This window comes from Haematobia irritans, chromosome 1, assembly GCF_050003625.1.
Source record: "Haematobia irritans isolate KBUSLIRL chromosome 1, ASM5000362v1, whole genome shotgun sequence".
Taxonomy (NCBI): domain Eukaryota; kingdom Metazoa; phylum Arthropoda; class Insecta; order Diptera; family Muscidae; genus Haematobia; species Haematobia irritans.
The window spans coordinates 101,871,829-101,943,917 of record NC_134397.1 but is presented as its reverse complement, the minus strand read 5'-3'; the positions used below and the strand labels follow the sequence as shown (position 1 = coordinate 101,943,917).

The 72,089-nt window shown below is 34.3% G+C and overlaps 5 protein-coding genes and 1 long non-coding RNA gene across 6 annotated transcripts; 1 reads left to right on the top strand and 5 right to left on the bottom strand.

The window, feature by feature from the left end:
- Window positions 1-1,664: 1,664 nt before the first annotated feature.
- Window positions 1,665-3,143, bottom strand: LOC142240722 (uncharacterized). Its single transcript, XR_012723362.1, has 4 exons — window positions 2,909-3,143; window positions 2,198-2,271; window positions 2,038-2,130; window positions 1,665-1,967 (listed from the first exon to the last, which is right to left on the bottom strand). It is a non-coding gene; the product is annotated as an uncharacterized LOC142240722 (long non-coding RNA).
- A 26,242-nt stretch (window positions 3,144-29,385) lies between these two features.
- Window positions 29,386-31,051, bottom strand: danr (distal antenna-related). The gene is made up of 2 exons (XM_075312423.1): window positions 30,831-31,051; window positions 29,386-30,751 (listed from the first exon to the last, which is right to left on the bottom strand). Exon 2 carries the CDS (start codon window positions 30,727-30,729, stop codon window positions 29,572-29,574), a length of 1,158 nt encoding a protein of 385 aa, XP_075168538.1. The 5' UTR covers window positions 30,730-30,751; window positions 30,831-31,051; the 3' UTR covers window positions 29,386-29,571.
- A 4,880-nt stretch (window positions 31,052-35,931) lies between these two features.
- LOC142229694 (uncharacterized) lies at window positions 35,932-36,399 on the bottom strand. Its single transcript, XM_075300272.1, has one exon. The coding sequence runs from the start codon at window positions 36,397-36,399 to the stop codon at window positions 35,932-35,934; it is 468 nt and encodes a 155-aa protein (XP_075156387.1).
- An 858-nt stretch (window positions 36,400-37,257) lies between these two features.
- LOC142229685 (uncharacterized) lies at window positions 37,258-37,698 on the bottom strand. Its single transcript, XM_075300267.1, has one exon. It carries the CDS (start codon window positions 37,696-37,698, stop codon window positions 37,258-37,260), a length of 441 nt encoding a protein of 146 aa, XP_075156382.1.
- A 38-nt stretch (window positions 37,699-37,736) lies between these two features.
- On the bottom strand, window positions 37,737-39,047 carry LOC142229674 (uncharacterized). The gene is made up of 3 exons (XM_075300260.1): window positions 38,866-39,047; window positions 38,596-38,731; window positions 37,737-38,192 (listed from the first exon to the last, which is right to left on the bottom strand). The coding sequence occupies exons 1-3, from the start codon at window positions 39,045-39,047 to the stop codon at window positions 37,737-37,739; spliced, it is 774 nt and encodes a 257-aa protein (XP_075156375.1).
- Window positions 39,048-54,785: 15,738 nt separating this feature from the next.
- On the top strand, window positions 54,786-59,978 carry LOC142229664 (uncharacterized). Its single transcript, XM_075300250.1, has one exon. The coding sequence runs from the start codon at window positions 54,786-54,788 to the stop codon at window positions 59,976-59,978; it is 5,193 nt and encodes a 1,730-aa protein (XP_075156365.1).
- The last annotated feature ends 12,111 nt before the right edge of the window (window positions 59,979-72,089 follow it).

The window sequence follows — 72,089 nt, the reverse complement described above, 5'->3', positions numbered from 1 at the left end:
CCGCAAATGCCTCCAAATTTTGAATTTCCTGCAAATCGGATAAAAATTGCGGTGTCTCGAAGTCAAATCAGAAGATCGGTCTATATGTGGGTTATATCAAAATCGATTGATACGCCCCATATTCGGTTTACTTATGTGTGGACACAAAATACCTCTTGATTTTGCATTTCAGGCAAATCGCATAATAATTGGGATGTCTACACACTTAAGTGGCGAAACCTGGTCTATATGAGGTAAATACGAAGACCTGAACCGATACACACCATATTCGCGTACTTATGCGTAGACCCAAACAATCTCCAGATTTTGAATTTCAGGTAAATCGGATAAAAGTTGCCTTGTCTAGAAGCCCAAGAAGTGAAATGGGATTTCGGGCTATATGGGGCTATACCAAACCGTAGAGCGATACACCATTTTCGGCACACAAATTTGTAGGCCCAAAATACCTCTAGATTTCCAATTTCAGACAAATCGGATAAAAACTACGGTTTCTAGAAGCACAACAAATAAAATCGGGAGATCAGTCTATATGGGGGTTATACCATAATATGGACCGATACACACCATTTTCGGCACACCTATTTGTGCTCCTAGAATACCTTTATATTTCTAATTTCAGACAAAGCGGATAAAAAATACGGTTTCTAGAAGCCCAAGAAGTAAAATCGGGAGATCGGTCTATAGGCTATACCAAAACATGAACCGATACACACAATTTTCGGCACACCTATTTGTGGTCCTAGAATACCTCTAGATTTCTAATTTTAGACAAATCGGATAAAAATTACGGTTTCTAGAAGCCCAAGAAGTAAAATCGGGAGATCGGTCTATATGGGGCTATACTAAAACATGGACCGATACACACTATTTTCGGCACACCTATTTGTGGTCCTAGAATACCTCTAGATTTCCAATTGTAGGCAAATCGAATAAAAACTACGGTTTCTAGAAGTCCAAGACCACAAATCGGGGGATCGGTTTATATGGGAGATATATCAAAACTTGGACCGATATAGCCTATCTTCGAACTTGGCATGCGTGCAAAAAAAAAAGACGAATATGTGCCCAATTTCAGGACGATAGCACCATTATTGAAGACTGTAGCGTGATTAAAACAGGCAGACAGACGGACATGCTTATATCGTCTTACAATTTCTCCCTGATCAAGAATATATATACTTTGCTAGTCGGAAATCGATATTTCGATGTTACAAACGGAATGACAAACTTATTATACCCGCATAACCATTCTATGGTGGTGGGTATAAAAAAAAACTTGACAAATAAAAACCCTCATACTACACCGGAAAAAAAGTTTACTATGGTTTACGAAAAATGAACTAACCCATAGTAAGAATGACCATGATTTGGCGCCAAAGATTTTTTTCATCTAGATAAGTTCATGATTTTCTTATAAATAAGTTTATGTATTGCATCGTATTTTAGTTCATTCTTACTACGCTGAGGGAAGAATGTACTTACACTCATTCAAAATATTCCTGCTATCCGGAAAAATGAACAAGTTTTTGGGAATCCTATATTTAGAAATTGGTTTCAAATAAAATATTTATCAGTATAATTTTCAAAGAAGTAAATAAATTGAGGAATTAAAGGTACAACAAGCCTGTATACAACTAAGAAATTTTTCGTACAATATAAGACAATTTTTCATAACTACCAGTATTTTATTTCAAAAAATTATTATTATATTACATAAAACTATGGCTTATGATATACAATAAAAGAAATGTTTTTATTTGTACGCTGTATGTTGTTACTTTTCGGTAGTTAGTAATTGCTTCTTCAAAAGAGTAATATTCTATGTTAGTAGAATGAAACTAATTAATATCAATTTCCATTTTCTATCCATATGAAAGATATATGCCATAAGTTGCTATTTTCATTTCATTTTTGTCCAATTTCACCGATTTCGCTAGTTTTTTTGTGTGGATTTGCGTCATAAGCCTCTGAAGTTAAAAAGGTATATGAAATATAAAAATATTATCAAATTCTATGGTATTTTGATCTTTAACTTACAAGAGAATTTTCTTAGAGCCAATAGGGATATCAGCTTAGTTAGCATTAAACAGTAAGAAGATTCCAAAAAATACCATTAGATTTGCTGTCATCCTGCAAATGAAAATTATTTTTAATAAATAGAAATTTTGGCTTTATTACAAATGGACGAAAAACTTACCACATTGAAAAAAATCATCCAATTACTACATTAGTGGAATCATATCCATGCACAAATGGGACATTTTTGAAATCCTTCTCAGAATATAAATGAAATAAAAATATTATAAAATTAGATATAATTTCCACTTGTCAATATAGCATTTAGTATTTATGGTGGATATTAAGTTCGAGTTTAGTGGCTAAAATCCCAATTTTTCATGATTAGTTTTCTTTAGAAATACATGGGAACAAAATTGAACCGTTTTTGTGTTCATTTAAAATCTATATCAAATTTTTAGTAATTTGAGGTTGCTGAATCCAAATTTACACTTGTGTTTTTAAGAGCTCGACTTTTTGAGATATACGGTTATGTTCAAAATTAAGGCACTTCCGCTATATATATTGGAATAACTTGAAAACAATTCATCATATTAAATTAAAAAACAGCGTTCTACATAAGCTTAAAAACGATTTTCTGTTCTTAATCGTGTAATCCATTTAAAGAATATAAACTTTATAAAAAACTTGTTTCGAGCTATTCTCCATTAAGTTATATTTAAATTTGCATCGAAGGCGTATAATTTTATACTTTTCTTACTGATTTATTTCTGATTTTAGCACCTAAACTCGAACTTAGTACACACCTTAAGGACTCGCTATAACATAAAAATATAGACTCAAAAATTGTACTGTGATCCAGATGTGGAGTAAATATAGATCATTTTATTACCACTCATTATGAATATTTTTATGTAAACCAATTTAAAACCGCACTAATTTTAAATTATTAATAGAAATATACAGTTTCTTAATATGTGATTTATTTTAGAGTTATTTATTTTTTATCAATATAAAGTGTTTTTGTTTTCTCTAACATCACACCATTCACTTATCAGTTTCTAAAATGTTACGAAATAAATGTATTTTTATTAATAAACACAAATACCGCACGCAAGCGCACCACGTGTGCGCTTCATAAATGCATCAACAGAACTGAATGCACCAATAAAACTCAAAGACACAAATAGTCATAAAGGACACATATGTAAAGAAAAACAACTCCACACCAGGGATGGAAAATACAATTTTTAAGAAAGTACAAAAAAGGTATTTTTTTGAGCGAAAAGGTACTTTTTACTAAATTTCAACAAAAATTTCAATGGAAGATTATTGTCAAGAGCTCCTTTAGACTGAATGTTAAAGAAAATAAAATGTTGACAAAACTTTCTATAGAAATAAAATTTTGACAAAATTTTCTATATAAATAAAATTTGGCAAAATTTTCTATGTAAATAAAATGTTGACAAAATATTCTGTAGAAATTAAATTTTGCAAAAAATTTGTATAGAAACAAAATTTTGCAAAAAATTTTTATAGAAATAAAACTTTGCAAAAATTTTTCTATAGAAATAAAATTTTGCAAAAATTTCCTATTGAAATAAAACTTTTACAAAATTTTCAATTGAAATAAAATTTTGACAAAATTTTCTATAGAAAATCAATTTTGCAAAAATTTTATACAGAAATAAAATTTTGACAAAATTTTTTTCCGAAATAAAAAATCGATAATATAGGATCGCATGCGTTTTATTGAATTTTCGAAAACATTCTTGAAATTCAATAAAATCGTGTTTTTGACTATGGCTTTTACAAAATCGAGATTTTTTTCCCGCATGAACTTGTCTGTTTTGCCATATATGTAAAAGACTATTAGCAAATAAGATTGATAAAGACTTTTTCAAAATATTAAAATATTTTGTCAAAGATATTGTACCATAAATCTGATATCGACTCAAAAATGTCTACACCAAAGGTACTATATCATTCGCGGGAGTACTACGGTACTGACCGGGGTGAAAAAGTATTGAAAAAAGTACTATAGTACTGCATTTTCCATCCCTGCTCCACACACACATGATCCCTTTCTGATCTCGCTATTGCAACAAAACAACTATCACCACAAAAGATACCAACAACACACATTCCATAACATAACATCATCGCAATAACAAACACAAACAAAAAAAAAGATGATGCAATAATTTCATAATTTCTTCTCACTTCAATTTCCAGTATCACGTTTATTGATTAGTTGGTATTCTATCTATAGGATAAGGTGAAATGTATTCAAAATTTACGAGGAATCCATAAAAAATTATATACACCCATCAAGGATTAAATTAACTACTTTTTATTCTACTTTATCTAAAATTTTCAATGTGAGGAAATATACTCCAACTTATAGTAAAAACCGAAATAAGCTGTAGGAAGCCGCCATACGAATCGGTACTGTGGTTAAGTTAATTTTTACTACAAAAATTTTTTTCCATACAAAAATTTTTCTTAGTAAATTGTCCACATTTCGTAGTAAGATTTTTATATTGCCTATGTCTTTTTATAATACAATCAACGATGCATTAACTATTGTATTGGAAATTTATTTAAGGAAAAATCCGTCCCATTTCGTAGTTAGTGAACTAAAAAACATTTACTGAATTTTTATAAGTTTTCCTTTAGCTAAGTTAAGCTTCGCAGTGGTTACGAAAAATGAACTATATTACAGTAAATTTTTTGAACTATGTGGAAGTTAAACTGGTCCTAAAATTAACAAGACACCTTTTTTTCTGTGTATTGGGTTTAATTTAATTTATTATTATTTTGTTTTCATAAAAATTATTAGAATAAAAGCAAATATATCATAAAAGGTAGAAATAACAGAAACAATGTTAAATAAATAAAAACTATATAACCAAAAAAAATCAGTCTTTATTTATTTTAAAGAAAACTTATTTTGCCACATACAATTCGTATTCTTAGATACATAATTAATTCTCTACCATCGGGTGTTGTTAAAAAAATTTTGAAAGTTTTTGCATTCCTCATTAAAATTTATTCTTACTAATAGTTCAGCCTTTATTCGGTCATTTATATCCTATCTTTGATATCTAAATTATTTAGAACACTAACATTTTTTCACAAAAGACATTGCTTATTGGGATAGAAAACGCAAATGAGATACATGCCTAAAGATAACTATATTTTTACTTAAATTATAATGGCACAGAACAATATTTTACTACCAAATACATTTTAATAAATGTACTCTAATTACTATTAAGATATGTATATGATAAAAATACATTTTCTTTCATGGTGGGCTTACAAATTAGGTATGATATTGCCGTAAAACCTAGTTTGGATTATTCAAATTTGCAATAATTGCATATTTTAATTTGTGCAAATATGTTAATTGAAAGCAAAAAACGCTCTTATGAGATACCTGAAGTTCGATAGTGGCAACATGGTTTTCTTACAGCCTATTTCTGAAATCCGAATTCTGCTGTTCGTTCGCATACAAAACGAAAATCTGCTGATTTCGGTTTCTCTAAGCTCTATCTAAACGGCAAGTGAGACGAAAATCAATGCGAACGAAAACGTAACGTTACCACTAAAATTGGGTTTCTCTAACTCCATTATCACAATGGACTGAATAGTCTAAGTGAGCCTGAATCTTAATCGGACTGCCACTTTAACCTAACTCCATTCGTTCGCATTTTGTCGAACAGAAATGTCAAATCCACTCACTTTGTAAAAACCTTTCGTTTTGTGGAAAAAGGCATTCATAAATAGAGAAAAACTTAATAATTGATAAATTGATTAACGCTTTTTGGTGCAAATATATGATAAAAGTGGTTTATATCGATCTATTTCTCTTTATAACCGTTTAAAGAAAATTCTAAGTCGAACAAACGCATACATTTGGAATGAAACACTCATTAAAAGGAAACCCGAAACCTAATTATTGCAGATATATAGAAATACAAATACATATCACTCTCTCTACGAGGGCTAATTTCTTAAAAAAAAAAAAAAACAAGTATATACGGCCAGGCCGAAGCTTATGTACCCTCCATCATGGATTGCGTAGAAACTTCATCTAACCATTGCCATCCACAATCGAATTACTTAAGTTGCGGTAACGCTTGCCGATGGCAAGGTATCTTAAAACCTCCTAACACCATCTTCTAAATTGTATGTAAGTCCATACGTGGTATATATTAAATCAAAAAATATCGATCCAATACGTATATAATTTTGACACAATTTTCTACAGAAATAACATTTTAACAAAATTTTCTAAAGAAATAAAATTTTCACAAAATTTTCTATAGAAATAAAAATTTTCACAAAATTTTCTATAGAAAGAAAATTTTGAAAAAAATTTCTATAGAAAGAAAATTTTGAAAAAAATTTCTACAAAAAAAAAATTTAACAAAATTTTCTATAGAAATAAAATTTTGACAAAATTTTCTATAGAAATAAAATCTTGGTAGATTATTTTTGGCTCGAGTGGAAACCATGATTATGAACCGAATAAAATTTGAACAAAATTTTCTATAGAAATAAAATTTTGACAAAATTTATTATAGAAATAAAATTTTGACAATGATGAAAATTTTATTATGAACCGAATAAAATTTTAACAAAATTTTCTCTAGAAATAAAATTTTGACAAAATTTTCTATAGAAATAAAATTTTGACAAAATTTTCTATAGAAGTAAAATTTTGGTAGATTATTTTTGGCTCTAGTGGCAACCATGATTATGAACCGATATGGACCAATTTTTGTGTGATTGGACCAATTTTGGTATGGTTGTTAGCGACCATATACTAACACCACGTGCCTAATTTGAACCGGATCGGATGAATTTTGCTCCTCCAAGAGGCTCCGGAGGTCAAACCTGGAGAATGTTTTATATAGGGGCTATATATAATTATGGACCGATATGGACAAATTCTGGCACGGTTGTTAAAGATCATATACTAACACCATGTTCCAAATTACAACCGGATTGGATGAAATTTGCTTCTCTTGGAGACTTCGCAAACCAAATCTGGGGATCGGTTTATATGGGGGCTATATATAATTATGGACCGATGTGGACCAATACCATATACCAATATCATGTACCAAATTTCAGGCGGATCGGATGAAATTTGCTTCTCTTTGAGGCTCCGCAACCCAAATCTGGGGATCGGTTTATATGGGCGCCATATATAATTATGGACCGATGTGAACCAATTTTTGCATGGTTGTTAGAGACCATATACCAACACTATGTACCAAATTTCAGCCGGATCGGATGAAATTTACTTCTCTTTTAGGCTCCCCAAGCCAAATCTGAGGGTCCCTTTATATGGGGGCTATACGTAAAAGTGGACCGATATGGCCCATTTTCAATACCATCCGACCTACATCGATAACAACTACTTGTGCCAAGTTTCAAGTCGATAGCTTGTTTCGTTCGGAAGTTAGCGTGATTTCAACAGACGGACGGACGGACGGACATGCTTAGATCGACTCAGAATTTCACTACAACCCAGAATATATATACTTTATGCGGTCTTAGAGCAATATTTCGATGTGTTACAAACGGAATGACAAAGTTAATATACCCCCATCCTATGATGGAGGGTATAAAAATATTGAGCTAAACCAAATATCAACAATGAGAAAAATTTTCGAAATAAACGGCGATGCCAGATTGAATTTTATCGAAAATAACTTTTAAAATGTATGGGCCTTTTTCAAGTAATTGAAATAATTGAGATCTGGTAATATTAGCATTTGACAGTAACAAAGATAATTGAGAAGAAGATGCAGTCTTGTCATAGCAAAACTGAAGCACCAGAGGACTCTGTCAACAAAATATCATAAAGTTTGCGTCGACGTGTCTCTCAAATGTGCTGCCGTTTGCGTCGGAAAATATCATAACATTTGTGTTTTTCATAAATTTCTGAATAAAAACCCACAAAAGTAATACCAAAACGATTGTAGAAAATTAAAATAAAACGTATGTGTATTTTAAAGCGAATATTCAATATGGTTTTATGTGAATATTGCCGTTTTAAATTTATTCCTGGGCAGAGCTGCTTTGGAAAAAATTGACAAATAAAACAATTTTTTTCTCATAGCACCTTGACATTTGTTTTCTCTTTATAAGAGCACAATGCTTAATCTTGGTATACTCAATTATCTTTGACAGTAACGTAAGCCATGCGAACGAACGAAAGGAAGTTAGAGAAACCCAAATCTATACGAAAATGAGTGACTGCCGTTCGTTCGTAATTGCTTTCGTTCGGATATCAGAAATAGGCTGTAAATTTCATTTTTGTTGTACCCGCCTTTCTTAGTTTGAACCCAAGTAGAGAGCAGTATATCTGATATATAAACTAATGAGCTGAATTATGTAATGGTAAAAAAGTTCTTTCTTTTTGATTTAAAAATATGAAAAATATCCGAAAATAATAAAAATATGTATTTTCCATTTATATTTTTTCTATTTCCAGAAATTGCAAGTATCATCAATATAATACCAAATATTACATTGCTTTGCTTTAGTTTTATCTTGGATTGGTTCAAATTTTAATAGACGATTTCAGTGGAAATCTTGGAAAAGAATTGTTACAAACATTACATTACCGAGCTCCTCAATATACCTTTTCATGCTAAAAGACTACAACTGCAAAAGAAGATTATAAATCTGAAACCTAGAACTAAGAATTGAACGTGATATTCTATGCAGATAATTTTTAACAAAATTAACTTTTAATTGAACAATTATTCTGTTTACTTTCAGAAAAACTAATTTTGCTTACATGCTGTTGATTTATTGGAAATCTCGGCGCATATACATATTAGAAGGAACATGCTAACATCGTTAATATGATAAGGAAGATAATGATTTATATAGTTTATTTTTTAACCCTTTAGTTGTTATTTATCATAATTGTACTCGAATGTCTAAGTTATGTTATACCTCATTCACATTACACTTCCAAAATGCACTTTAACTAGATTTCAACTGTCATTTGCCTTGTAAAAAGGGGATTTCAAATCCACTTTTACTCGATGCGAATGAGCTATTAGAATAAAACACAAATAAAAAAACCAAAGAATTTCAGGAAAATAAAATATTGAAGATTTTTTTTATAAGAAACGCATATTCTCTTTTATTTCAAATAAAACAAACTAAAATTTTGGGGGCGCAATATATACATTTTTTGATTGAAAAAAAAAAAAAAAATTAAAATCTGTTTGAATTTTATGTCAAAAACCAATCTACTTAATGATCCAATCACACAATTAATTGATTCCGAGACAAAATTCAATGTACACACAAATTTATTTTTTTAATTTCAATGACGAAAATCGTGGATTCAATCATTTTTTTAATTGAATTGAATCACCCATTGTCATTGAAAACCAACACCATTTTCAATTAAAAATTTAATTGTCTTTTGTCACGGAATCAATTAATTGTGTGATTGAATCAATTAAAAACGTGATTGATTTTAACATAAAATTCAATCACAGTCTTAATTGAATCAATTAAAATTTTAATTAATTTCACGATAAAAATCAATCAACTATTTCATTGATTCAATTAAATAATTAATTGAAATTGGCTATAAATCTTTTTTAGTTTTATTTGAAAAAAAACCGTTTCTTATAAAAAATCTTCAATATTTTATTTCTCTGAATTTGATATAGACGAAAGAATTTGGTTTTTGTTATTGTGTGTTTTGTTCTAACATAACTTAGACATACAATTATGATCAATATCAACTAAAGGGTTAAAAAATAAACTATATAAATCATTATCTTCCTTATCATATTAACGTTGTCAGCATGTTCCTCTTAATATGTAGATGCCTAGATTTCCAATAAATCAGCAGCCTGTAAGCTAAATTAATTTTTTTGAAAGTATACAGAATAATTAGAACTTAATTTTGTACAACTAAAAGTTAATTTAGTTAAACATTACCTGCATAGAATATCAAGTTCAATTCTTAGTTCCAGGTTGCAGACTTATAATCTTTTGCAGTTGTAGTCTTTTAGCATAAAGGGTGATACGGTCAAAATTTGGTCAATATAAACTTGACGTATTTCTTTCAATTTTGCATTTAAAAAAACCTGAACACCCCTCATTTTGAAGGTGTGTGTGTAGAATGTTGCTCCTATTTTGTTTTTGGAATTCACTCTTCAGTTGTCAAAATGCCGTCCAAGCAAGAAGAGCAGCGTATCAAAATTTTGCTCGCGCATCGCGAAAATCCGAGCTACTCGCACGCAAAGCTGGCAAAATCGCTAAAAGTTGCCAAACCAACCGTTACAAATGTAATTAAAGTGTTTGGGGAACATTTGTCGACAGCCAGGAAGTCTGGATCGGGGGAAATCGAAAACCGGAAGCCGCTGAGACGACAAAGAGGGTTGCCGTTAGTTTCAAGCGAAACCCTAACCTCTCTCTCCGAGATGCCGCAAATAAGCTGGGTGTATCGTTTACAACCGTGCATCGAGCCAAAAAACGAGCCGGACTATCGACTTACAAGAAGGTAGTGACTCCAAATCACGATGATAAACAAAATACGACGGCCAAAGCGCGATCCCGGAGGATGTACACGACGATGCTGACGAAGTTTGACTGCGTGGTAATGGACGACGAAACCTACGTCAAAGCCGACTACAAGCAGCTTCCGGGACAGGAGTTTTATACGGCAAAAGGAAGGGGAAAGGTAGCAGATATTTTCAAGCACATAAAACTGTCAAAGTTCGCAAAGAAATATCTGGTTTGGCAAGCCATCTGTACCTGTGGCTTGAAAAGCAGCATTTTCATAGCTTCCGGGACTGTCAACCAAGAAATTTACGTGAAAGAGTGTTTGAATAAACGTCTGCTGCCTTTCCTGAAGAAACACGGTTGTTCCGTACTGTTTTGGCCGGATTTGGCATCTTGCCATTACGGTAAAAAGGCCATGGAGTGGTACGCCGCCAACAACGTGCAGGTGGTTCCCAAGGACAAGAACCCTCCCAACATGCCAGAGCTCCGCCCAATTGAGAAATACTGGGCTATTGTCAAGCGGAACCTAAAGAAGACCAAAAAACCTTCTAAGGACGAGCAGCAGTTCAAGGCAAACTGGCTTTCTGCGGCGAAGAAGGTGGACAAGGTGGCTGTAAAAAATCTGATGGCAGGTGTCAAGCGTGAGGCCCGGCAATTCGGATTTGGAAAAGCGAAAGCCTAACTGAATATTTTTCCTGAATTTTATAATAATTGAACTTGAAAAAGAAATTTAATTTGATTTTTTAAATAAACGATTTCACCGATTTACACGCGTTTTCCCTTGACTAAATTTTGACCGTATCACCCTTTAAAAAAGGTGTATTAAGGAGATCGGTAATTTAATATTAGTAACAATTCCTTTCCAAAATTTCGTTAATTGAAATCGTCTATTAAAATTTGAACCAATCAAAGACCAAAGTAATGGTAAAGCAATGAAATATTTGGTATTATATTGATGATACTGTGCAAATTCTGGAAATAGAAAAAATATAAATGGCAAATACATATTTTTACTATTTTCGGATATTTTTCATATTTTTAAATACAAAAGAAAGAACTTTACCATTATATAATTCAGCTCATTAGTTTATATATCAGATATACTGCTCTCTACTTGGGTTCAAACTGAAAAAGCCAGGTAAAACAAAAATGCAGTTAAATGCCAACGCTACGTCTCAACTTCAAGGTGAATCTTCCAACAAACCCATACCGTTCTTGGTATTAAGAAAACTAGGAGTGGAAAAATTTATAATTTTAAAAGATCAATACGGTACCCAACTTTTGATTGCAGACATATTCTTATATTCTTATATATTTGATAAAATGATGGAGTTGATGGGATTGATTGGTCAATTGCACGAAATAAAATTGGTCAATAAAAGAAATTAATAAAAATATATTATTTTAGTCTGTTTAATTTAAATAGGCTTCAATGGAAAACGGTATTCTCATTTCACAATTACTTACCTTCAACAAACGTAGATTGTTTTCCATTTTTACAATACCACAAAACACAAACACAGGTAATTTCAAATGCGTTCTGTCATATATTTTTTTCAAACCTTTACCACGTGGCCGTTTGTTATTGCACACTTTTTTAATTTCAACCCTTTACTATGATTTGTTGTTGCGTTCAAAATATTGATGCACACATTTTGAATGCAGCAGTCATAATGTCGCCAATCATGTTTTTCAATTTACGCGAAAAACAAAAACCCAACCGTTCGTTACGAGTTACTTCCACAATTTACGAGTTACTTCCACAATTTCAATCACGTTTGTAATTGAAAATTATTTCCGAATTGATTAACAAATTGATTGAATCAATTAATATTTTAATTGGATACGTAACAAATATCAATCATTTTTTAATTGGTTTTTATTCGGATTTGATTAAATAATTAATTGAATCAATTAACATATTAATTGAATCCGTTTCCAAATTCTATTAAGTGTTTAATTGAAAAAATTTTGGTGATAATTTTTTGTGTGTTCGTTACGAGTTACTTCCACAGACTGAACGCTCCATCATACATTGTTGAATAAATACCCATTCTCTTGTTCTCTTCTCGCTCTTTCCATTTCCCAAATTATTCAATTTCAATCACAAAGGTTATTGGATCAATCACATGTGTAATTGGGAACGGAAAAATTTTCAATCATGTTTGTAATTGAAAATTATTTCCAAATTGATTAACAAATTGATTGAATCAATTAATATTTTAATTGGAAACGCAACAAATATCAATCAATTTTTTAATTGGTTTTTATTCGGAATTGATTAAATAAGTAATTGAATCAATTAACATATTAATTGAATCCGTTTCCAAATTCAATTAAGTGTTTAATTGAAAAAATTTTGGTGATATTTTTTTGTGTGTAGGAACCGCGGGATGGTGTCGGAGGTTTGTGAAGGATTTTTCCACTTTGACTGTACCGCTGACAGACCTATTCAGAAAGGGGTCGAAATTTTCGATCACGGAGGAGGCGAAACGTAGTTTTGAGGCCTTGAAAGATGCATTGACATCGGCACCGGTACCGGTTTATCCAAACTTTAAGCGAAGATTTTTTATACAATGCGGTGCGTCTAGTTTTGGGGTTGGTGCAGCAGCACTGCACCTGATGAAGGACATGAGAGACGTATATAATTTTTATCACAGAAGCTAAATTCGGCGCAGAGGAACTATAATGTAATAGAGAAGGAGTGTCTGGGGGTGGTTCTGGCAGTCGAACGATTCCGTCCATACGTGGAATTACTTCCATTCAATATAATAACGGACCATTTAAGTTTGCAGTGGTTGATGTCACTGAAAGACTTGAATGGACGTTTAGCCAGATGGGCACTGCAGCTCCAGGCATTTGATTTTGAGGTGGAACACAGAAAGGGTTCGGAAAACATAGTGGCGGACACATTGTCCAGGAATGTTGAGGAATTAAACATGGCTACGGAGAATATACTTGGATTTGAGACCACCGAATTTCGGTCAGAATCGGAAAATGATGCCGGAAATAGGAGATGAGTAGGTGACTGACCGGCCATTTCAGAAACTCTACATTGCATTTTTGGGCAAATATCCTCGCTCAAAGCAAGGCAATGCGTATATTTTCTTAGTATTGGATTACCTGACTAAGTTTGTGTTTTTGAAGGCTATGAGGGAGGCAACGACCGTGAGAGTAATCGGTTTTCTAGTGAATACAGTATTTCACAAGTTTGGCGTCCCTGAGTCAATACACTCGGACAATGGCAAACAATTTGTTAGTCGGGAATTTCAAGATATGGTGAAGCAATATAGAATTAACCATATTAGGACCGCGGTGTATGCACCCCAGCCGAACGCAGCGGAAAGGGTGAACCAGAGTGTGTAGGCTGGAATTAGAACATACACTAAGACGGACCAAAGGGAGTGGGATATCCACTTGCCTGAAATAGAGAGGGCTTTAAGAACCTCAGTACACTCGGCAACCGGGACTTAACCTTTTTCGCATTGTTCGGACAGAATAGGTTCACTTGTGGCGGAGATTAAAAGCAGGCACGCCAGCTGAAAGCAATGGATGATAACGAATTATTTTTCCTGGAGAGCAAGGACCCAATCCAAATAATAAGGGATACATTGAAACAAAATTTACATAAGGCATATCAGCGAAGTGCTTTGAGGTCGTGGGACTCGAACTGACCGATTTGTGCCTGGACAGAAAGTATACCGCCATAATTTTGTCCTAAGTGATTTTAAGAAAAACATAAATGCAAAGTTTTGTAGGAAATTTGTGAAGTGTAGGATTTCGAAAGTGATAGGGAATAACTAGTATCAATTGGAGACCTTAGGTGGGGAGCCAATAGCGGTTTTACATTCAAAAGATATTAAACAATAGAAATGGTGAAAAGGGGACACGGATACGGAACTGCAAAGCACTAGCATTTTATCAACAGATTTCGAAATTCTAGTGTATTGTTGCGGGCGATTTCATTTGGCAGTGTGGTAGGCTCAGTGGATTTTGAGATGAAAAGAAGATTGTCATCTGGGGAGTTATTAGAGTTGTGGCCTGAAAATGGATAATAAAGGGGGATTTAATTTAGATTTTTTTTTGTGTAGTAAGAGGGGGGTTAGTAGTTTTTTTTGTGATTGGGGATAATTTTTGGTAGGTAATAGGTTTTACTGTTCGGCCCCTGGATAATGGTGAGGGTTGAGTATCCACTCCGGTGCGTGAGCATCATTATTGGTGAGGTGGACGGGGTACGCAACAGTGAGTCTAAATATCAGTATATTTATAATTTCAGGCAAATCGGATAAAAAGTACGGTTTCTAGAAACCCAAGGAGTTAAATCGGAAGATCAGTCGTATGGAGGCTATACTACAATATGGACCGATACTCACCGTGTTCGGTACACGTCTTTATGGTCCTAAAATACTTCTAGATTTCAAATTTCAGGCAAATTGGATAAAAAGTATGGTTTCTGGAATCTCAAGCAATAAAATCATTTCTTGCACACCTTATAATAGTCCAGAAAACCTCCAGATTTTTAGTTTAAGGCAAATTAGACAGCAACTACTGTTTCTACAAGCCCAAAAAGTAAAATCGGGAAATCGGTGTTTATGGGGATATAGTAAAACATTAATCGATACTCACCATTTTTGGCGCACCTCTATATGATCCTATAATATCTCTAGATCGGTTTATATGGAGGCTATATCAAAATATGAACCGATACTCACCATTTTCGGCACACGTTTTTATGGTCCTAAAATACCTCTAAATTTCCAATTTTAGGTAAATTGGATAAAAACTACGGTTTCTATAAGCCCAACAAATAAAATCGGAAAATCGGTCAATATGGGGGCTATACCAAAATATGGATCGATACTCACCATTTGTGGCACACCTCCTTATGTTCCGAAAATACCTCTAGATTTCCAATTTCAGGTAAATTGGATAAAAACTACGGACTAGAAGCCCCCAAATAGGGAGGTCGGTTTATATGGACCGATATAGCCCATCTTTGAACTTGACCTGCCTGCAGAAAAAAGACGAGTTTGTGCAAAATTTCAGCACGATTTCTTCATTATTGAAGACTGTAGCGTGATTACAACAGACAGACGGACATGGTTAATCGATATTTCGATGTGTTACAAACGGAGTGACAAACTTATTGTATCCCAATCACCATTCTATGGTGGTGGGTATAAAAAGATAAATATGACTACGGAGATAGATAACGAAATACATACAGTGCCGTGCAGAAATGAGTACATAATTATTTTTTTCATTTCTAAACGAATAAAATAAGCAGTAATAAAGAAACTCAAAATAATTTTATTTTTCCTTTATTCCTTCTTCAATTCTAAATAAAATAACAAAAAACTCAAAACAAAAAGTAAAGAGTTCATAAAGATAAATAAACGTAAAAAAAAACTCGAATGTACTCAATTTTGCACTTTTCTATGCCGGTGTCAGTTGGAACATTTTTTAGTACTTGGTCCATAACGCTTTATTTTTTTAATACCATATTTATACGTTTTGGCATACTTTCAACCAATTCCTGTATAATTTCATCTGGTATATTCTGTCACTCAAGCTGTACTCGTTACCACAGGCTTTATAATTTTTATGGAGCTGATTTGTACAATCCCAGCCGTCTTCACACGATTGACCATAAATTCTCATTCGGGTTGAGGTCGGGGCTTTGCGCTTGCCAATATGTCACTTGAAATTTTTACTCACTAAGCCATTTTTTTTACTATTTTTGCACTATGCATCGGATCACCATCCTGTTGAAATACGACTTCATCTTCAGGATAGCCACTCTTGTCAACAAACTCGGGAAGATGAGCCTGCAAAATGGCGAGGTAGTCTTCCTTCTTCATTATGCCATCAATTTTCTGCAATGGCCAAATGTGCCACCAAGTGAAGCAGCCCCAAACCATGATGCTACCACCAGCATGCTTAACATGGTGGTTTTGAATTGTATCACCGGACGACGCCAGCAAAATTGTTTACCGTCCGATTGGAAACGGTTAAATTTTGATTCATCTGACCAGATAATACGTTTCCAGTCAATTGTCGTCCAATTTTTATGCTCTCTTGCAAACTTCATTCGCGCCTTTTGATTCTTTTCGGACAATACAGGTTTATTTTTTTTACATAACCAATGTTGTGGAGCGTTCGTCTTGCTGTCCATTCACTAAGCAACAGTAGTATTTTTTGGCGTTACGGACTTGTTCTGACTCATTTCTGCCATCATAAGGCGAGCGTCCGCTTCGGTCAACAGTTTTCGGCGGCCTCTGTTTTGCTCTTTGGGAGTAGTATTTCGTATTTTTTTGGACACGAATGAGCACAGACTGACTTATATTTAGTTCCTTGGCTATTTTCCGCGATGAAGACCCATTATTAGTTAAGGAAACTAACATATATTGTCCTCCACATCGCGCGATAACTTTTTCATTTTAATTTTTACTTGATAATTTTGCAGTACACTTCGAATAAAGCTTTAACTCTTACTAGTAAACACGTGTCTAAACACAAAGTTGTATTACTGATCATAAAGAAAGACAAAAAAATACAAAACTGACGGTATATTTTGGTTTTATGCTGAGTACATCACAAAGTGCAAAATTGAGTACATGCGAGTTTTTTTTAATTATACAATTATTTTTCGAGCTTTATGGACAGATATAGATTAATGAACATGGTTAATAGAGCCATTGAAAAGAAAACGCCAGATACCAATCTATACACGCCTGGACTGTACATGTTTCGGTTCGGGCGAATGAACCTTTCCACAGCCTTTAGTATAGATCTGGCTGGGAGAGATAACTCAATTTTGGGCCCTTTATGCTAACTCCTTATGGAGAAAACATTTGGGAAATTTCCTCTTACAAATTGAATCATCTTTTCTCCCACTGTACATCATCTTTTCATATAACTTACAAGTCCCTTAATCTTATTTTTATTTCGTTTTGTTACATAGTAATGCAACAACACGAAATTTATTTTTAGAAAGCTAATTTGTTATAATTCACCTAAGTGGTGAACAGTCGAACAATGCTTATTGTTTCTACAGTCAACTACAACATATGACAATTAACAGAAACTGGTTTCCAGGATACAACAACAATTCTAACGCGTACATTAGTCGTGTTTTTTTCCTAGTTTTACGACGGGCTCATCGTTGCTTATTATATTTTTTTGTTTTGTGTTTTTTGTTGTTTATTTACTTTTTGCTTTTGTTTTGTGTTTATTTACTTTTTGTTTTGTGTGTTTTTGCTGTTTTATTTAGAACGGAAGTAGGAATAAAGGAAAAATAAAATAATTTTGGGATTCTTTATTGCTGCTTTTTTATTCGTTTAGAATTGAAAAAATTAATTATCTGGTATTTCACCAGATAAAAGTAAAAACGATATTAATAAAAATTATCCAGTGCCGATATTGCCCGACGATACATTGCATTCTGCAATTATTACCAAAGACTTGTGAAAAAATTTTCGTTTTATTCTAGGCATATTACTCGCCTATGTAAGAAAAACGTAAAATTTGAATGGACTCCACAGTGTAATGAGTCATTTGAGTCTCACAGATAAAAATATCCGTGAAAAACCTTCAAAAAGCCCAATGTTTATGAAGTCATTAATTATAATGACGTTAAATAATTCGTAAAATTAAAATTGTCAATAAGCCAGTCTTCTTTAAAACGTTGTAAAACTATTTTAATACATATTGTGGATCTGTATGCTAATGGAATATTTGACATTATTCAATTCTTCCACAGGCTTGATAAAGAAGCCGGCATACTTAATATTACACAATTACAAATGGCACCAAGTGAATAAATATTTGAATTTTTTTTCTACTGAATATTTTAAAATAATGGGCAATAAAATTTTAAAAAACGTAAGTGTAGCGCTACTACCCAGCAAAAACTAGGTAACCACATCTCATTATAATTTGCATTACCAGGAGTAAAGCTGTCATAATACATTGCATTACATTGCGGTGAGTTATAATGACTAATTTTTAATGACAATAATAAATACTTCTTGGTAATTATCGAATTATTCACTGAAAAAACAGTGAACCCTTTTCCATTGCAAAATGAACTAAACTGTAGTAATATTGACCATGATTTAGCCCTTAAGATTTTTTTCAACTTGTCTAGTTTATAATTTTCTTAAATTTTAGTTCATCTATAACATTGTAGTTTAGTTCATTTTTACAACACCATAAGATTTATATACCCCTACCAAGTTAAAAAGTCAGTATTATTTTGGTTTACTGGCTTATTTTGTGAGATACCCGATAATAAAAATTGGTTAACAGTCTCTTTAAAATGTCGACGACTAAACTATTTTTAAATCAATCATTCCACAGTACAGAGAAATTAAATAATTAAAGGAACAACAAACCGTTTTACTATTACGAAAATTTTCATACATTAAAATTTAACTCTCTTTAAGCAAAAGTACTTTATTATAAAAACTTATGATGAAAGTTCTTAATACAATGTTTTTTGTGAATAAAAATTATGACCACGTGGAACAGAGAGTAGTTCATTTGAACCCGCTGTTTGGACATTTTGACTTATCCTTTTTTATTCATCGTAGGTAATTATTTCACATATCTTGCTGGAAAAAAATGGAAACAATAATGAAAATTGTTAAAAATTAACACCATGTTATGAAATATAATTTCTAATTCTTCATTTTAGCTTGTAACTTACCATATTTGGGGGCATTTTATCAAATGGTGTAAGGAATTCAACTTTCCTTTGGAAAACGTATCTCATAAAATTTGTACCTGAAACAATTAGAGAAATAATGAAGTATTCTAAATAAACTCATAAAACTGTGTTGTTATCGTTGTGAAGGATATAATAAAATAAATATTCTAGTTGAAAGAAATCCAAAGTTTTAATATAAAACTTACCAATTCTTTATTAAATTGTACGCTGAGGGGAAATATAATAAGTTGTCCAAATTTATTTGGGTTACTCTGAAATTAAATATTTATTTTTTACATTAAATAAAATTATTAAATAGGTTTTCAAAAAATCTAATGAAAAAATAATAATATGCATAAAAACCAAATATTCTTGATAGCCCTAGACAGTCATCATTCGTCAAAATGACGACACGTAATTTAATTTTGATTTAAAATGCATTTTAGTCTATTGGGAAATGGTAAATTTAAGTTATACTAATTCGACCGTTTTATGAATTTTTGTTTTATACTACGTAAAACCAAATTGAATAAGAAAAAAAATTCAAGTTTGGTTCACTTTTTCGCTCACGGTGAAAATTATAGCGTCTTGAAATCAGCCGTAGTCAAAATGACGAAGGATGAAGTTAATGTACAATAAATATGTATGACTGTCCAGGGTTGAAAGAAAGTTAAAGAATCCTTACCAATTCACTATTAAATTACAGGCAAAGGAGTACTAAAAATTTGTCCAAAATTTTAAGGGGTTATTCTGAAATTAAATATTTGTTTTTACATTAAAAATATTATATTGGTTTCCAAAAAATTTGATTGAAGAAATATTAAAATAAGCTATTAAAAACCTGTAATTTTGATGATAAAAAGGTCACAAAAACGTAAATATTCTAGATGAAATAAAGCCAATTTCTAAAATAAAACTTACCAATTCTCAATTTTTTAAATTTGTTCGAATCCATCTGGAGTTGCTCTGAAATTAAATGTTGTTTTTAAAATTTGCAAAATTTTCGTGAAAGAAAAACATTGAACTGGTGTCCAAAAAAATAATTAACAAATAATAATATACATAAAAAAATATTCTTTTTAAAAGAAAGCCATTTAAAAAAATATATACTTACCAATTTATGACTAAACTATACGCTGAGATATAACAAACGTTTTCCAAATTCATCTGGAATTGAATATTAATTTTTTATATTGAATAATAAAAATTTCAATACACTTTTAATTTCAACATACATATTTTCCTAAATATTCTTAATAACTTTTTTCTAAACTACCAATAAAATATTAATAACTTTCATTTAAAAGGTTTAATAAACAAACACCAATATATGTCTCAAAAATCCAAAATATTCCATGCCTTTATATTGCCTTGTTGCATACCTGCTTAAAAGATGCAACAATCCACGCCAACTACACAACTGAAGCATGCCAAACAAAACCAAGCGAAGCCAAAACATTCCTACAACAACAAAAACACATGTGCCTTTATTGAAAACAACACCTCATCCAGCCAAATAAACCATCAGCGAATAAAAAACACACACACACAAACCACTAAATGAACAAAAATAAAAACAACCCCACGCTCATGTATACACAACAAAACTCAAGTAACATCATCTTTACATTAATCACATTCCACTATGCCGATAAAGATCTCTGTACTATGCATTAGTTCATTGCATCTGCTGACAATTTACTCTAAGAATAATATTCGTAAAGGCACACCAGTTTATGAACGATGAAACGTTTAACTTAAAATTTGCAAAATTTTCATGAAATGTTATCTACCATTTTTGACGAAAATGTCTATAAATTTAATTACATGTGAACTAAAAATATTTCATTGGGTAATTTTTTACCAACAATTATTAACTATAGGAATTGTCAGTAAAAAATTGCTATCCACTTTCTAGTTCATTTTTCGTAAAAAATATTTTCTCATACAAAAAAATCTTATAGTAAATTGCACTTATTATTTAGAAAATACTTTACATTTCACAAGTAGTTTTATAGCATGACAAACGAATTTTTAACTATCAGTTAAGAAATTTTTTAAGGAAATTTCCATCGTATTTTGTAGGCCATGAACTAAACGTTTGCTACTTAGAATTTGTAAAATTTCATTTCGAGTAGTTAATTTTCGTTGAAAATACGAAAAATGAACTAAAATTCTGGAAAATTCTTGTAATAAATTATTGTAAAAATCTTCTTAAATTTACGAGACACTTTTTTTTCTGTGTTATTCTCAAAATGTAATGCATTTGGCTGTTAATAAAAATCTAATAAATGATGGTACCATAAGGTATTCACATAATTGAGCACACCCTCACAAAAAATCGCTTCTGTAACATATACTCCCAAACATATTTTGCTTCAAGCATATACATTTTTGGGTATTGCCCAAACATTTATATGTTTGATCTCTTCCAATATATAATATGTTTGAAAGCACATTGGTCTAAACAATATATGTTTGGGTAGTCTAAGTAACAAACATTTTGTGCTCAAAATTTTATTTATTTATTTATATATTTACAATCATAATCAATTACGAAAATAAACAGGTAATATAGGTGCTAACAACATAAGGCCGGTACTATGTTCATTCTTGCGAAAAATTTTTATGGAAACCATTATTTCGCACATAGAAAGCGGCGTTTTTTTAGGTAGCTTGGAGCGCTATTTTACAGGGAGCGATATTGGATTAAGTTGGTGGTTGTTGCTTGTTTTTACAAAATAACATTTTATTTTTCCTTGGGCAATTGATCTGCTATTCCTTTGATCCTTTGTATAGTTTCGGAACAAAAAGATGGTCCGTGTTTGATTTATAAACCCGCACAAATAGTTTTTAATAAATAAATTATTTCTTAATTCACATTGCAAATGGCGCCGTGCTATAAACGTCAGTTTTTCAACACGAAAAAAACAAAGTATCACAAATGGAAAAAAATTCGCAAATTTTTCGCATTTTTTGGTTTTGTATGGAGTTTCAACGCGAAAACCGAACAGAGTACCGGCCTATAGGTTTTCGACCTGAATGCTCAAAATTTTGTTTCTGCCTAATTGTATATTCCCCCACATCTTTCTCACTTCCACGAGATTTTTTAGTTCTTAGCACCTTTTTCTGTAATACAAACATTGTAGAAGAAATTATTCAATTTTATGATTTTTTTATTTTAATTTTACCTTTTGCCGGGCGGGGATTCGCACAGCGGACCACACAGTTTGTAAGGATCAAAGAAGTAGCTGATCAATTGCCCAAGGAAAAATAAAATGTTAATTTTGTAATAACAAACAACAACCACCAACTTAATTCAATATCGCTCCCTGTTAAATAGCGCTCCAAGCTACTAAACACATATATGTTTATAGGCTATTTATAAATTAATATATGTTTGCATCCAAGCATATTATATTTACAAACATTTTATGTCCCAAACATAATATGTTCTAACATATTAACATATATGTCCCAAACATGTTATGCTAGTTTATGAACATTATATGCTTGCACTCAAAAATATTGTGTTTATAAATTTGTGTTCCACACATATAATGTTTATAGCCAAACATATGAAAAACAGTCTTTTTCATCCGTGCATTTACTTAAAAAAAAAACTCAAAAAGAGTATGTAGTGTAACGGTAATTCTGAAAATTTTTCCGGTAAGGAATATTCTTCACGAATATTTCATAATAATTGTGTTTTAAGTCATTGACATTATCATATGTTTTAAATAAATGCTTATTATACGTCATTCACATTACACTTTAAAAATAGACTTTAACTAGATTTTCAACTGCCATTTGCCTTATAAAAAATGGATTTAAAATCCACCTTTAGTAGATTTCGAACCTAATGTGGTCTATTAGGTTTATTATAACGTAAAACAATCAAACTCCCTTTAACAACCTACTATTATTTATATTTTAAGTGTGCAATTAATTTGCGTGTAATCTTTTTTAGATGATTTGTTACATTTTTGTTTATTTCTATAATATTCCTTTCTATTCAAGTAGTCATATGTTGTTTTGATCCATTGTAATCGGCTAGAGATGTCACTATTTTGCAAATTTGGTATATCAACGAATAAGTGATTACATATTAGGTGATTAAAAGCATTACTTATTTCATGGCCAAAGGTATGCCTGGGGAGAACTACTTTCCTCCTATACTCAAAAAAAAAGTTTACTTGGATCCAAAGATTTTGACCTTCCTTTAAGGATTTTGGTATTAATTCCGAACCAAAGATGCGGTTCTTTAAAGTAAGGAAATGTTTTGCGACCCTAAATAAGTCTTAGCCTATATTTCAGTTAATTTAAGGACGATTTCTTTAAATCAAAAATGTGTTTCTTTACTTTAAGGAAAATTTGTCTTAGTTTAAAGACATGCAACTTTAACGAAGGGACGCAAATTTTCAAAATGTGTGTCCTAAATTTAATGAAAAAAATTTTTGAAGCAAAGATTATAAACTTTCTTTTAATTAAAATTTCATTATTTTAAAGAAATTTGTCCTTAATAGTGTGTAAATTGCGCATCCTAAAATTGAGGTTGCATAATATTTAATATAACGTAAATATATTTCTCAGTGTATGACATGTGTATGTAAATGCGAGCGATGCCAATTAATAAGTGGTTATTCATTTTTAAGTAGGCTTACCTACAAGATTACCGTGTAATGAGAGTTCTTGCTGGGTACCCATGGTGACCGTCATAAACAAAAATAATGATAAAGAAATAAAGGATATTTTGACGAGGTATCATGACGATCCTGTTGAGGGTGGTCATACTGAAATTACTCAGACATAAGCCAAAATTAAAAGATTAAAAAACGTGCAAAAATTGCGAGCTTTCAAAGGTTGCCCGACATACAAAAATCCCAATGAACCTTACGCCTACCCCACCGAAACTCTTTGATATCGTACTTGTAGATACCATTGGCCTTTTCCAAAGTCCGAGCAAGGCAAGGAGCATGCTAAAACACTTATATGTGATTTTACAAAATACTTGTTTTTCAAAAAAAAAAAAAAAAATAGTATTTAAAATATTTTTATTATATAAAGTGCCTAATATATAAAGCTGTGTAACTTTAAAGTTTTTATTAATTAATTTTAAGGAATAATAAACTAAACAAATGTATATAATAAATAAAAAACAAACAATAATGTTAGTAATAATAACTAAATTATGTAATAATTTGTTTTTGTAAAAAAAAAAAAAAAAAAAACAAGTATATACGGTATATATTAGACAAAAAAGGCATGTATAGGTAAGTCTACAAATAATTACGAATCGGTATGGAAGCCCTTGATGACTCAATTGAAGCGGCTGATGTGACAGTGGTTGAAAATTTTGATGGTTCTACGGTTCCTCTAGATAAATCTTCACCATTGCAAGGCCGCTTGTGCTGCCTTAAAAGTTCTCCTGATGAAAGGAGACATAGATATAGTTCTTTTTCAAGAACAATAGGTTAGGTTAGGTTAGGAGGCAGCCCGATGTATCAGGCTCACTTAGACTATTCAGTCCATTGTGATACCACATTGGTGAACTTCTCTCTTATCACTGAGTGCTGCCCGATTCCATATTAAGCTCAATGACAAGGGACCTCCTTTTTATAGCCGAGTCCGAACGGCGTTCCACATTGCAGTGAAACCACTTAGAGAAGCTTTGAAACCCTCAGCAGTACTGAGGTGGGATAATCCACCGCTGAAAAACTTTTTGGTGTTCGGTCGAAGCAGGAATCGAACCCACGACCTTGTGTATGCAAGGCGGGCATGCTAACCATTGCTCCACGGTGGCTCCATAACCATATGTCTATAAGAAAACGATCTGTGAATTAAGCACTACGGATTTCAAACTTTTGCATAATACCGATAAAGATATAAATCGAGCATGTATAATTGCCAAAAACGAACTAAACTTGTTTCTGCCCCTTCATTGAGCAATGCAGACACTGTCATAACCAGTCTAGAGATGTCCAAATGCAAATACTGGGTATCTTTGGTCTACATGGGACATGATAGGGAGATGCATCCATATGCCGTTAACACCTTAGTTGAGTCACTGAAAACAAAGACAAAACTCATTATGGGATGCGATGCAAATGCACATCATAGTATTTGGGGAATTACACATTGGCCTCTCCGGAATTGAATGATAAGGTATCTGAGTGGCAAGTTTTGAGGAAACATAGCTTCTCATAGCTACATCAGTTTCAGATTGGCTGTTCGTACTTCAAAGACCATATTTCCGCCAAATGTTAGGAAAGCTGATTGGAATAGGTATAGGGAATCGTTCAATATGATGATACCGGAAATACCAGAGACAAATATGAGCACTGTGCAAGATATCGAACACGCAGTGGAGCGGATTACTAAGGCCTTCAACATCTCACTGAATGCTGCATGCCCTAGAGAGAAGCCAAGGGGGCAAAATCGACCATCATGGTGGTCTACGGAGTTAAGTAATGTGAGGAAATCCTGCAGGCAGCTCTTCAACAAAGCAAAGTCCACCAGAGCTTCTGAGGATTTGGATGGTTCTGAATCTGAGAGGATACAAGCGAGAACTGAGAAAGGCTCAGCATAACTCTTGGAATGTTTACTGCAGCAGTATTGAGAATACGTCCGAGGCTTCCAGACTACGGAAGGTACTAGCATCCACTAACCCCGCTCCAGGTTTCATTAAAACATCGGAGGGCAATTGGACAACGTCCAGTGAGGAGACGCTGGAGGTACTATTGGACACACATTTTCCTGGAAATCAGACGGTTGGACCATGTTCTGGCGGTGCCATAGTGGTTCAGCGGTAATTTCCTATTGAGGAAATTGTATCGGAATCTAGAATGATATGGGTGTTAAATAGATTTGGTTCATTCAAATCCCCCGGACCTGATGGAATTACTCCGGCGGAGTTACAAGCAGTGACTGACAGAATTATCCCTTGATGGTGATATATAAAGGCATATATTCCTGAAAAGTGGAGAGAAACAAAAGTCGTTTTCATACCTAAAAGAAAAGGCCTCTCACTCGAGTGCGAAGGATTTTCGACCAATCAGCTTATCCTCATTCCTACTTAAGACTCTGGAGAGCATGATAGACATTTATCTTAGAACTAGCGTCGATTCAAGTTTGCTCTAGAAACGACAGCATGCATACTCGAAGGGCAGGTCTACTGAGACCGCTTTGCATGAACTAGTCAGCTTTATTGAAAGCTCACTATCTGTCAATGAATACACAATCGTGGCGTTTCTAGACATCGAGGGGACATTCAATAACGTCCATCCGAGCTCCATATTAAAAAAATGTACGGTCACAGTTCGGCCCTCAAAATAATACCAGATTTGCCTAACGTTGTGGATTACACTCTGGCGAAACCACTTTTCGACAAAAAGTTTGAAACTCTAATTCCCAACAGTGAGGCGTGGTGTACACAGACCCCGGGGAATAAAAGATATATAGATTTCTACACTGATGGCTCCAAATTAGATCTGTAACTTCGAATAGCGAAAAGATTACCTAATCACTGTAGTGTTTTTCAGGCTGAAATATTAGGAATAAGAGCGATGGCGAATTGTCTGAGAAGTAATGTTCCAAAAAATGTTGGCATTAATATATACTCAGACAGTCAACCTGCAATAAAATCCTTGAACTCTGTGTTCCTTAACTCGAAAACGGTCATCGACTGCCGCAAATCTCTCAACGAGATGGCTGAGCAGTACAATATTCACCTAACATGGGTGCCTGGCCATAGGAACATACCGGGGAACTGTCAAGCAGATGCGTTAGCAAGGCTAGAAACTACCTTACATATTCCAAGGGAACTAGAATCTTTTGGTATGTCTCTGGCAACCTCTTACTGCGTGAGAAGGCCGTAATGATGGCAAATGTTCGATGGGAGAATTGCAAGGGTTGTAACGACACCAAGCAAATATGGCCCCATTTAAACTTGAACCGCACACTAGATATGCTAGTGTTCTCAAGACGTCAGATATCACTCCTGATATCTGATATAACGGGTCGCTGCCTGATAGGCGAATTTGCAAAAACTATTGGTGCGAAGTATAATGACTATTGTATGAGCTGTCATGATGCGGAGGAAAAGGAATCAATAAAACACCTCTTGTGTGAGTGTCCTGCATTTTGTGTAAGGCGTAAACAAATTTTAGGGGCATATAGCTTCAGATTACTGGCGGACCTGGAAAATGTTAAGTTAAGCAGTCTGTTAATGCACTGAAAAAAATATTGTCGTGAGATCAAAGATTTCGTGTCTTTAAAATACGAATGCAAATTTTGCTTAGCATAGAAGACGCATTTCTTTAATATAAAGTTTTTTCCTTGTCCAAAAGTCGATAAACTTTTCAATGAAGTCGTATTGTCCTTATAATTAAGTGATTTGGCTTAAAAATTGGTATCATAACATGAAAGAAAAAAATGTTTGGGCTAAGGTCAACTTGACTTTAATAATTCAGAAAAATTCTTTAAGTTTAATGAAATTGTCTTTAAATTTGTTGTCTTTTTTCATCTTGACTACAAAGCAAAAAATCGTTCAGATATAGGACACGTTTTTCAACACTTTATTTTAAAGAAGCTTTTTACTTGAAACATAGCATAATTTCTACTGGAAGTCGAGTCTTAACTAGGAAAATAAAATTGTCGTTAACTCGTTTTTAAAGGACTTTGATAGCATATGAAGAAAAAAAGCTGAGAAAGCGCAAAATTAAAATTTGCTTCCTAGAAGCAAGTACACAAAACCCAAATTTAAAAGAGAATTGTGTCTTAAAAGTATCCTTACTTGTATTCTCCGCTTCTTTGGCTCGGAATCAATACGAAATTTTTTAAAGTAAAGACAAAATCTTTGGAACCGGGCATGGTTTTTTTTCAGTGTGTTTTTGGAACAATCTGGTTGGTTCAACAAAAGAAAATAATAGAGAAGGTGCAGTGGGTAAAACTAGAAGTGCCCATATGTAATAGGAACTTTTAGTTAAATGTGGTATCACAATGGACTGAATATTCTAAGTGAGCCTGAAACTTAATTGGGCTGCCACTTTAACCTAATCTAACCTAATACTTAAAAACTTAGGTTGGCATATTTTTTCTGTGTATGTGTGGGTTGAAAAAAATATTATTTATTATTTTAAAATAATGTACTTTTGAATGTATTCAACATCTCCTATTGTTGAATGCTTTTTAGCTATGTAGTCAATATACACAACGTCGACAAATGTAAAGACACTCTATATCAGAGAAATGCGTATTGTCGCGAGGACAAGATTTTTAGCCTTACGACAATATTTTCTTCAGTGTAGTAGCCTTTAGGTATTATTTTTAATTTGTTTATTCAGAATACTGCCGAATTCGCTATAATCCCGAAGCAAATTTACGCAATTTTAATGTAACTTTCAAAAATGTTCAAAGCATAGGTTTCGATATTTTAAAATTAGTAAAATGAAAAAATATTGTCGTGAGTCCAAAGATTTCATGTCCTTAAAATACGAATGCAATTTTGTTTTCTTTTCCCAAAATAGATAAACTTTCTATGAAGTTGGTTTATATTTCTAGTTGACACAAACATTTTTTTTGTCTTCAATCACGAAGATGTGATTGATTTTTGTTTCAATTAAAAAAATTATTGAATCAATTAAATTTTTAAATAATTTTTTTTCCTTACATGAAAGAAACATTTGTTTGACTAAGATCAATAATTCTGAAAAATTATTCAAAATTAATGAGATCGTCTTTAAATTTGTTGATTTTTTTCTTGATACATAGCAAAAAAGCGTTAAAAATAGAAGGTGGAGAAGTATTGAAAAACTTTATTTTAAAGAGTTTTTTTACTTGAAACATGAAACTACTTGAAGTCGAGTCACTAACACATTTTCAAAGGAGTTTGAGAAAACGCTGTACAAAACTAATAAATTAAAATTTGTTTCCTAGAAACAAATACGCGAAACTCAAATCTAAAAGAGAATTGTATGTTAAATGTATTCTCAGATCAATTCACCGCTTTTTCATCAATACCAAAATCATTAGTGTAAAGAAAAAAATTTTTTAATTCTAACTCCAAACTTCAAATCATCAGTAGCAGTATGCGACACATATAGTTTCTTAAATTCATTTTATTTTTTCAGTATTTGGATAGACATACAAACGAAAACATCAGAAGCAATAGCAAAAGTAGGCATTGCTCTGAGATTCATTAGTATATATCTTTTATCAGAAATTGTTCATAATTCACCAATTACACAATTTGATATGCGAATCTATATAGTTAAGCATTTTGTTTACTATTCAAATGGGCTTTGCGAGCGACTATGTGATGGATTCAGAAATTTGGGCGTACAGGTAGATCGAATCGTCAAATCCTCGGGCTCACTATCAAAGAAGCTATCGTTGGACAAATCACTGTTTGTACATGTAAACGAATTCGCATTCGATCCCATGGAACCATCCGTTTTAATGTAGCCTTTCAAGTTAACTTTATCCACGGGTTGTAAGTTCACTTTATGGGTTGTCTCTCGAAGGGCTGCATTTGGATGTAAACTTGCAGCAGCGGCCGCTATGGCCAAAAACCCTAGACTTGCATTGAAGAGTTTGCACCATTCAATTAACTTGTATTCTACCGATGAATCGCCAGACATTTGCAGCAGGTCCACATGGGGCATAGTCTCAGCGGTTGTTCCTATTTTAGCTAAGCTGCTTTTCTCAATGTTGTGAGAGTGATTTCGAAGGAAGCTTGTGTTGGATGCATGGCTGTGTTCTTTCGTTACTGTACTCGATTCCGCATTTTTATGAATTGTATTGTTTTGGTTGTTTGAAATTGTGTTCGGTGAATCTAGGACATGCGAGGGATTCCTGGCGTTGGCATTTTCTATGGCAAACGACAAATTGGGATTGCTGGAATTTGAGTTTATCAACGGAAACAAAGGCAAATTACAGATGGCGGCAAGGTGCGCTTGATCAGTCTTCGACGCACTTGTGTTAACTGCATTAAAGGAGTTCGCAATGTTTTGCGAAATAAAATCCGAGACAATTTCATTATTTACGAGAACTTCGCTATTGATTTTCGGCGAGTATGGGATGTCATTCATTGGTAACCTACTACTGTACATGATTTCATTTGCATTTGTTGAGAATTTAGGAGATTGTAGTTTGTTATTGAATCGTATTCGCTTCTGGGGAGGATTTTCAATTTCTAATGCAAAATTTAGACAATCGACGGCCCCTAATTGGCGACACATGAATCGTAGTTTCTGTTCATTTTTACACCATCCCCTTAGAGTTGATTCGGGCACTCCAATATCCCGCGAAACTGATGCCTTAGTCTCTCCGTTATGTATACGTTGAATTGCTCGAACCTTATCACTAGGTGTCAAGTTACGCAGAGGACGTTTCCCTCTTGTGCTCATGCGAATATTCATATGGTGATAAGTTGATATATCCATGGCGGCCAAATATACCCGAAAACTGTAATAAAGCGCACTTGTGTTATTTACATCGGATCCTAATCTCTCTATGGTCTACAATAATTGCCTTTAATACGAACCTTAAGATCTATAGATACAAATTTTTCAGATTACCAGACCGAATAAATTTTATGGTATCACAAAAATTTTCAAATTTCTCGGCACACCGTTATTTTTAATTTGATTTTAGCCTTGTGAGCTTTCGAACTTCTCGTTAGACAATGTCACATTGGGTTTGTTGACAGCAGCCAAAATGAATCGAGATTCTATTGCGCGAAGAAATTTTGTTCAATGTCCACTGCCGAAGAGTGTTGTGCGATATAAAACCTTAAAATTGTAATAATGGGAAAAATAGCTCTCAAAACATGGTTGAAGATTACCCAAACTTTCGAATGGACTCAAATACATATGCCGATACATAATTACATGTTCTATGGCAATACACATGAATGAAACAACAACTTGTTACTTACATTACAAATCGCAGTAATACGACCCAAGCAACCCATATGTAATCTATGTAAGAGCGCAAACTCACGAATTGCATGTCTGACTCAGACACATAGGCTCAACATGTATGGGGCTCACATCGAGCCAGGCCAGTGGAAGTATGAAATACTTGTTGGCTAGCATGTTGATTACTATGACGCCACTCACTGGCATTCACCGAGTGGCGAAAAATTTTTGATTGAGAAGGGTATTTAATATTTGTTGTGATTCCAGTTGTAGTTTTATTATCAGGATTTTTATTGTATACTGCACTTGAAATTAGATAGGTTTGAAAATTCCGTCCTTTTTTGAAGTAGAAATTAGTGCCAATCCCAGATATTAGATTTTTAGGTAAGGGTTTATAGATTGTCGGAAAACTAAAATTCAAAGTTTTAATTTTCGCACTCATTTTTTCAGATTTGTTCTTGCTCATTATTAATAGTATATTGGTCAAATGTAGAAATGTACACTCTTATTCTACAATCCCTAAGCTAGACAAAAGTCGCACAATGGTTCCAAACCTGTTTTTATTTTACAATAATTCTGCATCTTTTGAAAAGGATAAAAGTTTTGTTTTGTTTGTGTGAGAGCTGAGATTATTGTGGATGACTTTGGCCGCATCTTTGTTATTTCACAATTGACTGAATTGTCTAAGTAAGCCTGAAACTTAATCGGGCTGCCACTTTAACTTTAACCTTTTGTTATTTCAACAGATATGTGGCTTTATTTTTGTATTTACCAACTAACCTAGATCTTGTACTCAAAAAAGCATGTCCGGTTCCATAGGTTTTGTCTTTGCACCAATGATTTTGGTATTAATTCCGATCCAAAGAAGCGGATACTTTTAAAACACGATACTCTTTTAAATTTGAGATTTGCGTACTTAATTCTAGGAAATAAATTTTATTTTTTTTTTTTGTTTTCATTTTATTTTTCTCCATGTGCTATCAAAGTCCTTTAAGATGTGTTAACGACAACTTAAATTTCAAAATTCAGACTTTGTTTCCGATAAAATACGGCTTGTGTTTAAAAACATCTTCTATTTTTGAACCCTTTTTTGCGTTGTAGTCAAGATGCAAAAATTCAACAAATTGAAAGACGATTTCATTAATTTTAAAGAATATTTCAGAATTATTAAAGCCAAGTTGAACGTAAGTGGAATCACTTAACTATAAGGACAAATCGACTTCATTGGAAAGTCTATAAGACTTTGAACTTTATACCTGAGAAATGCGTCTTCTATGCTAAGTAAAGTTGTTATTTATTTATTAGTCTATTTACTTAAATATTTTGGACTCAGCGCCATAAAGGCATTGTAGCAGTGTTGCCAGGTTAGGGGTTTTCCCCCCAAATTTAGGGGGTTTTTGCACGTTTAGGGGGATTTTTAGGGGTAACATTTATTTAGGGGGATTTTTGGGGGTAAAAAAATATCTTAGAGTCATAAAGTGGAGCAATTTTCAACCAAATTTGGAACAATTCTGACATGAAATTGGGGGAGAAAGATGCAGGAAATCAACCCAAGTTCCTAAATATATGCAAGTAAGCTTTACCATTATTTTCATTATCCTTTTCAATTGCTTCTTTTTAATTTAATTTTTTAATATTTGACACAGTTAAAAAAATTGTACTTTAACTTAGCAGCTGAAAGCATTTTTAGAGTCAAATTTTCATTCAATTATGGGTCTTAGGGAGCCACCGTGGTGCATTAATGAGGTGGATTATCCCACCTCATTAATGTTGGCGACATTTCTGAGTGTTTCAAAACTTCTCTAAGTGGTTTCACTACAACGTGAACGCCGTTCGGACTCTGCTATAAAAAAGAGGTCCCTTGTCATTGAGCTTAACATGGATTCGGGCAGCACTCAGTGATAAGAGAGAAGTTCACCACTGTGGTATCACAATGGACTGAATAGTCTAAGTGAGCCTGATACATCGGGCTGCCACCTAACCTACACTGAAAAAACAGTGAACCCACCAGGAAGAAAAGATTTAATTATTTTTAGAAATTTTTTAATATTTTTAGAAAATTTTAACTAAACAGTATTACAAACGGTGACATCGCACCGATATCACAAAAATAAGTAACTATTTTTCCACAAATTCAAGAAAATTTATTAGACATAATTAGTGACATGATGGGCACATTTGTAATAAAATTTACAAATTTAAAGAAATAATGAACTATTTTGTGAGAAATACGAATTTAGTAAAACTTTTTACTTAATTTGTGTATAATTTTTTTCCCATTTTTTAGTTAATTTAACTAACGTACGCAAAAAATTATTAGAGAAAAGGAAATAGAAATAGAGAGTAACTTTTTTTTTTGACGACAAACGATTTAAAATTTTAATAATCTGTATATTTACTGAATTTCGTTTAGTTTTTTATTTTGTAAACCGATTTTTTTAAATTAATTTGATTTAAAATATTTATACATTAAATTATTTTGTTTTACCTACTTTTTAAATTGATATCGTATTATTATATATTTTTATTCAATTAAATTTTTAAAATGTATCACTACAGGATTTTTTTTACGAAATTTTTTACATTCTTAAATTTTTGGGGGTTTTTGAAAAAACTCTAGACCAATTTAGGGGTTTTTTCTTAAGATTTGGGGGGAAGATTCAAAAATCACCTGGCAACACTGCATTGTAGAGACATATGTTTTTTACTATAAACTATTTACAGAATGAATATAATTTTTGTGTTATATAATTTATATTAATCTAATAAATAATTTTTATAACATGTTACTTATAAACTCTTTACACGCCTTTTTGAATCTTGAAATAGTACTGATCGACTTTATACATTGCGGTAGCTCATTGTACTTTAAACAAACTGAGTAATCTATTCTTTGTTTGCATTTTTGAAATCTACATCGAGGTACTCTCAAATTTTGTCGATTTCTTGTATTAAAATAGGTTTGATTCTGATCATATTTAATCGTGTGATTGCCAATGTTATTAATAGATTTGTAGATAAAAATCAGAACTTGATATTAACGAACACTATTCCCTGGTAGTATATTCTTAGCTAGAGAGTCACAGCAATCGTTGTTGTACACGGACGAAAAAGACTGTTTTTCATATGTTTCGGCGTAAAAATTATATATTTGACACTCAAATTTTTAGCACATCATTTTTAAGTGACAGCATATAATGTTCATAAACTAGTATAGTTTGGAATACAGATGTTAATATGTTAGAACATGTTATGTTTGGGATATCATATTTCCTTAAGTATAATGTCTCTGGATGAAAACATATATTAATTTAAAAATGTCGTATAAACATATATATATGTTTTGAAATAGAAATAGTGCAAGAGAGGAAAGAGAAACAATAATAAAGATGGTTACAGCGACGGCGATAGATAACGAAAGACATCGACGGAACATTGGGAGAAAGTAAACTGAGAATGGCGCTCTGCTTGAGAGACATATTTTTATGTTGATAAATGAATTTGCATTCATAAAAAAATGTTGTTGTGTGATAGTTGACCTTTCATGTGAATAAAAACAGATGTTGTTGTTTTAGTGAGTTGTAATTTTTATTTAAAAATATCCAATATTTCGAGACATCTCCGATGCTCGTCCTCAGGGAAATTACTTTAAACAAAAAGAGAAAACATTTAACACTTTAATTAACAAAATATAGCTCAAGACTTGAAAAATACGGATAATTACATTTAGAATTAAAAAAAAAAACAATGAACTTGTATGTATGTATATTTACAACTAAAAGCTAATTTGAACACCCTCAAAAAAAATCGCTTCTCTAACATATGTTCCAAACATATTTTGCAGGAAGCACATATATTATTGGATACTGCCGAAACATAATTATGTTTGATTTTTGTGAACATATTATATGTTTGGAAGCATTTTGAGCCCAAAAATATTATACGCTTGGAAGAATTTTCCCCAAAGAAGATTGTACTCATTCCCTCACATTATTTTCACTTCCACGAAATTTTTAGTTCTTGGCCCCTTTTTCTGTAATACAAATAATGTTGAAGAAATTATTCAATTTTATAATTTTTTTAAATGTTACCTTTCGCCTGGACGGAGAATCGAACCGAGGATCATACAGTTTGTAAGCCAACACACTATCCACTGGGTACGTAGCTGTTATAGTCACCAGTAGACAATTATCGTTATAAGTTACATTTATATAGCATAGTTTGCAGCGCCCACGAGCCCATGCAAACATAACATTATTTAACAGAAGTATATATTTGTTGGCCACGTGGAGCAATGGTTAGCATGTCTGCCTTGCATGCAAGGGGTCGTGGCTTCAATCCTTGCTCCGACCGAACCATTTTTTTTACTTATTTCAAAAAATATAAAAATTAAAATTTGCGGACAACTAAAATTTTATGACATCAGAAAAACACGTCTTGTTGGTTTCGGTTGTAAAGGCAACTAACTTCTTTTATTTCATTTTGACATTTCGCCGATAGCTGTCAGTGTTGTATTACAATGTTTATATATCTTCTAACGGAATCCACAAATACGTTACAATATACTTTGTTAGTTAACAGAGCTCATATGTATTTCAAATTTTAATTCAACATTTAAGATACAACTTCATAAAAAGAACTCAACAAGATATTTTACAAATAAAATTCTATTTGTATCTACAATAACGCTCCAACATTCTGGCCCCGGTGAAGGACCAAAGGTCTTCACAGATTTGGTGGTGGAGCGAGCTTGGTAATAGGCCGTTTATAGATGCCGTTTTTGGTTTTTATCTCTGCCACTCTGACCTTGCCGTCTTGTCCTTTGACCACGTTGATTACTACGCCTGTCAACCATTCCCGAGGTGGGAGATTGTCCTCGTGAACCACCACTATCTGTCCCTCTTGTATATTGGCTTCTTCTTTGTTCCATTTGACCTTGTGCTGCAGCTCTAACACGTAGTCCTTGGACCACGACTTCCAAAATTTCTGCTTGAGATCGCATAGCATACCCCAGCGACGCAAGCACGTCACTTTGTTGCAGCTGTCGTCTCCTGCGGATTCTGGCGGCAGGGAGCGCAGACCCTCGCCTTTTAGCGCCGGAGTTAGCGCTTCCCCGTCGTTCGGGTCTAAAGACAGCGGTGCAATGGGACGGCTGTTGAGCACCGCCTCCACTTCTGCGAGTATTGTTTCCATTTCCTCTTGTGTTAGAGACGCATTGCCTACTGCTCGAAGAAGCACGAATTTCGCTTGTTTGACGGCGGCCTCCCAAAGCCCTCCGAAATGTGGCGCTCTGGGAGGAATGAATATGAATTCGACTTTGCACGACGCTCCGTAAACTTCCACCGCTTCTTTGTCTTTGACGAACGCTTGATACCTCTCCTGAATCGCTCGGCTGGCCCCCACGAAATTCGTTGCATTGTCGCAATACACTTTGTTGGGCAGTCCTCTCCTGGCACTGAACCTTTTGAAAGATAATATAAATGCATCAGTTGTTAGATCAGAAACTAATTCTATATGGATTGCCTTTGAGGTGAAACAAGCAAAAATCGCTCGATACATTTTTAGTGGAGGTCGACCTCTTATTCGCAAGGACACATTAACTGGACCACAAAAGTCAACCCCTACTATCTAAAATGGGCGTAATGCTCTCAATCAATCTGCGGGCAGATTTCCCATTACCTGGGTCATGAGCTTCGGCTTATAACGGAAGCAATGAACGCAGTCTCGAACAACCTTTTTGCACTCATCTCTAGCATTTACCACCCAAATATTTTCACGCGACAGTGAAATTAATGCTCTGGTTCCTGCGTGACAATTCTTTATGTGAAGATCGCGTAGGTAATAAAATCGGAAATTTTGTATTAAAATCCAATGGAGCATTCAGTAGTCTTCCACCTACACTCATTAATGAAAAGTTTCTTTTTCCTTCAGTAAAATTGTGCATAAATGGTGTTAATTTCTGAATATTCGAAGGAAGAAGAAGAGATTTTTCGAGTTTTTGGATTTGGAAAAATATTCTCTTTGAATTACTTCTGATATTCTATAAAAAGCCTACTTCATTTCCTTGGCACCAGGTATTCTGCTTTGTGCTATCTTATACTTCTTCAAAGAATCTATAAATCGAAGTACGTAGCACATTATTCTCATGATCTTGTCAAACGAAGAATGTTGTTGAACCATTTCCAATATATTGTTTTTGGGCTGATTGCCAATTGCAACAAGAATTTTTGATTTTCTTGTTTCTAACAGCTTTTGTTCCTCTGTTAAATCGAAATGATTATTAACAGGCCAATCTGACTCGTCTTTGAGAAGAAAGGAAGGACCGCCAAACCAAATAGACTGATCTAACTCAGCAACATTGCTACCCCGTGAAACAATATCTGCTGGATTTAGTTTACCGGGTACGTGTCTCCAATCCACACGATCTGACCATTCCTGGATTTCTGCAACCCTATTCGACACAAATGTGGTGAGGGTAGATGGGTGCGTCATAACCCAATGTAAAGTTATTTCCGAATCTGTCCAAAAAACTACTTTTTCAAATGGAAAACTGAGCATCCTTCCAATACGATTCCATAACTTTGGGCGGCACACAATTCAAGCCTAGGCAAAGATTTAGTTTTCAAGGGAGCTATCTTGGGTTTCGCTGTCAAAAGTCGAGATAATACCCCTTCTTCACTAAAACTTCTAACATAGATGCAGCAACCGTTGGCTCGAATAGAGGCATCGGCGAAGCCGTGAATTTGAATAATCAAAGAGCTTGATGTGCGGACAAACCGTGGAATTTGAATTGAATCAAGTTGGGATAAATTAGATTTAAAATCCTGCCATAAGGAATCCAAATACATAGGTATTGATTCATCCCAATCCAACTTTTGAATCCAAAGCTCTTGAAGTAACATCTTTGACTTTGTTACAAGTGGGCACAGTAGGCCAAGGGGATCGAACAATCGTGAGGCTACTGATAAAATATTACGTTTTGTCGCCTTAAGTTCATGAAAGTTGTTGTCCAAATGAAACTTGTCATTCTTTGGAATCCACTATATCATTCTTTGGAATCCACTGTATCCCAAGTTCTTTGCTGAATTAGATTCAGTATATAATAAAATATCTGATCCATCGGCACATTTAACGTTGGGATGGTTTGAAAACCATTTTGTTAAGTGAAAACCACCGGCTTCCAATATTTCAGTCACTTAGGTTAGGTTACGTTAGGTGGCAGCCCGATGTATCAGGCTCACTTAGACTATTCAGTCCTTGTGACCTTCTCTCTTATCACTGAGTGAACTTCTCTCTTATCACTGAGTGCTGCCCGATTCCATGTTAAGCTCAATGACAAGGGACCTCCTTTTTATAGCCGAGTCCGAACGGCGTTCCACATTCAGTCACTTGGTCTCTAATAGATATAATATCTTCATAGCAGTCTGCACCTGTCAACAAATCGTCGACGTAAAAATCTTTTTGAATGACATTTGCGCCGATTGGCAATGCCTCCTTGTACAATTGGCTTAAATACGTGAGGCATCTAATGGCCAAAAAGGAACCGAGGATGTTACATAAGTAACAGTATTTAAGCGAAACGTTCGAATTTCTTCTGAGGGATTTCTTCTATATAAAATCAACTGAAATTTTCTATCGTCCTCATTAACTAATACTTGCCTGTACATTTGTTTAATGTCAGCAGTTATTACAAATTTGTGGAAACGAAATAGGATCAATGTTGAATATAAATCTTCCTGAACAGTGGGTCCCACCATCAATAAATCATTGAGAGATTCTCCTGAAGAATTTCGACAGGAAGCGTCGAACACAACTCGAAGCTTCGAGTTAATTCTCGACATAATAGACAATTCGACTCGCGATTTCGAAAGTGTTGGCATTTCACCGACCAAGCTAATATCTAATCTTGCCGTCTCTCATCGGATTTTCTGGGCAAGATCTTCCGTAATCAAGTTTGCCTGAGAACCGGAATCTAAAAGTGCTCTAGCTAGAACATACTATCCGGAAAATGTTTTCACTTTAACGACCACAGCAGCAAGAATTATATTTGCTTCTGAGCCAGCATGGTTTACAGAAGCTCGAGATGTAGAAGGTTGATCTGATGGAAGATCATGTGAAGATATCTCACTTCCTCTTGGTACTTGCGATTCGCATTCATAGCGATGAAGTAATTGGTGATGTGATAAGTTACAAACTCTGAATTTTTGAGCATTACATCTGGACACGGTATGACCCTTTTTTAGACAATTTATGAATGCAGGTACACTTTTTAAAAAATCGAATCTTTGAGCAGTTGTCGATTTTATGATCAACAGATTTGCAAAACAAACAATTGTCAATTAACTTCTTGGTCTTAATACCGCCTAAAGAAGTTTTCATATTCTCCGTATGCCCATAATCGGTGCGGGTTTTGAAAATCCTATTCTTTGAATCGGAAGATTCATCCGCAGCAATGTGTTGATATCTCCTATTCAACATTGCCTCGCAATCCGACCAAAGCGGAAGCTTTTCAAAATCTAATTGCTCTTCCCACTTAGATTTGGTTAATGGATCAACTTTTGACATCACTAAGTGAATTAAGATGGCATTTGAAATCTTTTTATCGTCGCCAATGGACAAAAGTGAGTCGTATAAAGCTGATACAGTATCAATCATATTTCTGAGAGCTGCTGCTGAAGGTTTACTGATCTCTGGCAGATTAAAAAGTTTGGAAATATTTTTTAAGAAAATCAAACAATCGTTATCATAGACCTTTTTTAAACTTGCCGGGGCCTTTGAATAATTTTCTTCAGAGATCTGAAAAGCTTTCACGGTACCTAAAGCTTCGTCAGATAAACATGACATTAAGTGATTAAATTTTTCAATGTTGGTTAACGTTGGATCGTTATGAATTAAATTCTCAAAAAGGCTCATAAAATTTTTAAATTCGGAATATTTTCCGCTGAATTTAGGCAATCTCATATTTGGTAGCTTTGACTGGTGTGTTTGCATAAGGGAATTATCCCCGAAACTTGATCTAGTGTTCGGTATTTGAAGACTCAATAACAGAGATTTTGTGGACACACATAAATCTTCAAGATCAGCTCTATCGTTGTTAGTAGGGTCGAGAATCTCTATCTCTGACTGAAGAGCCATTGCATTGGCTATATAATCTTTAAGAATTTCCAAACGACAATCTATTTCATAGGGATTGAAAGAGATAGTTTTCTCCATAATAGATTTTTTAATTCGAGTAATATTTTCAACAATTTTGGCTTTCCTCTGAATCAACGGTATCAAATTGCTTGATCCTGGAGCAGTTTGGTGTTTTTTACCACCAGCCATATTTGATAAATATTTTTATATTTGATAATCGGTGAACACAATAAAAACAAAAAAATGCAAATGTAATCTAATAAGCACTTGTAACAATAAACGATGTAGTTAAAAGAAATAGTGAAATAAATATTGGCACACACTTTATAATCCGAATCAGCTGACAAACACAAATTTCAATATTGACAAGATAATAAACATGAATTTCTCTTTAATCAACAATCAATAAACAGTTATATTATACTCTCTTCTCCATTAAAATCTTAGCAATAGAATCTCACACAATTCTTTAGTTGCTTGTTATTATATTTCTTTAAGCTGTTGTGTTAAAGTTGCATCTCTTTATCTACAAGCCGAATTCTTTCAAAGCAATCGAGACAATGACATTTAGTAAAGACTCAATTTACTTCAACAATGAGTACAAAACCATCTGATCAAATTCTCTCATTCAACAATGATGAGTGATACGGCATTGATAGTTGCACTCATGTGCATATGTCAATCAGCACAACTAAAGCAATCGATCAAATGACAATAGTAACGAATCGGTATTGAATCTGTAAGAGTGATAACAACAGCAAAAAACAACTTGTGAAATTATCAAAAAATAACAAAGCAAAAAAGAAAATTAAATTAATTTTTCAACAACAAAAAACTAACAAATTTTCACAGACGAATTGTGCGTTAATTGTAAATGATTTGATGAATACATACGAAAGGAGAAGGATTGGTATTAAAACAAGTAATGTTCTATTAGTCGGTTGAATTTTTGTGTGTATAACCTTTTTATACCCTCCATCATAGGATGGGGGTATATTAACTTTGTCATTCCGTTTGTAACACATCGAAATATTGCTCTAAGACCCCATAAAGTATATATATTCTGGGTCGTGGTGAAATTCTGAGTCGATCTAAGCATGTCCGTCCGTCCGTCTGTTGAAATCACGCTAACTTCCGAACGAAACAAGCTATCGACTTGAAACTTGGCACAAGTAGTTGTTATCGATGTAGGTCGGATGGTATTGAAAATGGGCCATATCGGTCCACTTTTACGTATAGCCCCCATATAAAGGGACCCTCAGATTTGGCTTGTGGAGCCTCTAACAGAAGCATATTTCATCCGATCCGGCTGAAATTTGGTACATGGTGTTGGTATATGGTCTCTAACAACCATGCAAAAATTGGTCCATATCGGTCCATAATTATATATAGCCCCCATATAAACCGATCCCCAGATTTGGCTTGTGGAGCCTCTACGAGAAGCATATTTAATCCGATCGGGCTGAAATTTGGTACATGGTGTTAGTATATGGTCTCTAACAATCATGCAAAAATTGGTCGACATCGGTCCATAATTATATATAGCCCCCATATAAACCGATCCCCAGATTTGGCTAGCGGAGCCTCAAAGAGAAGCAAATTTCATCCGATCCGGCTGAAATTTGGTACATGATGTTGGTATATGGTCTCTAACAACCATGCAAAAATTAGTCCACATCGGTCCATAATTATATATAGCCCCCATATAAACCGATCCCCAGATTTGGTTTGTGGAGCCTCTAACAGAAGCATATTTCATCCGATCCGGCTGAAATTTGGTACATGGTGTTGGTATATGGTCTCTAACAACCATGCAAAAATTGGTCCATATCGGTCCATAATTATATATAGCCCCCATATAAACCGATCCTCAGATTTGGCTTGCGGAGCCTCAAAGAGAAGCAAATTTCATCCGATCCGGCTGAAATTTGGTACATGATGTTGGTATATGGTCTCTAACAACCATGCAAAAATTGGTCCACATCGGTCCATAATTATATATAGCCCCCATATAAACCGATCCCCAGATTTGGTTTGTGGAGCCTCTAAGAGAAGCATATTTCATCCGATCCGGCTGAAATTTGGTACATGGTGTTGGTATATGGTCTCTAACAACCATGCAAAAATTGGTTCATATCGGTCCTTAATTATATATAGCCCCCATATAAACCGATCCCCAGATTTGGCTTGTGGAGCCTCTAAGAGAAGCATATTTCATCCGATCCGGCTGAAATTTGGTACATGGTGTTGGTATATGGTCTCTAACAATCATGCAAAAATTGGTCCACATCGGTCCATAATTATATATAGCCCCCATATAAACCGATCTCCAGATTTGGCTTGCGAAGCCTCAAAGAGAAGCAAATTGCATCTGATCCGGCTGAAATTTGGTACAGGGTATTGGTATATGGTCTCTAGCAACCGTGCAAAAATTGGTCCACATCGGTCCATAATTATATATAGCGCACATATAAACCGATCCCCAGATTTGGGTTGCGGAGCCTCTAAGAGAAGCAAATTTCATCTGATCCGGCTGAAATTTGGTACATGGTATTGGTATATGGTCTCTAGCAACCGTTCAAAAATTGGTCCATATCGGTCCATAATTATATATAGCCCCCATATAAAATGTTCTCCAGATTTGACCTCCGGAGCCTCTTGGAGGAGCAAAATTCATCCGATCCGGTTCAAATTAGGAACGTGGTGTTAGTATATGGTCGCTAACAACCATACCAAAATTGGTCCAATCACACAAAAATTGGTCCAGTCACACAAAAATTGGTCCATATCGGTTCATAATCATGGTTGCCACTAGAGCCAAAAAGAATCTACGAAAATTTTATTTCTATAGAAAATTTTGTCAAAATTTTATTTCTATAGTAAAATTTTGTTAAAATTTTATTCGGTTCATAATAAAATTTTCATCATTGTCAAAATTTTATTTCTATAGAAAATTTTGTTCAAAAGTTTATTTCTATAGAAAATGTTTTTAAAATTTTATTTCTGTAGACATTTTTGTCAAAATTTTCTTTTATAGAAATCGAGCCAAAAATAATCTACCAAGATTTTATTTCTATAACAAATTTTGTCAAAAGTTTATTTCTATAGAAAATTTTGTTAAAATTTTATTTCTGTAGACATTTTTGTCAAAATTTTCTTTCTATAGAAAATTTTGTGAAAATTTTATTTCTATAGAAAATTTTGTTAAAATTTTATTTCTGTAGAAAATTTTGTCAAAATTTTATGTCTACTTTGTCAAACTGAATTATACACGTATTGGATCGATCTTTTTTGATTTAATATATACCACGTATGGACTTACATACAATTTAGAAGATGGTGTTAGGAGGTTTTAAGATACCTTGCCATCGGCAAGCGTTACCGCAACTTAAGTAATTCGATTGTGGGTGGCAGTGTTTAGAAGAAGTTTCTACGCAATCCATGATGGAGGGTACATAAGCTTCGGCCTGGCCGAACTTACGGCCGTATATACTTGTTTATTTTCTCTTTGGAGTTTGTTCCTCTGAGGCATTCATCCAATATAGTTAAATATATGCGAATTCACTCAAGTGTAATCAGTATTATTTGTTCAACTCGCTTAATGCGGATTAAATTTTCGATTATATTTCGAATATCTCTAAAACCTGATCAAATTACAGATTTTAGGGTTGTTACACAAATAATCTTTATTACACGTTTACCTCTGTTTCTGACGAATCACTTTCCTGAGTTCGTGGATAACAATTACGACAACGACAGCGACGTGGTATTGGTACAATAACACGAGGTAAATGCACGATTTTGCGAATACCAACTACAAGTGTTTTAAACTGAAAGTGACTTGCAATAAATTACAAGTTGATAATAATTTTGAAATAATTTATCAGAATTATTTAATAATTTTTAGTTTATTGTCCCTGCTCGGGCGCCAAAATGTTGAGCCTTAAGCTTTTTTAAGGCGTTTTCAAAAAATATAAAAATTAAAATTGGCGGACAACTAAAATTTTATGAAATCAGAAAAACACGTCTTGTTGGTTTCGGTTGTAAAGGCAACTAACTTCTTTTATTTCATTTTGACATTTCGCCGATAGCTGTCAGTGTTGTATTACAATGTTTATCTATCTTCTAATGAAATCCACAAATACGTTACAATATACTTTGTTAGTTAACAGAGCTCATATGTATTTCAAATTTTAATTCAACATTTAAGATACAAATTCATAAAAAGAACTCAACAAGATATTTTACAAATAAAGTTCTATTTGAATCTACAATAACGCTCCAACATACTATATAAAATTTTTATAATGAAACTTCGAGATGTGGGTTATTAAATATCTACAGTTAGAAGCAATGCTTGATATAAACGATAGGATTGAGCTTTTGGATAAAATATAATTTTTTTTATTGCAAAAATAACAACTTTGTAACAAAAACCTGTTTTTGGTATAAAAGTTTGAAATTTTGGAAGGAATTCAAAAACTCTAACAAAAGAAAAACGTGGAGTCGAGTATAAACATACATAAATAATTTTATAATATACATATACATTTATGTATGCGCTAACAGTTTTCACTAGCATTTAACACCATTTTAATTTAAAACTTATCGTGTTTTGTACTTAATTTCATTTTTAACTTTAAGGCCGGTATTAAGTTGGCTTTATCGCTCTAAAATAACCCTGTTTTGCCTTTTACTTTTCTTTAATAATTCATTTTAAAGAAAATAAACTTATTCAATTGTTTTAGCTGCAAAACTCGAACGTAATGCATGCTTTTATATTTGATGGTGTGCGTCAAGTCCTCTTGGACAACTTATTAATAAAGGGGAACTAAACTTTGTTCTTATACATTTTACTGTTTCCTCCTTTTTCCATTTTACTGCCCCAACTCTAATAAGAGTATAGTGCCCTTTCGCTATTTTTATGAAGATCCCTTTGTAATTTTTGTATATTTTCCACCGTTTCTTTTTTAATTTCCTTTGTCTGAATATTTTGACTTACTCCTCGTACGTTCCGATTTCTTTTAACGAACCAAGAAAAAAATTGTGCCCATAATGCCAAAATGATAAACTCGCATATATAAAATGCTGCTCTCAAGGCGAAAACACATGCTGTTTTTTTTCAAATGTCTATTCTCTTGGTTCCGAATGTCTATTCTCTTTACTACGAATACTCATTCTAATATTCAAATTAAATAATATTTAGACTTAAGCATATCAAATTTTTGGCCTTATCATAAAACAGTTTTCCGAAACAACATACAAGCGGTTTCACAGAAATTTCTCTCTTTTGATTCTATCGCTGTGTTATGTTGATATCTTTCGTCAACCCTCCCGGTTTCCATCTCTATTTCTTTCTCTATACTCTCTCACTCTAATTCGCTCTCTGAATAAAATATCACAACATATATATGTTTACTCGAAATTTGTAAATGTATATATGTTTACATTCACACATATTATTTTTATGAAACATTCATGCCCAAACATAATATATTGTAACATATTAACATATGTGTCCCAAACATTTAGTGTTAGTTTTGGAACATTACATGTTTGCACTTAAATAAATTGTGTTTAAAAATTGTGCCCGAAACACATTTTGTTTATATCGGAACATATGAATAACTTATTTTTCTAACAGTGCACTCTAAAAAAAATCGCTTTTCTAACATATGTTCCAAACATATTTTGCATGAAGCTCATATATTATTGGATACTGCCGAAAAATTAATATGTTTGTTTTATGCGAACATATTTTATGTTTGGAAGCATTTTGAGCCCAAAAATAGTATATGCTTGGAAGAATTTTCCCCAAAGAAGAATTGTGCTCATTTCCACGAATCTTTTTAGTTCTTGGCACCTTATTCTGTAATACAAATAATGTTGAAGAAATTATTCAATTTTATAATTTTTTAAATTTTACCTTTCGCCTGGACGGAGAATCGAACCGATGACCACACACTTTGTAAGCCAACACACTATCCACTGGGCTACGTAGCTGTTATAGTCACCAGTAGACAATTATCGTTATAAGTTGCATTTATATAGCATAGTTTGCAGCGCCCACGAGCCCATGCAAACATTATTTAACACAAACATACATTTGTTGGCCACGTGGAGCAGTGGTTAGCATGTCTGCTTGCATGCAAAGGGTCGTGGGTTCAATCCCTGCTCCGACCGAACCATTTTTGTTTTTTAATTTACACATTTAATTTTATACTATATTAAATTTTTATAATGAAACTTCGAAATGTGGGTTATTAAAGATTTACAGTCAGAAAAGAACAGTACTTAATATAAACGAAATGGACCGAGCTTTTGGATAAAATATTATTTTTTATTGCAAAAATAACAATTTTGTAACAAAAAAATGTTTTTGGCATAAAAGTTTGAAATTTTTGAAGGAATTCAAAAACTCTAACAAAAGAAGAACGTGGAGTCGGGTATAAACATACATACATAATTTTAAAATATACACGTAAGTTTATTTAGGCGTAAAAAGTTTTTACTAGCATTTAACACAATTTTAAATGCATTTAAAACTTATCGTGTTTTGTACTTAATTTAATTTTTACCTTTAAGGCCGGTATTAAGTTGGCATTATCGCCTTTCATTCATTTTAAAGAAAATAAACTTTTTCAATTGTTTTAGTTGTAAAACTCGAAGTTAATGCCCGCTTATATATTTGAAGATGTCCGTCAACTCCTCTTGGACTACTTATTAATAAAGAGGAACTAAACTTTGTTTTTATACATTTTACTGTTTAATTTTTCACTATTTCCTCCTTTTTTCATTTTACTGTCCCAACTCTAAAAAGAGTATAGTGCCCCCTTTCGTTATTTTTATGAAGATCCTTTGTAATTTTTGTAGATTTTCCACCGTGTTTTTTTTAATTTCTTTTGCCTGAATATTTTGACTTACTCCTCGCACGTTCCGATTTCTTTTAACGAACCAAGCAAAAAACTGTGCCCATAGTGCCAAAATGATAAACAAAACACATGTCCACACATACATAAAATGCTGCTCTCAAGGCGAAAACACATGCTGTTTTTTTTTCAAATGTCTATTCTCTTGGTTCCGAATGTCTATTCTCTTTACTACGAATACTCATTCTAATATTCAAAATAAATAATATTTAAACTTAAGCATATCAAATTTTTGGCCTTATCATAAAACAGTTTTCCAAAACAACATACAAGCGGTTTCACAGAAATTGCTCTCTTTTGATTCTCTCGCTGTGTTATGTTGATATCTTTCGTCAACCCTCCCTGTTTCCATCTCTATTTCTTTTTCTATACTCTCTCTCTCTCTGTCGCTCTCTAAATAAAATATCACAACATATATATGTTTACTCGAAATTTGTAAATTTATATATGTTTACATTCACACATATTATTTTTATGAAACATTCATGCCCTAAACATAATATATTCTAACATATTAACATATGTGTCCCAAACATTTAGTGTTATTTTAGGAACATTACATGTTTGCACTTAAATATATTGTGTTTAAAAATTGTGCCCGAAACACATTTTGTTTATATAGGAACATATGAAAACCATATTTTTCTAACAGTGTACTCTTCTTATAAAATTTGTAGCCGTATTCATTATGATTCGTCTATGATGTTTAGAGTTGAAATTTATCAATCGTCCTGTGGTTGTTGGCTTTTGATACTAGTTAATTCTTATTCCATTTTTGTGCCTTAGAATTATAGTATCTACACTCTCAAAAAATCGCTCCTCTAACATATGTTTTAAACATAATTTGCAGGAGAATTTTGAGCCCAAAAATATAATATGCTTGGAAGAATTTTCTCCCAAAGAAGATTTTGCTCAAAAAAAAATTATTTCTGCCTGATTGCATATTCCCTCACATCTTTCTCACTTCCACGACATTTTTTAGTTCTGAGCACCTTTTTCTGTAGTACAATTTTGAAGAAATTATTCAATATTATAAATTTTTTTTACTTTTTTTTTACATATATTCCAAAAATTCCGAAAAGATGTTCGACAGTACAGATTGCTATATTATATTTTTACAATGAAACTTCGAAAAATTTATTTAGACATGAACTATTTTTTACTAGCATTTAATACCAGTTTAAATGCATTTAAATGTATCGTATTTAGAAATAGAAGTAAATATGCATTTTTATTAGCAAATAATTTTGAACTTAATTTCATTTTTACCTTTAAAGCCGGTATTATGTTCCCAGCAAAAAAATTTGGAAGTTCTTCCAAAGGCACAACTGTAAAAGCAATTCCAGAAAATGCACTCCCAATGATGTTCTTTATTTTAACTACCCAAGAAGTTCTTTTAATTCAATTTTTTATAACATGGATTTTTCATACTTTTAATGGATAATTTTACCTTTTTTTGTTTCAAATAGGTTAAAAAAAGAGTAAGAATTCATAAAATGGTACAAATCATTTAAATTTTGTCGAAAAAAAATGCTAAATCCAATCTGAAAAAATTGTAAATTTTTAAAAATATTGGAGATCAAACGTTTCCGACAAGCGTTAGAATCCATTAAAAATTATAAAAAATTAATTAAAATTAAAAAATTATTTGACAAAATACCACAGAATTTTTTAATTTACATCCAAAACATTGAATTCGGATCACACCTAAAGAAGTGATGCAAATTCAGTGCAACGGCTGTTGAAATGGAGGACTTCCGTCCTATGACAAGCCCATGTTAAATTCGTCGCTATTTTGCACCACTTCCGGATCCAAAAAGAACATTTTCATTACTTTTTTGGCGACGCTTTCTTTGCTGGGTTGGTATTATCGCTCAAAAATGGCCATGTTTTCACGTTGACTTTTCTTTAATAATACATTTTAAATCAAATAAACGTTTTCAATTGTTGTTTTGGATCATTCCCCACCAAGTTATAATACAATTTGCCAAAAAATTATTGTTCACGCACGAATAAGTGTGAACACCTTTTCGTTATGCGATACCAAATATTGCCTTTAAGGGGCATCCCTAATTGCGTGAACGTTTCGTCCTCCTCACCATTGTTTGCCGCCGTTGGGTGATCCGAAGGGATCACTGTAGTCTAAAGAGAAGAGGAGATGAGAGAAAGAATAATAGAAGCAGTAGTTAAGAACAAATTATCATAGAACACGAAGCTCAACCATCGTCGGTGTACGAAAAGTAAAACCAATCAGTGAAAGTTTGTAAATAATTAAACAGAACAACTCTAATCAGAAATCGGCAACGACGGCAAACATTAAGTGACAGATATAGTTAGTGTTGGATAAGTCATAAATATAAGTGTGAAAGTGTCACAAATAAACCAATTGAATTACTACAATTGAAACATCAAAGATTCTTTTTCTTGTAAGCTTGGCAAGGCAATCGATATTATCTGCCCCGGGGGCCATTTGTGGCTCAAAAAGACTATCACACCAGTAGTGATCTGCCCCTTCGAGAGTGAGTTAATTTTTGCCCATTACAAATAGTGTTACACCAGAGGAAAGTACAATCCATTCGGGCATCTCCAAGTGTTGTTTGACTAAGGCCGGAGAGTTGGGATTAGGCCCCAACATATGGTCCTTGTGATCCGTCTTTTTGTGAAAACCAGCATTAGAAAGGAATATACATCATAAAAATTAAATACAGGCCCAAGCAAGTTGGAGAAAAGGTATGTACGTTATCATTTTTATTTGAGTGTGGAAAGATATATGTGCATACATTGGCCCTTCTCTGTCCCATACTGTGCATTAAATCTGTCACTGTCCCTTCTTGCGACACAAAATATAAGCAAAACGAAAATAAAAATTTAAATAGATTTTGGAAGAGAAAATAACAGTTATAAATTTGGTCCAAAATTTATTTACTGGCATTGTTGGTGTAAATAGTCAACCAACAATATTTTTTCTGGTTCACATACCTACATACATTGTTTTTGCACCCAACCGGGATTTTTCGTCTGTCGGCTGATGCAAAATTTGGCGGTGGCTTGTTTTGCATTTTGTTCTGTCCCTTTGCAGTTGGTATAACAATTATCCCATCAAATATTTACATGTGGGGACCATAGACTATAGACTTTAAATAGATGAGCCATGAGTGTCAAACTATTTTTGACAGTTCCGAAGATTAAGAATAAACGAGAAAAATAAGAGCACGCTTACAATCTCTTTCGTTTTCCTTTTTGTAGTTTGCCAATTTTACACAAAATTAGATCGTGTATGATGCAACAGAGGATTTATAAATAAATTAATATATTAGAAGTTCATATTTGAACCAAAAATTGTGACCAAAATCGCGAAAATACGAATTTTAATTTTGAGCAGCATTGCTCTTTACGAGCAACACAAAAGCAAATGCACGAAAATTAATGTTTGGGACTGACTCTTTACGAAAAAATCAAAACGAAATGTCAGAAAATTAATTTTTGGAACTGACACATTTTTTTTTAAGAGAATAGTGGATCATCTATCTATTAAAGGGTCTATGGTGGGGACAGTGGAATGTAAACAAATAATTTAAGAGAACGATCTTTGAGAACAAGTTCTCATGCGCTTAAGAGAACAGTGATTTAATGTTTACCTTTTTTGAAGGTTGCTGCACATTGAATTAGAGTTTTAGAGAAACAGAAATGACTCAAGAAAATATAGCACACTTGTAAAGAGTACAAGTCAGTGTGTTGCTATTATAATTGTCGCACAGACATACATACATCAAAAAAAAAAAAAAAAGAATGTAAATATTATTTCTATGCCTCTCGGTTTGTGGAAAAAAAGAAGAGATTTAAGTATCTGAAGAAGGGTGCTTTTTATGATTGCGCTCACTTTTAAAGAGTATTAGTCGGCGAATCATTTTATCTCAGCAACACTCACTTTACTTTTGGTTTTTAACTGTCTCTGTTGCCGTAACAAAATGTTAAATGTACGTTAATTTGCATTTGAAAGCCCAAACATAATTCTGACTGCAAACCAAGGTACAGTGGTACACGAAAAAAAAAATTGGAATTTGTGGTCATGCTCATATGAGACTGTGGCTCATATGTGGGACTTTCTCATGCTGTGAAAAATAAACAAAAATTCATGAAAGTAAATGTTTGCCTCAAGGAGGAATTTTAATTCAAATACAAATCGGTTGGAACAATCAGGAACCATTCACCTATATTGATTTGAAAATTATTTAAGATTTTTATTAATGCTGGAAAATATATGAATATTAAAAAGGAAATGCCGATTATTGTCTTGATCATTAAATTGTTCTGAGTTTCCTAAGTGAGGATTAAAGCTACACGACTGCCTCAAATTAAATCAAAAAATTTGAATAATTTCAACAATATTATGCCTCACGTTTAAGACTATTGAAAAAATAGAAGTTCAGAGCACAGTGGGCTGATTTGCCTCAAGTTGAAAGTTCATATTTGAATATATATGGCATTTTTTGGAAAATTGAAATAATTCCTGAAATTGTTGTACAGTGGAAAGTTAGTTTTTGTACAAAAGGACTAAATCCATAGGATGTGTGTGAAGATAAATTCGAATTTAAAATTGCGGCAGAGGCCTTAGCCGAGACACAAACCAGCACCTTCAATGTAATTTTAAATTCGAATTTAATTTTTTAAATTCGAATTTAATTTTACAAATATATCATTTTTTTGAAAACGCTAAGAATTTTTAAATGGAATTTGATAGAATTCGTTAAAGACGGCCCTGAGTATCCTTAATTTGAACAAATTTCATCACAAAAATAACTTAGAAACCGGCAAAATTAAAATTTTGTTTAACAAAAAAGGGACCATTGTGCGAAAACCTTTCGGGGTTCCAAAACGAAACTACCACCATTGGATAGGGATTAGTGCGCACTATTCAAATTTGAAATAATTTCATTAGAAAAGTATTTCAGAAAGCGGAAAATTGGAAATTATTTTCCGGGTGAATTTACACAGGTGAGGCCACTGTGCGAAAACGGTTCGGGGTTCCAAAACGAAACTACCACCATTGGATAGGGGTTAGTGCGTACTATTCAAATTCGAAATAATTTCATTAGAAAAGTATTTCAGAAAGCGGGAAATTGGAAATTATTTTCCGGGTGAATTTACACAGGTGAGACCACTGTGCGAAAACGGTTCGGGGTTCCAAAACGAAACTACCACCATTGGATAGGGATTAGTGCGCACTACTCAAATTCGAAATAATTTCATTAGAAAAGTATTTCAGAAAGCGGAAATTTGAAAAATATTTTCCGAGTGAATTTACACAGGTGAGGCCACTGTGCGAAAACGGTTCGGGGTTCCAAAACGAAACTACCACCATTGGATAGGGGTTAGTGCGTACTATTCAAATTCGAAATAATTTCATTAGAAAAGTATTTCAGAAAGCGGGAAATTGGAAATTATTTTCCGGGTGAATTTACACAGGTGAGACCACTGTGCGAAAACGGTTCGGGGTTCCAAAACGAAACTACCACCATTGGATAGGGATTAGTGCGCACTACTCAAATTCGAAATAATTTCATTAGAAAATAAAGCGGAAATTTGAAAAATATTTTCCGAGTGAATTTACATCAACGGGGCCACTGTGCGAAAACCGTTCGGGGTTCCAAAACGAAACCACCACCATTGGATAGGTCTTAGTGCGCACTATTCAAATTCGAAATAATTTCATTAGAAAAGTATTTCAGAAAGCGGAAAATTGGAAAATATTTTTTGGGTGAATTTACACAAATGAGACCACTGTGCGAAAACGGTTCGGGGTTCCAAAACGAAACTACCACCATTGGATAGGGGTTAGTGCGTACTATTCAAATACGAAATAATTTCATTAGAAAAGTATTTCAGAAAGCAGAAAATTGAAAAATATTTTCCGAGTGAATTTACATCAACGGGGCCACTGTGCGAAAACCGTTTGGGGTTCCAAAACGAAACCACCACCATTGGATAGGTCTTAGTGCGCACTATTCAAATTCGAAATAATTTCATTAGAAAAGTATTTCAGAAAGCAGAAAATTGAAAAATATTTTCCGAGTGAATTTACATCAACGGGGCCACTGTGCGAAAACGGTTCGGGGTTCCAAAACGAAACTACCACCATTGGATAGGGGTTAGTGCATACTATTCAAATACGAAATAATTTCATTAGAAAAGTATTTCAGAAAGCGTAAAATTGGAAATTATTTTCCGGGTGAATTTACACAGGTGAGACCACTGTGCGAAAACGGTTCGGGGTTCCAAAACGAAACTACCACCATTGGATAGGGGTTAGTGCGTACTATTCAAATACGAAATAATTTCATTAGAAAAGTATTTCAGAAAGCGGAAATTTGAAAAATATTTTCAGAGTTAATTTAAATCAACGAGGCCACTGTGCGAAAACCGTTCGGGGTTCCAAAACGAAACTACCACCATTGGATAGGGGTTAGTGCGTACTATTCAAATACGAAATAATTTAATTAGAAAAGTATTCGTATTTGAATAGTACGCACTAAGACCTATCCAATGGTGGTAGTTTTGGAACCCCGAACCGTTTTCGCACAGTGGTCTCACCTGTGTAAATTCACCCGGAAAATATTTTTCAATTTTCCGCTTTCTGAAATACTTTTCTAATGAAATTATTTCGAATTTGAATAGTACGCACTAAGACCTATCCAATGGTGGTAGTTTCGTTTTGGAACCCCGAACGGTTTTCGCACAATGGTCCCTTTTTTGTTAAACAAAATTTTAATTTTGCCGGTTTCTAAGTTATTTTTGTGATGAAATTTGTTCAAATTAAGGATACTCAGGGCCGTCTTTAACGAATTCTATCAAATTCCATTTAAAAATTCTTAGCGTTTTCAAAAAAATGATATATTTGTAAAATTAAATTCGAATTTAAAAAATTAAATTCGAATTTAAAATTACATTGAAGGTGCTGGTTTGTGTCTCGGCTAAGGCCTCTGCCGCAATTTTAAATTCGAATTTATCTTCACACACATATCCATAGGTCACTGTCTCATTCAACATGTATCGAACGACAAACTGAAAAGTTTCTTAAATTGAGAAAACGATTTCAAAGCAATAAAACCTAGGAAATTTAGCGCTTCTAGAAATTGAACATTTTTCTGCCTCTTCGAATTTTTTTCCTTTCTTGGTTTTGTTCCTCAAAACGATTCTCTGCCTCCTTTTGAGATTACTGTTACGTTGCCTCTTGACAGAATTTGTGCTGTTAAACCAAAAGGTGGCATCGGGATATTGAAATAAATTATTTGCAAATAACTTTGTTCCTCTGCATATTGGTAGATTCTCTCGCACTGATTTGATTTAAAAATTAGTACATTTTGCGGAGAGAAGTCTTGGATCGAGTTACTTTCTACTTTTCCGAAAGTGAATCAGAGTTGAAAATTTTTTTCTGTCCCATCACACGCAGCTGTGCAATATTTGTCTTTCTCGAATTGAAAGACTTGTTTATTAGTATATCTGTCTCAAGTAAAGATGGGATTGTTAGAAGAATATCTTGTGTTGTCCGATGAGTATCTTGCTTATGAGCAGACTTTGAAGCAGTCAGAAAAAGTGCAACACAATGAATTGTCAATCGAGCCAGAACAACAGGAGGTTCAGGGTATGTACGCAGAATGGAAGGACGTTTATAAAAAATGTATTGCTGACCCAGAATGCGAAAAGAAAGATAAGACCACAATAAGAAAGAAGAGGGTAGAAGTTCATAGCTCATATATTAAATACATGGCTATAATTGGAAGCATTAAAGCAAAAATAAAAGAAGACTTAGCTCCTCCAGTCCCGAAGTCTGGTAGTTCTATTGCTGTCCCACCGTGCGATACAGAGATTTTTCAGGGTGATTATTTGAGCTGGCCCAGTTTTAGGGATTTGTTCACCGCCATATATGTGAACAATAAAAAGTTAAGTGCGGTGGAGAAATTATACCACCTTTTCCAAAAGACCACCGGTGAGGCAAGAGAGATAAATAGGCACATTCCTTTGACATCTGAAGGTTTTGAAATTGCGTGGGAAAACCTTCGTAATCAATATGAAAATAAACGCATCGTAATCAATAATCAATTGCGAACAATTTTTAATCTGCCTCAATGTGCACAGGAGTGTTCCAACGGCTTAAAGAAGCTGCAGCGGGAAATTAATAACGCCATATCGGTTCTTAAATTGTATAAAATAGATATTGGTTCATGGGATCCGATATTTATATATCAATGTTCGTCAAAGTTGCCAAAGTTAACATTGTCTCTGTGGGAGCAATCGGTGGCTCAGAAAACAGAAATACCTAAATGGGAGGAACTTGATAAGTTCTTAACTGAAAGATTCCATGCATTGGAAAGTGTATCGGACATTTATGGTTCACAAGCGTCGAATTCTTCTCTGTCTCAGCGGCAGAAATACAACAATTTTGACAAATCGAAAAGTTTTAAAGTGCATCACACAAAGGTGAATGCTCAGAAATGCAATGTTTGTAAGGGAAATCATTTTTTGCGGTCTTGTCCCAAATTCATAAGTATGAATTATAAAAATAGAATTTCGATAATAAAGAGAGACAAATACTGTTTGAATTGTCTCACTCCGGGACATATGGTGGCTGAGTGCCACAGTCAGAAAACTTGTTCTGAGTGTAAATTGAAACATCATACGTTACTACACAGACCAAATCTTTCTCAGAGCGGAAATAATAACCAAAGTGGTAATAGTACAAGTACGCAATCATCACGAGATACGAATATACAGTCCACAGTAGAACAACCATCAACGTCGACGTCAGGAAACGTCAGAGCGTACCACACATCGGTTTCAAGAAAAACTATGCTGGCTACAGCATGGGTTACAGTTATAAAAGATGGTCTGTCTCATAAAGCGCGAGCGCTTATTGATCCGTGTGCGGATGACTCATTTGTCTCTGAGAGGCTGAGAAAATTGTTGAATTTGTCAACACGAACGATATCAGCTGATATATCAGGGTTAGGTGGTGAACATCTTACAAGGTGTACTAAATTGGCAATTCTTACAATTGGTTCTGTATTCGACAAGAATTTTTCTCTAGACATAGATGCACTAGTTGTCCCTGATGTTACGGGAAATGTTCCTACCCATTCTTTTGAAAATTTTTCTGCCTCTCAATTGCCAAAGTTAAATTTTGCTGACCCACATTTTTACATAAGCGGTCCTGTGGATATCCTCATAGGAGGAAATTTATATCCACTAATTTTACTCAATGGAGTACAGCATGGCATTCTTGGCTCTTTGGTCGCCCAGAAGACAGTCTTTGGGTGGATCGTTACTGGCCCAACGTCCAATAGAACTTCGGTTAATGTGTCTCGAGTTGCTCATTGTACAAGGGTGTCGATAGATAAGCAGCTGTCTCGGTTTTGGGAAATTGAGGAACTTCCGAGGGAAGATCCATTGTCAGAAGAAGATAAGATATGTGAAAATATTTACCGATCGACTGTGAAAAGAGATTCCACTGGAAGATTTACAGTGGATTTGCCGTTTAAGACTGACCCAAAAGTGGGATCATTTAGTAGCTCGAATAGATACGTAGCTCTAAGTCAATTTTTACGAAACGAACAATCACTGGCTCGAAAGCCTGAACTTAAAGCGATGTACGACGACGTCATCAATGAGTATTTGTCCCTGGGACATATGGAAGTTGTAGAAGCTCCAAATGGAGAATCAGAACCGTATTTTTATCTGCCTCATCATGGCGTATATAAACCCGAGAGTGTTTCCACTAAGTTGAGAGTGGTATTTAACGCCTCGTGTCCCTCGGTGAAGGGTCAAAGTCTGAATGACTTATTATATGTTGGGCCAGTCTTGCAGAAAGACATTGTAAGCCTAATTTTGAATTGGCGATTATATAAATTCGTCTTTAATGCGGATATCACAAAGATGTATCGGCAAATCTTTGTGAATCCCAAACATGCCCCGTTCCAACGGATTTTGTATCGATCGGACCCAGATATGGAAATAAAAGATTACCAATTAAAGACGGTAACATTTGGCATCAATTGTGCGCCGTACTTAGCCCTACGTACACTGCTTCAATTAGCAGAAGATGAGGAAAAAAGGTTTCCTCTAGGGTCAAGGATATTGAGAAACAACATGTATGTTGACGACGCGCTTGCGGGCGCACATTCTGTCTCTGAGGGCATACAGGCAAGGAAAGAATTAGAAAGAATTCTTTTGTCTGGAGGATTTGAACTACGAAAGTGGACGTCAAATGCAAAAGAAGTTTTAGAAGGATTGCCCCGAGATAGGCTATTAAATGAAGATTTTTTGAATTTTGATGACAAAAGCTCGGCGAAAACCTTAGGAATCAGGTGGAACGCCAAAAATGATTCATTCTATTTCGTATCTGAGAAGTTGAGAGACAAAGAAAATTTTACGAAAAGAGAAGTATTATCGGTTATCGCGCGACTTTTTGACCCGTTGGGGTGGCTGTCCCCGGTGATTATTACAGCAAAGATATTTATGCAACAGCTATCGCTGGATGAGATTGAATGGGATGATTCCCTCAAACCGTTGTCTCTAATTAAATGGAAGTCTTTTATACAAAAATATGTTGATATCGACCGTATTAGTATCCCACGATGGGTTAGATATTGTCCTGAATCCGAAATTGAGTTTCATGGATTTTGTGATTCTTCGGAGCTTGCATATGCAGCTGTACTGTATTCGAGGGTAAATTTTGGTGGTGAGATACACACAAGTTTACTTGTTTCAAAGTCAAGAGTTGCGCCTATCAAAAAACTGTCCCTACCTAGGCTAGAGCTGTGTGGAGCTCTGCTTCTTGCAGAATTGATAGCTATATTTTTTCCTCAATTGGATGTCGCAAGTCGTCCGTTATATTTATGGTCGGACTCAACTATAGTCCTTTCATGGCTTAAAAAACCGTCGCATACGTGGACTACCTTTGTGGCAAATAGGGTTGCCAAAATTCAAGAGAAGGTTGGTGATTGTTGGCGTCACGTCTCTACCTTTGATAACCCCGCTGATCTAGCAACCCGGGGGGTGACTCCTTCAGAGTTGAAGGAGAATAATCTTTGGTGGTCGGGACCATCATGGTTAAAAGATGAGGAGAGATTTTGGCCATCGAATATAAATGTTCCTGAAACAAGTATTGAAGCGAAGCCAGTTCAAGTTCATATCGCCAGATCAGCGGATTTTGAAGATATACTTGAAAGATTTTCCTGCCTCTCGAGGGCAATTCATGTTATTGCTTATATGCTTAGATTTTTTCACGCCACGCATCCTACATCCAAAGGAGTTCAGAAATTTGAAACCTTTCGTTTAACATCACTCGAATTGGCATCAGCTAAGAACCGCCTAATTTCACTGTCTCAAAAACTTCATTTTCCTCAGGAATATTTTGCTCTGTTTCAACGGAGACCCATTGATTCGAAAAGCGCACTGTTAACATTGACCCCTTTCATAGATAAGGATCAGCTCATTCGTGCAAATGGCAGATTAGGATCAACTTTGTCGCTGTCGTATAGTGAACGGCATCCTGTTATACTGTCTCATAGGAGTTACTTTTCTAAACTCTATGTTCGTTTTATTCACAAGTTGACTCTACATGGGGGTCCTCAGCTCATGCTCGCTACAATACGCCTGGAGTGTTGGATTTTGAGAGCAAAGAATGTGATAAGAACTTGCGTTCGGAATTGTAAAGATTGCGTGATAGCACGTAAAGCCAAACAGGGGCAAATAATGGCTGCCCTTCCCCCCGAGAGGACAACGTACAATAGGCCATTTACGAACACAGGTGTGGACTATGCGGGTCCATTCGACCTTAAGAATTTCTCTGGGCGAGGTTGTCGAATCACCAAATGTTATATCTGTCTCTTTGTCTGCTTTTCTACTAAGGCAATTCACCTTGAAGTAGTCAGCGATTCATCCACCGCAGCATTCATGGCTGCATTATCTAGATTTGTGTCCCGGCGAGGCTATCCCCATAAAATATTTTCCGACAATGGTCGTAACTTTGTGGGTGCCGCTAGAGAAATAAGAGCTAGTCTCGCTAAGTCGCTAGCAGAACTTAAATCCGAGGCTATGTTACGTTATGGTCACCAAAAGTTGGAGTGGCATTTCATACCCGCCTCGGCTCCTCACATGGGAGGTTTGTGGGAGGCGGGCGTAAAGAGTTGTAAGACGCATTTAAAGAAAATATCTGGTCAAATTCGCCACACTTACGAAGAATTTAGTACCATATTAGCCTCAATTGAAGCCTGTCTCAATTCGCGGCCACTTATACCTATGACTGAAGGTGCAGATGACTTTTCCGTATTGACCCCAGCTTACTTTCTGATAGGCTCATCTTTATTGTCCCCTGCTGAACCGGAAGAGATTCCAGGCAAAATATCTCTTCAAAATCGTTGGCGTAGGCTCAAAATTGTACAGCAAGATTTCTGTCGCAGGTGGAAGTCTGATTATCTTAAAGAGCTTCACAAAAGAAATAAATGGCAGAGGCCATTAGAAAATTTGAAAATAGGTGACATGGTCGTACTGCGCCAAGAACCGGGATCCCCTAATGAGTGGCGCCTCGGTAGAATTACTAAAGTATACGCGGGGTCAGATGGCCAGGTTAGAGTTGTCGACTTGAAGACACCGTCTGGATCGATAACTCGACCGGTGCATAAATTAGTTTTACTACCTCGAACTGAATAAGTTTTCGCCATTGTCTGCCTCTTCTCCACACTGTCCCATATCAGCATTTCTTCGGACCAAATTTAATGAAAGTGATTTCTGTCTCTCTACAGTTATGGCTCAATATCAAGAAGAGTACCGCTGCCTCATGTGTAATACAAGACACTCGCTAAAGCTGTGTCGACGCTTCTTATCACTGTCCCCATCGGAGATAACACGCTATGTCCACCAGAACCGTGTGTGTGAGAATTGCTTAGCCTACTCACATGAAATTAATAAGTGCAAGAGCGGGCCTTGTCGTATTTGTTGGTTCGGTCACCACACATTGCTTCACCCTATTGATGTGCTAAAATCTCAATGGATCGATATGACAGCACTGGTGTTGATGCGGCGCTCGAAAGTGGAAGAGGAGTCTAAAGTGGTTCGCATCTTCATGGACCCTAATGCCCCAAAGAGTTATTTGGTGCCAAGTAATCCATATTTGACGTTCGACTTCGAGGAAGAACCGAAACTTCCAATTGAATTCATTCTGACGGATCGTCACAACGAAGTAAGAACTTTAACAACGACTTTAGAGCCGAGGTTTGTCCCGTCGCCTTACACTCCTCTTCGCCCAGTTCGACCAGCGCCAGTATGGGAGATGTACGGGTTTGAGGATGTGGCTGACTGCTCATTCTACTTGCCCGCAAATTGTGCCGTAGTTTTGGGGCAGGATGTTGCCCAGCGAGTGTTTCTAGGCCCAGCGAGAAGGAGAAGGATACACTATACATCCAGAATACTATTTTTGGATGGTCTTTTTTTGGAAGTATGGAGGTGGACCAAGAGGCTTGGGAGTCTACGACGAAGCATGATTCTCTTTATGTCCCTTAAGGACCTAATAGTAATTTGCATTGAGATTGTCTTATGTCCCTTAAGAACTTGTAATGTCAAATGAAGTTGAATTTTGTGATTTGCCCCTGGATGGGCGTGAGATATTATTTACAATGAAATTGATTTTGCCCCTGGTCGGGCTTGCTATTTAAGTTTAAAGATTTATCCCTACGGAAAAGTTTGAATTATATTAAGGAAAAAGTTTACAATCTTGTATCGTTTTTGAATTATATTTCCGTCTTGTGAGTAATTTTATTTGGAATTATTTTATACTTAATTTAATTTATTGCACAGTTGGTGCAAGGGGGGCGGTATGTTCACGCACGAATAAGTGTGAACACCTTTTCGTTATGCGATACCAAATATTGCCTATAAGGGGCATCCCTAATTGCGTGAACGTTTCGTCCTCCACACCATTGTTTGCCGCCGTTGGGTGATCCGAAGGGATCACTGTAGTCTAAAGAGAAGAGGAGATGAGAGAAAGAATAATAGAAGCAGTAGTTAAGAACAAATTATCATAGAACACGAAGCTCAACCATCGTCGGTGTACGAAAAGTAAAACCAATCAGTGAAAGTTTGTAAATAATTAAACAGAACAACTCTAATCAGAAATCGGCAACGACGGCAAACATTAAGTGACAGATATAGTTAGTGTTGGATAAGTCATAAATATAAGTGTGAAAGTGTCACAAATAAACCAATTGAATTACTACAATTGAAACATCAAAGATTCTTTTTCTTGTAAGCTTGGCAAGGCAATCGATATTATCTGCCCCGGGGGCCATTTGTGGCTCAAAAAGACTATCACACCAGTAGTGATCTGCCCCTTCGAGAGTGAGTTAATTTTTGCCCATTACAAATAGTGTTACACCAGAGGAAAGTACAATCCATTCGGGCATCTCCAAGTGTTGTTTGACTAAGGCCGGAGAGTTGGGATTAGGCCCCAACAATTATAATGTTATTCTGGTTTTAGAGATTTGAGTTTTTGCCCCTTTTTTGATTTTACTGTCCCAATGCTGCTCTCCAGGCAAAAATACTAGTCTAGTCTCTTTACACCGAATATCAATTTTAATATTCAAATTATATAATATTTAGACTTAAGCATATCAAATTTTTCGCCAATTTGGTTAACCCCTCCCGGTTTCCACCTCAATTTATTTCTCTATAATCTCTCTCTGTCGCTCTTCGAATAAAATATCACAACATATACATGTTTACTCGAAATTTTTACATTTATATATGTTTACATACACACATCCACGATAAAAATATTATTTTAAGAAACAACCACGTTATGTTTCACCGGAGTGTAATTGAAGTAAAATTCTTTGGTAATTGAAGGAAATTCTTTAAGTAAAGATGATATCTCAGAATCGTTTACGATGAATGCTTTAGGTGATGGGGAACATAATTTAACCTTCCCAAAAGATTCAATTCCTGGCAAACGATCAAGTATTTTTGCATTTTTCAATTCAACTAATAGACCAAATTTGTGAAGGAAACCAGCACCCAAAATAGGTTTACTGACTGAAGCAACATAAAACGGGTGGTCAAAATCACGCTGAAGACCAAAATTAGTCTTCAAGAGACGTGAACCATATACTTCAATCACACTGTCATTTGCCGCAGATAATGTAAGTGTCGAATTCCGTGTATGTTTACGAAAATGTGAAACTGGTATCACGGAAACATCAGCTCCGGTATCAACTAAGAAAGTAATCTTCGTGTATGGATCAAAAAAAAAACAAGTATATACGGCCGCAAGTTCGGCCAGGCCGAATCTTATGTACCCACCACCATGGATTGCGTAGAAACTTCTACGAAAGACTATCATCCACAATCGAATTACTTGGGTTGTGGTATCTTAAAACTTCTTAACATCGTTTTCTAAATTGTGATTTAGTCCATACATGGTATATATTAGACAAAAAAGTTATGTATAGTTAAGTCTACAAATAATTACGAATCGATATGGACTTTTTGTACGTAGAGAGCCAGAATTGAAATATGGGGGTCGCTTATATGGGGGCTATATACAATTATGAACTTGATATGGACCAATTTTTGTGCGATTGGGGATCGATTTATCTGAGGGCCATATATAACTATAGACCGATATGGACCTAGTTAGGCATGGTTGTTAACGACCATATACTAGCACAATGTACCAAATTTCAACTCACTCGGATGAAATTTGCTCCTCCAAGGGGTTCCAAAACCAAATCTCGGGATCGGTTTATATGGGGCTATGTACGATTATGGACTGATATGGACCACTTTTGGCATGGTTGTTAAATATCATATACTACCACCACGTACCAAATTTCAAGCAGATCGGATGAATTTTGCTTCTCCAAAAGGCACCGGAGGTCAAATCTGGGGATCGGTTTATATGGGAGCTATATATAATTATGGACTGATAGGAACCAATTCCTGCATGGTTGGTGGATACCATATATTAACACCACGTACCAAATTTCAACTGAATCAGATGAATTTTGGTCTTCCAAGAGGTTCCGGAGGTCAAATCTGGTGTTCGGTTTATATGGGGGCTATATATAATTATGAACCGATGTGGACCAATTTCTGCATGGTTGTTAGAGACCATATACTAACATCACGTACCAAATTTCAGCCGGATCGGATGAAATTTGCTTCTCTTAGAGGCCTCGCAAGCCAAATCGGGGGATCGGTTTATATGGGGGCTATATATAATTATGGACCGATGTCGACCAATTTTTGCATGGTTGTTAAGCACCCTATACTAACACCATGTACCACATTTCAACCGGATCGGATGAAATTTGCTTCTCTTAGAGGCCTCGCAAGCCAAATCGGGGGATCGGTTTATATGGGGGCTATATATAATTATGGACCGATGTGGAACAATTTTTGCATGGTTGTTAGAGACCATATATTGACACCATGTACCAAATTTCAGCCGGATCGGATGAAATTTGCTTCTCTTAGAGGCCTCGCAAGCCAAATCGGGGGATCGGTTTATATGGGGGCTATATATAATTATGGACCGATGTGGACCAATTTTTGCATGGTTGTTAGAGACCATATACTGACACCATGTACCAAATTTCAGCCGGATCGGATGAAATTTGCTTCTCTTAGGGGCCTCGCAAGCCAAATCGGGGGATCGGTTTATATGGGGGCTATATATAATTATGGACCGATGTGGACCAATTTTTGCATGATTGTTAGATACCATATACCAACACCATGTACCAAATTTCAGCCGGATCGGATGAAATTTGCTTCTCTTAGAGGCCTCGCAAGCCAAATTTTGGGGTCCGTTTATATGGGGGCTATACGTAAAAGTGGACCGATATGGCCCATTTGCAATACCATCCGACCTACATCAATAACAACTACTTGTGCCAAGTTTCAAGTCGAAAGCTTGTTTCGTTCGGAAGTTAGCGTGATTTCAACAGACGGACGGACGGACGGACGGACGGACATGCTCAGATCGACTCGGAATTTCACCACGACCCAGAATATATATACTTTATGGGGTCTTAGAGCAATATTTCGATGTGTTACAAACGGAATGACAAAGTTAATATACCCCCCATCCTATGGTGGTGGGTATAAAAAGGCGGGGAGTTTTTTTGTTCTGCATTTGCTATATGGTATAATTTATTTTACATGATGTCTACGTTTGTACATTTTATGGGCATGAAGTAAATATGGAATGAATTAATACATATAAACTATGAGTTAGTTTATAAATAAATAGAAATAAATAAATAAAGTTAATTTTGTGTTTTCTTTTCTCGACTGGCGTCCTTTTTTCGACGACGAAAAAAGTTTTTTTCATAAAGATCAAAACATTTAAGTTGTGACCATTTTTGACGAATACCATAACATATTAGATCGTGACCATTGTCTGTTGATTCAAACTATATTCTTTTAATGAATATAATAACATTTTACATGAGGACAATTTTATTTTTCTTAGAACCATGTTCACTGAGCCAACATGGTTGCAGTGAAAATGTTACATGGTCGCCGCAAAAATAGCTCCAATCATATTATTTTGCTCTTCGAATATAATTGTTACAATCATATTTCTTCTCTACGTGCATGTGTTCATTTGTTTTGGCTATGCGCTTGGCATGTTAATAAGGCTTCGCCAAAAATTTGATACACTGAAAAAAGAGTTCACTTTTTTTAGTGTATGCTTAAGTCTAAATATTATTTAATTTGAATATTAAAATGAGTATTCGGAGTAAAGAGAATAGACATTCGGAACCAAGAGAATATACATTTGAACAGCATATGTTTTTGCCTTGAGGGGAGTGTGGACGTGTTTTGTTTATCATTTTGGTGAAGTGAAGTATAATTGAAAAATTCTATTTTCTTTAAAATGAATTATTAAAGAAAAGTAAACATGAAAACATAGTCATTTTAGACCGACCTTACAGGTAAAAATTAAATTAAGTACAAAATTATTCGTTAATAAATATTCATGTTTATTTGTACTAGCCTTCCCGGCACTCAAAACTCGAGTGCATTGAAAAATAAGTTGGTTTATGTACAAAGGTTGTCCTAGGAAATATGGCTTTACAATTTGTTTTGCTTCAAAATTTGTACATTAAAATATTGTGTTTATTAGACTAAATTGCGCGTAGTGTTGGTACCCATAAAGGAGTACAAGTCAACTTCCACCAATGTGCCATATATCCCTTTTCCTGCAAATTTATAAAAGTATATTTTCTCATAAATCTTCACACATAAGCGAAGTATGGGTTGATCAGCGCAGATTTATAATGAACGTAGATATATTGTTCCCGATTTGCACACATTTTAATGAAATAATAGTCCGTAATATTTTTTAAGGTAGGATATTGATCACAAATAGATAAAGTTTCACAAATATAAAATCTAAACAAGTATATAGAGTAATAAGTTCGGACGGGCCGAATCTTAAATACCCACCACAATGAATCAAATATAATAGTTTCCTTTGAAAACTGTTCGTCGGTGCGGGTATCTTGATAATATATGTAGGATTTATGGGGGTTTGATGACAGATATTCTCCCAAGCAGATCAATTCAACCAGGGCACTTCCCGAAGATAAATTTAAAGATTCTACCTATGAATACCAGATCAGATTCTGGGTTTATAAGAACCAATTTTGTTTGAATTTTAAAGAAATCATAAACATATGTTATCGTTTAAATGATGAAAAAAGCCTTGATTTGAAATCTTAAATCCGTAGATTTTATGATAACGGGGAGTAAAAGTATTTAAATGATAAAGGGGGTAAAATCTGGAAATTTATATATATACCCTCAAGAAGTGAAATCGGTCGATCGATAAATGACTTACATAATGGACCGGTAGAAATAAATGCGATACAAATTTTTGAGGGTCAAAAATACCAGTATATTTATATTTTCAGGCAAAGTGGATAAAAAATACAGATTCTAGCAACCTAGGTTAGGTTGCAGCCCGAAAGCGTTCCACATTGCAGTGAAACCACTTAGAGAAGCTTTGAAACCTTCAGAAATGGCACCAGCATTACTGAGGTGGGATAATCCACCGCTGAAAAACTTTTTGGTGTTCGGTCGAAGCAGGAATCGAACCCACGACCTTGTGGCTCCCGTGGCAGCCTAAGAACTAAATCCGGGAGTAGGTCTATATGGGGGCTATACCAAAACATGGAACAATACTCAAAATTTTCGGTATACCTCTTAATGTTCCTCAAATACCTCTAGAATTCCAATTTCAGACAAATTGGGTAAAAACTACGAAATCTGAAATCGGGCGATCAGTCTGCACACTTATGTGTGGCCCTAAAATACATCTCGATTTCCAATTTTAGGCAAATCGAATAAAAACTACGGGTTTTAGAAGCGAAAGACCCCAAATCGGAGGATCGCTATAAATGGGAGATATATCAAAACTGGGACCGATACTCCCCATTTTCGACACACCTATTTGTGATCTTAAAATGCCTCCAGATTTTCAATTTCAAGCAAATCGGATAGAAAATACAGTATCTAGACACCGAAGAAGTAATATCGGTAGATCGGAGGCTATACCAAAACATGGACCGATACATTCCATTTTCGGCACACATATTTCTGGTCATAAAATACCTCTAGATTTCCAATTTCAGGCGAATTGGATAAAAACTACGGTTTCTATAAGCTCAAGAACCCAAATTGGGAGGTCGGTTTATATGGGGACTATACCAAAACCTGGACCGATATAGCCCATCTTCGAACTTGACCTGCCTGCAGACAAAAGACGAGTTTGTGCAAAATTTCAGCACGATTGCTTCATTATTGAAGACTGTAGCGTGATTACAACATACAGCCAGACAGAAAGACAGACGGACATGGTGATATCGTCTTAGAATTTTTCCCTGATCAAGAATATATATACTTTATATAGTCGGAAATCGATATTTCGATGTGTTACAAACGGAATGACAAACTTATTATACCCCCGTCACCATTCTATGGTGGTGGGTATAAAAACTAAAAATATCTGAAATGTTTACATAAATATTCTTGATGACTTTTACAATGCGATTACTTTTTCTCCTTTACAAAGATTCTTAAGTTTAGATTGAAGGTAATACTCGCATTAACATACGAGAGCGGTTCGGTTAGTTTTTAATTGATCCAAAATGTTGCAATAGTACTCTGAATTTATTGTTTTACCCTTTTGCAGATAGTCGATCAATAAAATACCTTTGAAGTCCCAAAAAACCGTTGCCATAACCTTACCAGCCGATTGAACTGTTTTTGCCTTCTTTGGGGCACTTCCTCCAGCTTCAGACCATTGTATGGATTGTTATTTTGTCTCTAGAGTACAGTGGTGGATCCATGCCTCATCAACAGTTATGAAACGACGCTTAAAATCCATTTCATTTCGCTTAAAACGATCCAATCAAGCTTGAGAAATGTTCATTCTTATGCGTTTTTGATCGACTGTTGACAAATGCGGCACCCATCTTGCAGAAAGCTTTTTCATCTGTAGTTCTTCATGCAAAATTAAATTGACCGATCATTTGAGATGCCCATGATATTAGCAATTTCACGCACTTTTATTCGTCGATCATTTAATACCATATCATGCACTTTGGCTACAATTTCTTTTGTTGTTGCTGTTTTTGGACGTTCACTACGTGGTTCATCTTCAATGCATGTTTAAATTCATCAACCAATTTTTTTACTGTTGCATATGAAGGAGCACTTTCACCTAACACATTCACCATATTATGAATTTCTTGTCCCGATAAACCTTTTTTATGTAAATATTTAATGACAGCACGCATTTCTAATTTTTCCATTGTACAAAAATTGCGGATGCGTCTTTTTTGAACACCTGTTTCTATATGAAGGAGTTGCCAGATCGAAACAAAATTTAACATGTGATCATAACAGAGATGGAAGTTTCCAAAACACTTAACTTATTTCTGTTTATACCGCGCCTTTTGTGCTAGGCTATGAAGTTTCCCTCGTATGTCCGTTCACCCGTCTTCTGTTTATGTATTTTAGCTTGATTTGTAAGCCCGAGTTTCTTCCTTAGTCCAGTTTAAGTTAATACATATGCATCGTTTCACAAATCTGTCCACAATTTGGACTTATTTACATCAACCAAATTGACATATCCTTTGCACCAAACGGGCCCAAATACTTTAAAAATGATATTATTAAAATTTTGGAGATAATGTTATTTTAAGCATCAGTTCAATGAGTGGAAATGTTGACAAACATTCGTATGCAATAAAATATTCCGTAATTTTGAATGAAATTTATTAAATATTCGCCAAAAACAGTGAGCCAACCAAGAAGGAAAATTTTGGTTAATTTACGAAAGTTTGGGTTAAATTTAGAAAAACGCAAATGTTACGGAGATTTCACAAAAATAAGTAAATATTTTTCGACAAATTCAAGAAAATTTATTAGACATAATTATTCTTTTCACTTGTTATAAAAAATTTCGTATTTTGTAGGAAATACTTGGTGTTAAAAATTGCAAAAATATCTTTATTAACATTCACGTTGGGCTCAATATTGGTAGAATTTACAAATTTTAAGAAATTCTGAATTATTTTGTGCATAATTTTCCCTTTTGTTAAGTTAAATTAACTAACGTGCACAAAAAATTATTAAAGTAATGAAAACTTTCTCAAAACATAATAACTGCATGAACTTTTTGTCATGCGCACTGAAAAAACAGTGAACCCACCAGGAAGAAAACTTTCGGTTAATTTTAGAAAATGTTGAATATTTGAAGAAAATTTTAACTAAACAGTATTACAAACATTGGCATCGCGCCGAGGGCATAAAAATAAGTAAATATTCTTCGACAAAATCAAGAAAATTTATTAGACATAACTAAGTTTTTTCACTTGTTAAAGAAAATTTTGTAGTTTGAAGGAAAAACTTGGAGTTCAAAACTGCAAGAATGTCTTTAGTGACATACGAAGTTCATGATGGATGCATTTTTGGTAAAATTTACAAATTTAAAGAAATTCTGAACTATTTTTTGGAAGGCACGAATTTAGTTAATCTTTATGCTTTATTTGAGTATATTTTACCTCGGTTTTAGTTAATTTAACTAACGTACACAAAAAATTATTAGAGTAAAGGAAACTTTCTCCAAACATAATAATTCCATGAACTAAAATAAAGTTAAATTGGCTTTAGTGAAATAGAGAGTTCACTTTTTTTTTTATTGCACATAAAAATTTTATAAGAAAAATATTTTTATTCTCCTTTATTTATGCTACTTACTGCAGACTCGAGTTTATATTTATAGAAAACCTTGTGAAAAAATATGATTTGGAATATTAATCAAATAATGGTAGTGAAACGGCTTTCCAGTTATCAAAAACGTGCCTCTATTATAACAGCCACATATCCGTATATAGCACAAATTTAAAATAATACATTATAATTTATTGTTCTGAATTTAATGAAATAAATGATACATTACATTGCAAATCACTAATCATTTTAATATATAATACATACAACCATCCATCACACCCCCACCTCCTTTATCAATTACAGTCATATACATCAATCCCTCGATTTACGTCGCCTCGGTTTACGTTGTTTCGATTTACGTCGTTAAATTTTTTGTTCCATCCATTGAGTTTTAAAAAATATTCAATTAAAAATTTAATTGAATCAACAATTTTTTTAATTGAAATAAAAATCAATCACAAAAATTAATAGTATCAATTAATTTTTTAATTGGACCAATTAATTTTTTAATTGACCTTCAATTAATTTTTTAATTGATACTATCATTTCTGTGATTGAAGACATTTCAATTAAAAAATTAATTGGATCAATTAATTTCGTGATTGAATCAGATTTTTTTTTGTGAATAATGAAACAAAATCACAAAAAAATCTTCATCAAATTGATGTAGAAATTACATTGTTTTTATGAAATCGGTATTCAATTTGAGGGTTTTGTTTTCAGTTGAAAAACACCGTCATCAACTCAATAAAGAAACTTACATCAATTTTTGGTCATCATTTTGAAGAAAATCTTTCATTCATTTAATGAAATCAAGTTGAAGAAAATTTTTTAAGTGATGATTTAATTAAAATTTGGAAAAATAGAAAATAAAACTACAAAACTCTTCAAATGAGACATACTTGTTGCGTTCCAAAGTTTTTTTGTGTTTTTATTGCTAAAACACACACATAAAAGCAATGCCTTTGAGAAAATCCGTTATGTCTGCTGCATGTGAAATTTGTTGAAGAATAAATAAATTCATTTGTGAAGTAACATTTATAGTGATCGCACGTTCATAAAATAGCTCCAATTCGAAAAAGTATTGCGAATTGGAAATATTTTAAGTGTTGTAAGTTTAAACGGAGAGCTATATAGTTCGAGAAATGTTAGTAATATATAAAAAAATTTGTGGCGTTTACAAACATTTTAAAGGTTACCAAAATAGTGATACGATATGTAACAGCGCATTCACACAAAAATTTCCTGTAAAAGGCATATTGCAAACGTTCATATATTTATGGAAACAAATTGCGGCTCCAAGAGAAACTCCAACGGCCTGCGAGTTTAGCGATTTGGAAAAAATATAGTAAACAAGAAGTAACAGGTTGGCTGATAAGTCCCCGGTCTAACAAAGAAAAAACACATTTTTTTGTCAAGATTCGTTTTTATTATTCAACATAGTTCCCTTCAAGAGCGATACAACGATTATAACGACCTTCCAATCTTTTGATACCATTTTGGTAGTACTCCTTCGGTTTTGCCTCAAAATAGGCCTCAGTTTCGGCGATCACCTCTTTTTTGCAGCCAAATTTTTTTCCCTGCGAGCATCCTTTTGAGGTCTGAGAACAAGAAAAAGTCGCTGGGGCCAGATCTGGAGAATACGGTGGGTGGGGAAGCAATTCGAAGCCCAATTCATGAATTTTTGCCATCGTTCTCAATGACTTGTGGCACGGTGCGTTGTCTTGGTGGAACAACACTTTTTTCTTCTTCATATGGGGCCGTTTTGCCGCGATTTCGACCTTCAAACGCTCCAATAACGCCATATAATAGTCACTGTTGATGGTTTTTCCCTTCTCGAGATAATCGATAAAAATTATTCCATGCGCATCTCAAAAAACAGAGGCCATTACTTTGCCAGCGGACTTTTGAGTCTTTCCACGCTTCGGAGACGGTTCACCGGTCGCTGTCCACTCAGCCGACTGTCGATTGGACCCAGGAGTGTAGTGATGGAGCCATGTTTCATCCATTGTCACATATCGACGGAAAAACTCGGGTGTATTACGAGTTAACAGCTGCAAACACCGCTCAGAATCATCAACACGTTGTTGGTTTTGGTCAAATGTGAGCTCGCGCGGCACCCATTTTGCACAGAGCTTCCGCATATCCAAATATTGATGAATGATATGACCAATACGTTCCTTTGGTATCTTTAAGGCCTCTGCTATCCCGATCAACTTCATTTTTCGGTCATTCAAAATCATTTTGTGGACTTTTTTGATGTTTTCGTCGGTAACCACCTCTTTCGGGCGTCCACTGCGTTCATCGTCATCCGTGCTCATTTCACTACGCTTGAATTTTGCATACCAATCAATTATTGTTGATTTCCCTGGGGCAGAGTCCGGAAACTCATTATCAAGCCAAGTTTTTGCTTCCAACGTATTTTTTCCCTTCAGAAAACAGTATGTAATCAAACCACGAAATTCCTTTTTTTCCATTTTTTTCACAATAACAAATGTTGCTTCACAAAAGACGCTC

Bases quoted from the DNA above. Each gene is read 5' to 3' on its own strand.
- LOC142229685 (XM_075300267.1), bottom strand. From the start codon at position 37,698: ATGACGCACCCATCTACCCTCACCACATTTGTGTCGAATAGGGTTGCA.
- LOC142229694 (XM_075300272.1), bottom strand. From the start codon at position 36,399: ATGGAAACAATACTCGCAGAAGTGGAGGCGGTGCTCAACAGCCGTCCC.
- danr (XM_075312423.1), bottom strand. From the start codon at position 30,729: ATGGATATATCAACTTATCACCATATGAATATTCGCATGAGCACAAGA.
- LOC142229664 (XM_075300250.1), top strand. From the start codon at position 54,786: ATGGGATTGTTAGAAGAATATCTTGTGTTGTCCGATGAGTATCTTGCT.
- LOC142229674 (XM_075300260.1), bottom strand. From the start codon at position 39,047: ATGTCGAGAATTAACTCGAAGCTTCGAGTTGTGTTCGACGCTTCCTGT. The intron at 38,732-38,865 runs GCAAGTATTAGT...TTTGGCCATTAG, and splicing joins GACATTAAACAAATGTACAG to ATGCCTCACGTATTTAAGCC. The intron at 38,193-38,595 runs GTGACTGAATGT...CATGAACTTAAG, and splicing joins TTATATCTATTAGAGACCAA to GCGACAAAACGTAATATTTT.